The sequence below is a fragment of the Panthera leo genome, chromosome A3 (assembly GCF_018350215.1).
Source record: "Panthera leo isolate Ple1 chromosome A3, P.leo_Ple1_pat1.1, whole genome shotgun sequence".
NCBI classification, from domain to species: Eukaryota; Metazoa; Chordata; class Mammalia; order Carnivora; family Felidae; genus Panthera; species Panthera leo.
In genome coordinates, this window is record NC_056681.1 from 96437272 (window position 1) to 96509360 (window position 72089).

Here is a 72089-nt window from a genome sequence, read left to right on the forward strand (position 1 = left end):
TAATTCTTAAATTGTTTTAACAGCAAGATCTGCAGATGATAACTACTGAAAGTCTAGTCCATCTTGGCCAACAGAGACTGACAATGTTAACTTACCTGTTTTTGAAGACAAGGACATGGCATTTGCTGTTGTCATAATTAAGGTTCTGCAAATTTCCTCCCTGTGACTTATTCTCATTCCTCACAGAAACTTTGTCCTTCTTGTTAAGCTCACCCACTCACAGTTTTTATTTATTATTTTATTTATTATCCCGATTTGTGTCCACAGTAAATATCTGCTACAGGCTACTTCTGTACTGTTACTCATATCAACAAATAGAATGTGTTCAGTTATTCCCTACCCTGGACTTTGACTTCATATTTATTAGAATTTCTGCCAATACTTCTAGGCACTGAGAATTGCATAATACAGAGAAAATACTCATGTTTAATCTAAAAGTAAAGATAATGATAATAGAACCCAGCTTTGTTACAAATCTAATGAAGTGAGACTAAATGTGAGTTACAATGTGTGCTATAAGTAAGAAATTATTTTGAAAATCCTTCACATTTCAGGGGAATGTAAAACATCAAATATACAAAACTTGGACTTTATTGGGTAAGTTAGCAAGCTGCGTTTCCTGGAGATTGCAAAAACAAAATAAAATACAAATAACACAGAAACAAAAAACACTGAAATAAGAGGAGGTCATGATTTGGAACTCATGTCTCCACTTACTAAAAGTTCATGAGAAGCCCATATTAACTTTGCCTCCCTCAAAGTTCATCCTACAAACATAAGGTTTTATAGCTGATGAGGGAATTTAAGGCATGTTACTAATATGTCTTAACTGGCCATGTGGAAAGTTGACTATATGGCCACATAGTAACATCCAGACTACTTAGAAGATTTTTTCAGTAGCTGGGGTGACCATAATGCAAAACCCAAAATCTAGGACAAAAAAACTGGGTGGCTCAGCTGGTTAAGCATCTGACTTCTGCTCAGGTCATGATCTTGCAGTTCGTGAGTTCAAGCCCCACATCGGGCTCTGTGCTGACAGCTCAGAGTCTGGAGCCTGTTTTGGAATCTGTGTCTCCCTCTCTCTCTGCCCCTCCCCCACTCATGCTCTGTCTCTGTCTCTGTCTCTGTCTCTATCTCTCTCTCAAAAATAAACATTTAAATATAGTGCAAGTATTACTATAATCTTCATCGTTTAATAATTATATATGCATATATACACATATGTAGCAACTTTCAATGCAAGATCTTACACTGGAAGATGCGTTAGCTTATACATGCATCATCACACAGGCTTGTAAGAGCTGAACTTCAACAACAGTCTGCAAGGTAGAACAAATATTACAATTCTTCAAAATTTATAGATGAAGAAATTGAGAATTGGAGAAGAAAAAATTACTTTGTAACAGTGAATACAGTTTTACAGAATGAGTTGCAGCCTTTCAAATCCTTTTATACAGAAGTGCCTTTAACACCGCAGCACAGTCACTTGCTTCTGCCTGTTGCTAATGGCTCTCCAAATGTCACTGCACCTACAGGAATCAGGATGTGTGTGGGTGTATTGGGTGCACTTCCTCAGAGAGACCATGATCAGAAAACCTTCTTGTCTTATGTTTTCACCTTGTGTATATTTAGTTTTCCAAATTATTCCTGTTTTGAAACATTTAAAAGATCAATGCAGTCATCTATTCTAGGATTCATTTTTTAATTTTTATGATTTTAATAATTTCTGTGCTTAACCATGTAAGGGATAATTTATCTAGTAACTAATCTCTGAATGGATTTTAGATTTAAAATCTAAAACCTTTGGAAAACAGCTTTACTTCATCCTTCTCATATAAATTTCTTTCAAATTACATGAACCAGGGTTGGGCCAATCTATAACATGGAATACTGCACCTTAGTTAAAGAATCAGTTCACATTTTCTATACTGGTATTAAAGATGCCTGTGATCTGAATTATTTCAAAAACAATATAATTATTTTATAAATGATAAATTAGGCACATAATTTTACACACACATTTATACGCACAGACACAGACACACAGGCAGACTCCAAGTATGTAGAATAAAGGACAAAGGATTGAGAGAGTACACACCGAACACTTAACAACAGTAGTGGGGTTGGGCTATAAGGAGAGACTGAGAGGAAGTGTGTTGAAGGATGGTACTTTCATGTTTTACTTTATATATTTCTGTGTTGAAGGTCTTTTAAAAATATAACTTCAATGTGCATTCTGCATCACATTTGTATTTAGAAAAGTACACAATGGGAATGTTATTAAAATGCACAGAAACATTTTTAAAATATTCTCAGACCCCAAAACTAGACATTTAAGAACTTAAAGAATAATTACAGATATGTTTAGATTTCACAAATTGGAAAAAAAAAAGTTCAACAATAAGGATTGCATAAGAAGTATATTATATAAAACATATTCTTTCAAATAATACAGATGGAGAATTTTGTTCAAAATATATTATTAAATAAAAAACACTGAAAGAATGGGAAAGTATCATAGATTTTTAATTTTGTTTATAAATATATCTAGATAGAGCACTACATGGAAAAATACACATTTAAGTGTCTACAATGCTTGCCTCAGATCATTGAAACTTTGGATAATGATATGTACATTTAATATGTATGTTTACCTTCTTTTATTAAATATAATTTCTACTTTTGATAGAGTATGTAATGCTGTAATTTTCCTATTTAATCTAAGTAACTACTCCAACGTGTAAATGTTCTAATCTGACTTTGCAAATGGAGACTCTCCTAATATCTAAATGGTTGACAGGAGGCTTTGCATTAAGCCATTTTTCTTACGCAGACCATATTCTCCCTCTCTTAAACCTTAAGTGCCATGCATGCCTCCTGGCTTTATAATTCCTCCATCCAGTCATCTTCCATGTTATTGTTCATGCAGTTCCTTTTGTCGTTTTCCAGGTTAATGAACTCTATCACTTTGAAGACCTCCTGAAATCTGCTGATGGATGAGGTTTGCTACCCCCTCTCTGTGTCCCATTCATTTTGTTCAGACTTTGATATATCATTAATCATAATGTGGAGCATTTGTTTGTTGGGTTACAGGTCGGCTGACAATACAGTGAGATCCTGAATGCTGGAATTATGGCTCAGATGTGGTGTACAATAAATAGTTCTTGGGCAGCATCGAAGAAAGTGTCTGATATGTAACACATGTTCGCTGAGGTCAGTCTTTGTATTCTGGCCTGCACATCAATAGCACTTGTTGAATTTTTTCTAGATTGGCAACAAACAAGCTTTCTAAAACAGACAGGGGAAGAAAAAACTGTAAAATAGTATGCATTTGGTTCCTTGATATAGATCTACTTTATGAGGAAAGAGCAAGTACTCACCTTTGTTCTTCTTGATGTGTCAAATATTCTAGAAGTGTTCATTAATACAAGTGGCCTTAATTCTAAGAGCAACATGAAGAGAATCAAGACTTATTCAATAACAGTAAGAAAACAAAACAACAAAAAATACCACCACCATCCCCCCCCCCCCCACCACAAACTAGTTACTAATTTGCTGGGCTCCTTACCTTATTGCGCGGCAAGGAAATTGGATGACATTACGAAGATCATACGCACAGATGGGAACAAACGCTCGTGTGAACTCTCAGGTCATGAGAAATACTTCAAAAACATTAGACTTACTGTTCTTTTAAGGAAAGTCCAGCTTCCCTTGCTTACAGCTTAATGCAGATCTTGTCAACTTATCATCATGATAGTTGCCACAGAAAGGAAAGAGAGAGAAAAAAAAAGAATAAATTCATGAAATAAAGATCAACTTTGTGCAAAAGAGTAAAAGAAAGTTACTGGGAAGGAGGCTGCTTCTGCACGGACAATGGGAGAAAATATTAAAGTAGAGGGTTGAATTAAGGGAACAAATTGGAAACCATCATGAAGGCAGAGCTAACACTAATTTCTCATGTTCTGCATTGCCCATCCTACCACCAAGCCTGGAAGGCCACGACCTCTGCTGTGATTTAAAAAAAAAAATTTAATTTACTTATGTTTGAGAGAAAGAGAGAGAGAGAGAGACAGAGATAGAGAGAGAGGAGAGAGACACAGTGTGAGCAGGGGAGGGGCAAAGAGAGGGAGACACAGAATTCGAAGCAGACTACACAGGCTCTGAGCTGTCAGTACTGAGTCCACGGGTTGAACTCACTAGCCGTGAGATCATGACCTGAGCCAAAGTCAGATGCCCAAGTCAGAGGCCCAACTGACTGAGCCACCCAGGTGTCCCATTTTTTTAATCTAAACTTCCCATTAGTTGTCACTGTCAGGATAACCATAATAATTAGTGTTATTAGATATGGTTCTAATATAAGTGAGATCTCATCATTTGCTTTATGGAAGGAATTGATATACAAGAAATCCTGGTACGAAGAAACTCAGAGAAATGCAGAGCTATTCAAACGACACTAGGATTGGTGATAAATCCTGACCATGGTAAGGATAAAAAAATGTTGGGGTGCCTGAGTGGCTCAGTCAGTTAAGCGTGCAACTTTGGCTCAGGTCATGATCTCACAGTTCGTGGGTTCAAACCCTATGTCAGGCTTTGTGCTGACAGCTCAGAGCCTGGAGCCTGCTTCAGATTCTGTGTCTCCCTCTCTCTCTGCCTCTCCCCTGCTCACACTCTGTCTATCTCTCTCTCTCAAATAACATTAAAAGTTAAATAAAAACATTTGTTATGTCAATATATATTTGTTGAACACATTTTGTGTGCAAAGAAACAAGGAAAGTTTACAGAGACTGGACTTTACAGAGAATCAGTTGATATAATAGGCTGTGTTTATAATCAAGGCAGTTCAGAGTTAACATCTGAATGGATAAAATAAAAGTGACAACAAATAACAAGTGTTGGCAAGGATGTAGAGAAAATGGAACCTTCATGCACTGTTGCTGAAAATGTAAATTTTTATAGACACTGTAGAAAACACTATGGAGTTTCCTCAAATAGAAATACCATATGATCCAATATTTCCACTATTAGGTATTTACCCAAAGAAGATGGAAACATTAATTTGAAAAGATACATGCACTCCCACATTTACTGCAGCATTATTTACAACAACCAAGATATGGAGGCAACCTAAGTGTCTGTCAATATACAAATAGATAAGAAAAATGTGTTACATATATGCAATGGAATACTACACAAACACGAAAAGGATGTGATTGTGCCATTTGAGGCAACAATGATGAACCTAATGAAATGTCAGACTGAGAAAGACAAATGCCATATGAGTCCACTCCACAAAAGAAATCTAAAAAACAAAACAAACAAACAAAACAAATAAAAAGCAGAATCAGACCTATAAATACAAAAAACAAATGGCCAAAGGGGAGAGGGGTGGGAGATTGGGCAAAATAGGTGAAGGAGAGAAGGAGATATAGGCTTTCAGTAATAGAATGAATAAATCTCAAGAATAAAAGGCACAGCATAAGGAATATAATCAACAATATTATAATAGTAAGGGAACAGGACAGATAGGAGCCACACTTGTGGTGACCACAGTATAATGTAGGGACTTGTCAAATCACTAAGTTGTACACTTGAAACTAATGTAACATTGTGTGTCCACTATACTCAAATTAACAATAAATAAGTAAAAGTTAACATTTGAGTACACATCAGGCTCTAGGCACTGTGATATGCTTTTTGATTGTGTTATAATTGTTATGCACCCTTCTGACTGATTAATTCTCTTTTTACCCTCCCATTACTAATTGAGGAAATTAAGCTTTAGGAAGGTTTAAATAATGTCACGCAACTGACACAAAAATTTTGGTGTTCAAGATTAGACAGTTTTAGTTCAAAGGGGTGAGATTTTAGTGGAATACAAGGAAATTTTGAGAACTAAAGAGGAAAAAAATATAATAAATAAGTTAAATTATGAAGGTTTCTGGCTTTGTCAAAAAGTAACATTTCTTAGTTGATCATTCTCCAATATGACAAACCATGTATCTATTATTTATTTTCATTGTGGTATATTTAGTATTTCTGAGGACAGGAATACTCTCAGCACATGATCTTGCTTGATTACACATAAATTTTGAAAATTAATATTTAACATTTAATATTAATTTAATATTAATCATTAAATATCATTTGCCTTCATATCCTTGAGGAAAAAAAAGCGCATGTGAAGGAGACATATAATGTGTTAAAACTGCCTCCTAAGCTTACCTCTGATTCTAATGACACCTAAAGGAAAGCTTAAATTCAAATTAATAAATCAAGTCAATGTGCCGAGACAATAAATATTTGGTGAGATCACAAGGAAAACACATTTGTTTGGGCTTATGGGAAAGTGGTGCCATGCACAGAGGTAACTATTAACCAGATGTGATTGACAAGAAAAACGAATCTGATCAACAATCTTCAATAGTCAAGTTCTCTGAATTTCCAGCATTAAATATTCTCAAAGATAAACGTTCAAGTTTATTTTCATTAAATTTGCTCTATTGCCTGCATGACTAACTATGTAAGGGATTACTTAAATTATTTTACGGACTGTATACTTTTTTTTTTTTTTTTAACGTTTATTTATTTTTGAGACAGAGAGAGACAAAGCATGAACGAGGGAGGGTCAGAGAGAGGGAGACACAGTATCTGAAACAGGCTCCAGGCTCTGAGCTGTCAGCACAGAGCCCGACGTGGGGCTCAAACTCACGGACCGCGAGATCATGACCTGAGCCGAAGTTGGCCGCTTAACCAACTGAGCCACCCAGGCGCCCCAGGACTGTATACTTTTTAATTGAAAATAGTATTTACAATCTTAATTTTAAAAAAATATTCAAGCAAAAATGTATTCCCTAACCCTCTATACAGTATGTTTTTCACTTTTGTCTTATCTTTAAGGCCTGTATCTCTTTCAAGGAGAGGCTGATAATTTCTCTAATCCCTAGACAAAATAAGTAGGACTTTAATATTCATGTGGATGACTTACACAACTGGCCCTGACCCTTGTTTCATAACTTTTCTTCAGCTATACTTTGCTTCAGCCACCCATATTATGGCCTAAGTGATCTGGGTCAAGTCTGTGCCCTTGTCTCCAACTGCCATTGGGCTTGTCAGAACATAGTCTTCTGACGGAGATCGTAGAGGTGCAGGAAAGCAGCAAAATCAAGCAAGCACATTGTAAAGCCTCTCCTTCTACAACGTTTGTTAAGAGCCCAAGGGTCAAAGCAAGTCACAAGATCAAGCTCAAATTTATGAAGTGGAAAATACATTCCATTTTCAATAGGAGAGACTGCAAAGTCAAATGTAAATTGCTGTAGATAGAGGAAGCAGCAAAGAAATGGAGCCAATATGCAATTTGCTGTATATATTAGTCAGGCTTCTCCAGAGAAAAAGAACCAAAACCCATGTGTACACACACACACACACACACACACACACACACTCGAGAGGAGAGGGAGGAACGGGAGGGGAGAGAGAGAGAACGACTGAGATTTATTTTAAGGAATTGGCTCACAAGACTGTAGAGACTGGCAAGTTCAAAATCTGCAGGGCAGGCTGACAGGCTGGAGACTGAGGGAAGTTTATTTTGCGGCTCAATTCTTAGCGCTGTCTGGAGGCAGAATTCTTCCTTCCTTGGGAGATCATTTTTTTCTCTTAAGGCCTAGAACTAAATGGATGAGACCCACCCATATTATGTAGGTTAATCTGCTTTACTCAAAGTCTACTGATTTAAGTGTTAACCTTATCTAAAAACACCTTCACTGGGATCTCAAGATGGGTGTTTGCCCAACTATCTGGGTACGTGGCCGAGCCAAGTTGACACATAAAATTATCCACCACACCTTTGTTATCAAAGAGAAAAAGATTGGGATATTAGTCAGTAAAAAACATGTCTACCTAAAGTACTTAATTGACTTAGTAATCCCCTATCTATCTAAAAGTTCAACTATTCTTTTCTTTTGGCTATTTTCTTTCTGCATATGAATATATTCAGCCTCTATTTAAAACTAAGTTTGTTAGCATTGCAGCCCTCATTGAGAAAGGAGATTTACAGGTGTCAGGGGATTCAGAAGTCACTTTTCAGAGGTAAATGCTAATAGGAGGTGCAGGTGAGCACTAGAGGCTGCGGACCATTCGGCTAATTTCAGGGGCTCATTGCTTCCCTCTGTGAATGACAATGATTGGCTGTATGTTCTACATAGTCCTCTGAAATGTGCATTAGCAAAATTTTCCTAGCAAATGTTTTACCTAAATACCTAAAATTAAAAAGTCAACAATTATAATAATGAAAAAAAAAACCCAAAAACCTAAGTTCTCTCATACATGCATTCTCCTCTAGGTTTCATTTTGTTTTCATTTTTCAAGCTACCAGTAACACCAAACCCATAGAATGTGCCTGGCATGGCCTGGCACAAAATAAACCTTCAATAATGATTGTCTGGTCTTATAGTTCCTTCTTTTTACCTTTTCTTCTTTCCTTTTAAGAAATCATTATAAAAGATAATTTATATATTCCTTCTGAACTTCTAATTTTGCCTTTATTGCTGAGTGTTATTCGTTGTGGAATTTTGAATCCAGGTTTGGTTTTGTTTTTTGTTTTTTTCTTTTAGTTCAACTTTGGAAAAGTTCATTTTGCATCCCAAGTTGTGGAAATATTCCTATAGGGTGCTTTTGCCAGGAGCCCAGGAGTATCAGTAATTTAGGGGGGCTATTCTTGCTAGTATTTCTGATTACAATTTTCTGCTCAAGGCTTTAGAATAAATTTAAATCCCACTTTTGCATGATATTTAGAGTTCTAAATTCTCAGAGAAGATCACCTCCAACAGCGGTTCTTAAACTTGGCTGCACTTTGGAATTGCCTGTGGAGCTTTAAATAAAGATGGATGCCCACAGAGATTCTGATTTAATTAGTCTGGCAGACATGGCCTTGGCATCCTTGCTTTTTGTTCCTTTGATGTGCATTTGTTTGTTTGTCAGCTCCCCAGGTGATGCTAATATGCAGCCAAGTTTGAGAATCACTACCTTAGAGATACTGTGTGGTTCACTGTCTTCTCTGGTGGCTAGTCCAACCTTTCACCAAGGGTGCAGCCTTTTGCTACAGGATGCTGGTTTTACGGAGGTCTCTGTTTACACTCCCATGACCTTGTCTAGTATCCTGGGGAGACTGCAAACCCCAAACCTCTAGACTACAAAGAGCAATAACCTCCAGGGCCAATATAGTCCAGCGGCAGCTGCAGTGTTAGTTTGTGTGTTTACCAATTTAGTTGTCAATTTTCTTTCCTTTTAAAAAAAAAATAGAAAATTCCTTTTTTTTCTTGTAAGCATATTAAAACTATCTTGTTTTATTTTATCTAGAAATTCTGCTTATGGCTAGAAGTTTTTTTATTGTCTAAGTCCCATTACTTCTTTTTAGTTTTCAAATTCAATTCAAATGTCACCTCTTTGTGAATGCATTTCCTTTTAGTCAGATGTAAACGACTTTCTCTGGATTCTAGCAGCACCCTGTGCTTATCTGTATCAAGACATACATGGCTGTCATATGATATTTAATATACATACCTGTCATTTTAGTTTATTTATTTATTTTTGAGAGAGAGAGAGAGCACAAGCAGGGGAGGGACAGAGAGAAGGAGAGACAGAATCCCAAGCAGGCTCTGCGCCATCAGTGCAGAGCCCAATGTGGGGCTTGAACTCAGGAACTGTGAGATCATGACCTGAGCCAAAGCCAAGAATCAGACATTCAACTGACTGTGCCACCCAGGCGGCCTATACCTGTCATTTTAGTAGCCAGTGCACTATTTGAGGTCCATGGACACGTCCTAAATAACATGACATCGAGTCATTATCACAGTCCATAGCACAAAGAATACAATTGTCTTACAATAGTAAGAAGACACCCTGGATGAACTGATCTTTATTTCTTGTTGTTTTTCAAACTGTGATTTAAAAAAAGAAGATACTATGCAAGCAGTTGTTTCAGAAATGCATACGGTATCAAGATATTTTGATAGAGGCTAGAATTTGTGCTGATCCAGTAGCCACTGACCACGTGTGGCTATTTTAACTTAAATTTAATTACTTAACATAAAAAATAGTTCTTCACTCACACTATAGCCACATGCGGCTAGTGACACACCTGTATTGGACAACACAGATACAAAATATCTACACATCATTATAAAAAGTTCTATAGGACAGCAATAAGCTGCCTTTTTAGAGGCAGTCAGCTCGATTACCCACAAAAATTATCCCAAAGGACCTTCCTGTTAATTCTCAAAAGTAGGTTTTGAACTAAATTATAATTAAATCATTCAAAACACAAATGCTACATAATTTCCCTTATCATAGAATAGTTACACAGGATTTTACATGTATTTAGACTTTTAATAGCACCGTGTTGAAGTTTCTCACTTCACAGTTAGGTAACTTAAGATTCAGAGTGGTTTAGCAGCTTTATCAAACCCACACAGAGAGCTCAAATAAGAGGAAGTAAATCGCAATGGAGAGAAACTAACGCAAAGTTAGGCACTCTGCTCCACTGATGAATTAGGCACAGATGAGTTTCCTAAAATGAGCCTTCACGTTTCCAAAGCACTTATGTCACCTGCTGTTACGGACAGCATGGAGGGGCTGCATTTGTGCCTCTACAACCCCAACATGATATTCAATTATGTGTGGGTGCAGGAACTATGGAAAACAAGGTGGCATCAAAAATTCTGTCTATGCTTGCAGCCTGAATACAATTCTTGGGAGTCTCTGCTTTAGATGAGCTCTGTATTTCCAGAGTTGGATCACAGACATCCCTGGTATAGTCCTTAGCATTGCAATAAATCAGTGCTCCTCTGTTCCATCAGACCTCCACAGCCTCTAAGGAATGAGGCAACCCAAGATGTTGATATTCCATTCCAAATGTACATGCTTTTACACAGCTCATGGTTATGAGAATGTCTTTGTATATTCATAAGGCTATCCATCAAGTACAGGAAGACCAATTTTGTTTGGTAATTATTATTATAGAAATGCAAGTAAATGCCAGAATGGAACTTTTAAAATACACTCCTTGGGAACACTTTTTCTTCAATTACATGAATCTTAGGCAAAACCATTTCTTTTGAAACTTACGATTTTTATTAACTTAGACTCTAGTGATTTTTTTTTATTATTTATTTTTGAGAGAGAGAGAGTGAGCAAACTAGCAGAGAAGGGGCGGAGAGAGAGAGGGGGACAGAGGATCTGAAGTGGGCTCTGCGTTGACAGCAGAGACCTCAACTGGGGGCTTGCACTTATAAACCAAGCCATGAGATCATGACCTGAGCCGAAGTTGGACACTTAACTGACTGAGCTAGTCAGGCACCCTGGACTCTAGTAATTTTTTTGGAAAAAGCTCACCTAAGAGACATTTCATTTAATATATATAGCACACACACAATGCCTACACACACAATGCCTACACACACACACACACACACACACACACACACACACACAATTTTCCCTTAAGATAGAAAATAGAATGGGGCGCCTGGGTGGCTCAGTTGGTTAAGCAACATACTGTTGATTTCAGCTCAGGTCATGGTCTCATGGTTCATAGGTTCAAGTTCTGCATCTGGCTCCTTGCTGACAATGCAAAGCCTGCTGGGGTCTTTTCTCTCTCCCTCTCTCTCTGCTCCTCCTCCACTCTCTCTCTCTCTCTTTAAATAAACAAACCTAAAAAAAGAAATAATACAATGGAAAAACCGAACAATATGAGAAGCAACATGAGAAGGATGAAACTAGACCACTTTGTTATACCATACACAAAAATAAATTTGAAATGGATGAAAGACCTAAATGTGAGATAGGAAACCATCAAAATCTTAGAGGACAACACAGGCAGTAACCTCTTTGACCTTGGCCATAGCAACTTCTTACTAGACATGTCTCTGGAGGCAAGGGAAACAAAAGCTAGCATAAACTATTGGGACTTCATCAAGATAAAATGTTTCTGGGGGGCGCCTGGGTGGCTCAGTCAGTTAAGCATCTCACTTCAGCTCAGGTCATGACCTCAAGGTTCATGGGTTCAAGCTCCACGTCGGGCTCTGTGCTGACAGCTCAGAGTCTAGAGCCCGCTTTGGATTCTGTGTCTCCCTCTCTCTCTGCCTCTTACCCACTCATGCTTTGTCTCTCTTTCTCTCTCAAAAATAAATAATATTAAAAAATGTTTTAAAAAGTTTCTGTGCGGTGAAGGGAAGCAATCAACAAAACTAGAAGGCAGCCTAAAGAATGGGAGAAGATATTTGCAAATGACATATCTGATAAAGGGTTAGTATCCAAAATCTATAAAGAAATTATCAAACCCAACAGCCAAAAAAGAAAAAAAAATCCAGTTAAGAAAAGGGCAAAAGACATGAATAGACACTTTTCCTCCACTGTTTCTTAAAAGAGAAGATGGGGACTTTGATGTAGATTAGACTGAAAACTATTCTGCTGAGTCTCCAACAGTTGACAGAAAGTGACTGGTTGAGTATAATGTGCCATAATTCTCACAGAAACTCACCTTCCCTAAAAACATGTTCAAAAAACACAGAGAAGAATTATTTGAAATCTGAGCTTGAACTACCTTGTGTGAGTGAATAATGACCAGGGCCAAGAGTTGTGGTAGAAGCAGGGAGTTGCATTGGTAGGCAGATGAATTCCAAAAATGAAAAGGAGGGAGGGAGGGAAGGAAGGAAGGAAAAGAAATTATAGTCAAAGATGACAGAAAAAAACTAGCCATAAGTTTACCAGTAAAAGAGGTTGAATTTGTGCTTGCTTCATTTTAACAAATTTACTGACCCTTTTTGCATATATAGACACTTGCTTTCTTACTATGATGATAGAATCAGAAAACATGCACAAATGTGATGAAAAGCAAGCAAGAAGAGTAATATAGGTTACACTCAGTACAGGAGAAGATTGGGAAAACACTGAGTTTTTCAGTAAATCCAGAGCAGAATGCGAGTCTTCAAGAGTGAATTAGGGCCTACTTGAAAGGTGCTCTTGATTGTATGACCAATATTGGCACTATTCATTGATTCTTAGCTTCTAGAACTCATTACTACTCAATCACTTGCATAGTTCAAAAGAAGCTAGTTTCCCTGATCTTCATTACTAATTTACCAAATTCCTCATGCATAAAAGCCAGAGTAATATCAGGTTATGATAAGCTACATAGGTTATCTATGTACATACATAGAGATGGGGCACCTGGGTGGCTCAGTCGGTTAAGCACCCAATTCTTAATCTCGGCTCAGATCACAATCTTATGGTTCATGGGACAGAGCCCCGAGTCAGGCTCTATGCCTTGGGATTTTCTCTCTCCCTCTTTCTCTTCCCCTCCCCTACTTGTGTGCACACGTGCTTGCTCTCTCTCTCTCTCTCTCTCTCTCTCACTCTCTCTCCCCCTGAAAATAATCTGAAAAAAAAAGAAAAGTCATAGAGAAAAGTGAAATGTAAGCATGTAAAAAAGTATTTTAATCCATGCTCCTCTCTTTCACTCATAGAATTTCTAACCTTTCCTTGAAAGCAGATATCAGTTCCCACATGAGCTTTAAGAATACTTTCAACCATTTTGGCTTATTTTGTCTTCCTACTCTCTGACTCTATGATTCTCATTATGTGAACAACATATTTTGGTATTTAGTCATATGCTGTCTTACATTAATATTTTCTGCTCATTTGAATATAAATTATTTCCCAAAGAAGGCAGATACCATGTTTTAACTTCTTTCAACTTTTACCTAGTACTTTGCACAATGCTATGTACAAAAATACTTCACACTTCATGATTTCAAAATTCACTATAAATCTACAATAATTCAATATGGCACTGACATAAGGACAAACACATGAATTGATGTGATAGAACTGAGAATCCAGAAATACACCCATACATGGCTGGCCAGTTGAATTTTGACAACGGTTTCAAGCCCATCCAATTAGGAAATAACAGTCTCTTCGATTGCTGAAAACTATATATACATATACAAAAGGATAAAAAGACCCCTACCTCACACCATATGCAAAAATTAACTGAAAATGGATAAATGACCTAAATATAATACCTGAAACCATAAAAATCTTAGAAGGAAACGTAAAGGTTAATCTTTATGACTGTGTTTAGGGAAGAGTAAGGAAGAGACATTCAATGCTATCCATGTCTACAGGCTTAACTTGTCTGGCCTTGTAAAATGAATGGCCTTGTAAAATGAACCCTAATCCATGTAAAATGAAGACCATGCCTGAGTTTTCCAGGAAATTTGATTTCAAATCATTTTCAGAACAAGCATTGTTCTTACAGTTACGCTATAGATCTTAAATTTAGATTCAGAAAAACATCCATCAAAGGAAAATACATAAAAATAAGAACACTTAAAGTTACATAGATCCTGCAGACATATTAAAAAATGAAATTCTGGTCCTGGTGGACATATTGATTGTAACCTATTATTGAGGAATGAGTTATGTATATTATAATAGACAACATTAGCTCTGATTGATTCTCTGAATTAATTATGGTCAGCAGGGATTTCTTGGAACTTATTTGTGCTATATTCACATTTTGTTTTTCTTAGGACTATGTAAGCCTTATTTAGCTGGAATTTCCAACAAAATTTTAAATTTTTAGAAGTCAGGCCTGTAGTAAGGTTGGGAAATCCTCGCATTTAGCCATTGGTACTTTTAGTTTTAATTTGGTGATGGATTCTTAGATACGTTACCAAAAGCATGAGCAACAAAAGGAAGAATAGATAAATTGTACTTCATAAAACAATTGTTTATCAAAGGGCATTATCAAAAAAGTGAACAGACAACCTACATAAGAGAGAATATATTTGAAAATAATATATCTGATAAGGGTATAGTATCCAGAATATATAAAGAACACTTACAACTCAAAAAGAAAAAAAAACAAAAAACAACTCAACTAAAAAGTAAACAAAGAACTTAAACAGCCATTTCTCCGAAGGAAATATTTAAATGGTCCATAAATGCATGAAAAGATGTCAAAATCATTAGTAATTAGAGAAATGCAAAACAAAACAATGAGGTATACCCACCAGGATAGGTATAGTCAAAACAACAGAAAATAAAAACTGTTAGTGAGGATGTAAAAAAATTGGAACACTCATCAATTGCTGGTGGGGATGTAAAATAGTTTTGTCTCTGTGGAAAACAGTTTGGCAGTTCCTCACAAGTTAAATATAAAATTACCTTACAGCTGAGCAATTCCACTCCTAAGTAAGTCACTAAAAAAACTGAAAACAAGTATTCATACAAATACATGTACACACACATTCATAGCGGCATGATTCACACGACCAAAAGGTACAAACAGCCCACATGTCTACCACTGGATGAGTGGAAAGCCAAACTGAGGTACATCCATACATAAAAAGTCATATTATTTAGCCATAAAACAGAAAAAAAGATACACTGATATATGTGACAATGCAAATACACATTGAAAATATGCTAACTGAAACAAGTCATATACAGAAGGTCACATATTGTATGATTCCATTTACATGAAATATCTAGAATAGAATAGGAAACATTGATGGGTTCCTGGGGCTGGGGTGAAAAAGAAATGGGGAGCAACTGCTTGGTGGGCACAGGGTCTCTTCAGAGTGATAAATGTTTTAGAAGAAAGAGTAATGGTTGCACAAAACTATGAATGTGCTATATGTTACTGAATTTTTCACTTTCTAATTTTTTAACAAATTTTTCTAAATGTTCATTTGTTTGAGAGAGAGAGAGAGAGAGAGAGAGAGAGAGAGAGAGAGAGTTGGGGAAGGGCAGAGAGAAAGGGAGAGAGAATCCAAAGCAGGCTCCATGCTCTGAGTCATCAGCACAGAGCCCCACACGGGGCTCAAATTCAGGGACCTTGAGATCATGACCTGAGTTAAAGTTGAATGCTTAACTGACTGAGCCACCGAACACCCCTGAATTACTCACTTTTTAAATTGCTAATCTTATGTTATATGAACTTAACCTCAACAATGAAAAATATTCCCAACAATTATGTACTATACAAATATATTTATTAATTTTGGATTCATAATTGTAAAAGATAATTTGTAAGCACATTTGATATTTGAAAAATACTTGCATTAGTTTATTTCCAAACTTAGAATTGCAATGTTTTCTTGGTTTAGGTGTGCTTTTAGATGTCAGGGGAATAATCCTGTCATAAGCCCATTAAAAGTACCAGGATGGTATACAGATAAGGAAGGTGATGTAGTGGAGTGCCCAGGGTTTAAGGGAGGAAATGCCAACAGCTAATTATTCCTGCCTGTCAGTGAAGGACCAATCGAGTAAGCAGAGTTTTTCAACTTCAGCGCTGTTGTCATTTTGAGCTAGATGATTCATTAAAGAGACTGTTTTGTGAATGTAAGATATTTATCAGAATATCTGGCCTCTACCAACTAAGTGTCAGTAGCAACCACTCCCTTCCTCCCTTGTCAAATTCCATCTGAAGGGGGGGGGGCAAAATCACATTGTTTAGAATTACCAATCTAGAGTTAGATCTTTGGACGTTTTAGAGCAAAGTTTTCTACACAGCGATGGTGTCTACAGCATCAGTAGTCAGTGGTCTGAGCTGTCGGCACAGAGCCTGACACAAGGCTGGGACTCACAAGCCATGAGATCATGACTCGAGCCTAAGTCCAATGCTTAACCAACTGAGCCACCCAGGCACCCAAGGACTGCTCGCTTTTTAATAAAACATGTTAAATTCTTGTATTTAATTATGGTCATTGTATCTAGCATTTTAATGATTTTTTGTTTTGTTTTAATGTTCTTGACATTGGCAAGTCCTCAACATTTATTTTGAAATTTTCTGGCTTGGTAAAAAACCCTAAAAACTTGGGACTCACTGCTTTAGACCAGAGCAGCTATATATTTTTTTCATTCAGTAAACTTTGACTGGGATCCATACAGGCCTGACTGCCATGTAACGAAACTCAAATTAGGTAGTCACTTGTAAGAGCCAAGATGAGAAAAACAAAGAAAACTTACTTTCTTAACACTGAGATTTAAACTGGTAGCCTCTAATCATCAAGACAGTATGGTAATGGCACAAAAATAGACACTCAGATCAATGGAACAGAATAGAGAACCCGGAAATGGGCCCACAAACACATGGCCAACTAAACTTGACAAAGCAGGAAAGAATATCCAATGGAATAAAGACAGTCTCTTCAGCAAGTGGTGCTGGGAAAACTGGATAGCGACATGCAGAATGAACCTGGACCGCCTTCTTATACCACACACAAAAATAAACTCAAAATGGATGAAAGACCTAAATGTAAGACAGGAAGCCATAAAAACCCTCCAGGAGAAAGCAGGCATAAACCTCTTTGACCTTGGCCGCAGCAACTTCTTACTCAACATGTCTCCGGAGGCAAGGGAAACAAAAGCAAAAATGAACTATTGGGACCTCATAAAAATAAAAAGCTTCTGCACAGCAAAGAAAACAATCAGCAAAACTAAAAGGCAACTGATAGCATGGGAGAAGATATTTGCAAACGACATATCAGATAAAGGGTTAGTACCCAAAATCTATTAAGCACTTATCAAACTCAACACCCAAAAAACAAATAATCCAGTGAAGATATGGGCAAAAGATATGAATAGACACTTCTCCAAGGACATCCAAATGGCCAACCGACACATGAAAAAAAATGCTCAACATCACTCATCCTTAAAATAATACAAATCAGAACCACAATGAGATACCACCTACACCTGTCAGAATGGCTAACTTTAACAACTCAGGCAACAACAGATGTTGGTGAGGATGCCGAGAAAGAGGATCTCTTTTGCACTGCTGGTGGGAACACAAACTGGTGCAGCCACTCTGGAAAACAGTATGGAGGTTCCTCAAAAAATTAAAAATAGAACTATCCTATGACTCAGAAATTGCAGTACTAGGTATTTATCCAAGGGATACAGGTATGCTGTTTATAAGGGGCACATGCACCCCAATGTTTATGGCAGCACTATCAACAATAGCCAAAGTATGGAAAGAGCCCAAATGTCCATCGATGGATGAATGGATTAAGAAGATGTGGTATGAGGACTTTAAGATACAAAATAGATGAACATAAGGGAAGGGGAGCAAAACAATATAAAAACCGTGAGGGGGAACAAATATAAGAGACTCTTAAATATGGAGAACAAACAGGGGTTACTGGAGGGGAAGTGGGGGATGTGCTAAATGGGTAAGGGAATTAAGGAATCTACTCCTGAAATCATTGTTGCACTGTATGCTAACTAACTTAGGTGTAAATTAAAAAATAATAATAAATTAAATTAAAAAACAAAACAAACAAAAAAACTGGTAGCCCCTAAGTTCCTGCACATGTACTTTGTGTGATAGTGTAGTTGTTTTAAAGATGGGATTTAACTGCCCACTATTTTTTTAATTTTTTTTAATGTTTATTTATTTTTGAGAGAGAGAGAGTGTGTGCACATGAGTCGGGGAGGGGCAGAGAGAGGGAGGCACAGAATCTGAAGCAGGCTTCAGACTCTGAGCTATTAGCACAGAGTCCGAAGGGGACTCAAGGAAAAGTAGCTAGAACTGAGAAACTTGTTCCCATTAAAAAGGGTATGCATTTATAATTCGGCCTACTTCTTTCCGTTTTCGATCATCTCCTCAATTTGTCCTACTTGACTCATTTGTGTTATTCTTAGAACAAATGGTCAAGAATAACAAACTGCTATTGTTATGACAGATTGTTATTGTGTTATTCTTTGCCTTCACACTAGCCAGAATGAGATGGTTTAGTCCAAAGAAAAATTATTTAGCAAAGAAATCTCCATTTCATCCCTTTTCAAAGCTCTTTAAGCTAATCTTCCAAATACATTGATGGTGAAAAATATTTAGTTTAAAGAAAAATCCAGCCACTTTTTTTGGAAGTTTTGTTATTTTGTTATTTTTGTTTGTTTTATGTTTAATTCAGGACAAAAATAAAGTTTCTAAGTTCAATTATGTAAATCAGCCAGGTTTTAAGTATTTTTTTCTTCTTCCATGTACCTAAAGGCTGTATCTACTTCTGTAGGTAAGAGTAGATCATTAGGAAACTGAGAGACACTGACAAGGGGAGGGACTAATTGGGGGGAAGCTATCAGGATTTGACAGAGAAGAGATACTATATAAATTAAAAAAAAAATCTCAGCAGGTGATTCTAAGAAACTGGTCTTGCAATACCCCAAATTACTCCCATAGAGAGTTATTTATTTTGAACCTTTCTAACCTTACCTAAAGAAGCTTGGAAATCCTTCCTGATTTTTAAACATACATGAATGAATGCATATAGGGAATGGATAATAAAAAGCCATATTACTAAGAGCTCTGATGAATAAAGAATTAAATTAGCCCCAGAAATGGGATCAAGAATCACAATTTAAAAAGTCTTTTCTTCTCTGCACCTCTCCTGGATGATTTTGTCTGCAGTCCATTTATTTTAACTCAGAAGTGAACAAGAAACAGGATGGTAAACTAAACAATAACAACAAAAAACCTTAGTGGATTAACTCACATAACTTTTAGTGCAATATTTTGTATCCTGAACCATAACCTTTTTTAGATCTCACTTAAAGTTGTTGGCATTTCCTTTCTCATCCTTGATTTCCTAATAGACGATTCTGTCATTTTATTTTTCTTGTCACCTTCTCACTCTTATTACATTATGTGTCAGTCACTTTCTTGAAAAAAAAAAAAGCTTTGAAAAGAAACAGATTAATAATCAGCAGCCACACTTTCCCTCCAATCCAGCTTAATATTTTTGCCCATCACCCAAATCTAACTTCCACTGCCTTTTGAACTACTTATTTCTCATCTTATGGTCTAACATTTAAAATGTGTGATTTCTATAGCCAATTGTGCCTTTCCATCAGCTAGATCACATTTCTGAGCCTCAGTTTCCTCATTTGTAACCCCTAAGTTTCATTCCATTACTGGCATTCTGTGCTTCTCTAGGATCACACACCTGCAGATTTAGATGCTTTCCTTACGTCCACAATGCTCTGGCCTTGTGGACCAGGGCAGGGGCCACTTGGCCTAAGCAAGATGAAGGCACACGTTGTGCTTTGTCAAGGGTAGTATGGGGGATGGCCAGAGGCCACTTGAAATTTTTATGATGCATAATCTCTGCTCTTCTTATCGTTTCCTTTGGGACATTCATCCTTTCATCTCTCAATTCATCCTTTAAGCTTCCAGCAAATGAATGAACAAATGAATGCAGTGTCTGCTAGAAAATCTATTTGATTTTGTTGAATGAATTGGCTGCCTGGATGAGGAGAGAATACAAATGAAACTTGTTGTTTACTTTATAGACTAGTTGATGAATAAATCAATCCCTTTTTAGTGATTTTGCACTGAAGATAGAAATTGTATCAGTCTTATGGAGAGGGATCCCCACTACAAACTCAGGAGAAAAGTACCTTCTCATGTTGGACTTGGATTGACAAATATTGAATAACAGATGCACAAATAGAAATTCTTCTTCAGTTTAATTGAACTAAAATTATTCCTTATGTCACATAGGTGCTTGAGGCTTAGATTTTCCTAACAATATCGGCTCTCCTTCCACAATCTTATGGATACTGGAATTTATTTTTAGCTGGCAGGTTCCTAATCTTGCAAACTATCTACAGAGAATGAAAAAAAAAATGGTTGCTTCTAGGGAAATGATATCTCTTGCATTCTTCACTTTTATTTCAAACTGGAACCATCTTAATGTTGCATTAATGCAAGGGAAAAAGGATGTTTGCATTTAATAGTACCTAGAGTTCTTTTAGCTGTCACTTAGCAAGATCCAAATATTTTACACAACATGATTTTAGAAAACTTTTGACCTTTTTAGATTTTATTTTCTTTTATTTAAAATTTTTGTCCCAAATGTCAGGAACCATCAAGGCACTTGTCTTAAGGGAAAAGGTTATTTCAAAGAAAAAAGTCAGTCCTGGGTTGAATGACAGTGTTTCTCTGTTGTCTAATCCTGGGTGTCAAGCACTAATTGTAGACTGCCTGAATGATAGCTCACTTTCCGCAATGGTCCTAGATGTACAAGAATGTTTCAGGAACTTTTGCAGCTACTTCCAACACAAATCTGGTGAAATGTGACAATTAATCCAAATCCAACTGTCATGGTAAATGTAAGTCAGTATTTTGAAGTGCACAGCTCTTTGTGAAAGCCAGTTAGTTATATATACTCCAAATAGTCTTTTTTTTTAATCTTTTTTTTTTCTTTTAAGCAATTTATCACTGGCCTAGGTTATCATTATGGAGGGAGAGCTCTGTGAATGAATTGACATGTAGGAGTATGGTTTTTGCTTGTTACAATAGATCCTTGATTGAATATCAGTCTTACTGCAATTATATAATAGAATAAGTATATAAAAGCACAGATCTGTTCCAATGAAACAGAATTACATTCAAGACTTTTCTTAAAAGCTTATTCTAAAAGTAAATGAAGTCACACCAAGTACACACAATGAAATTATTGTAAGTATTGTAAAACTGTATAGTTGTTATGGACCTTCTCATCTACTATTAAAGAGCTGTTTTGTTTTGCAGAACAGGATGTTGAGACTGGATGAAGCTGCAGCCGACCCCATTGCCCAGGAACTATAGCTCGTTACTGACAAACTGGAGACTAAAATTCTATTTCAATACCTCTTGTCCAGAGCATTCTGTGCCCATGCAGCCTCTGCCACCTAAAGTGCACAGGTGAACCAGACTGTGAAATTTGCTATTATTTGTACAAATAGTAATGACTGACTAGTTTCAGGAAATGTCACTGCTAAGCCACTTTTTTAGTCTAAGCATGTAACCAAAGAAATTGTGACCATAAGACAACAACGTTTATGATTCAATCCTCAAGTCTGAGATTTAAGCAATCGATGACTTGTAATCTCAGAATATATACTACTGTACTATCTCCATGATATTAGATTTAGAAAGTATCTCAAGGTCTAAGAAGGATGTAGTTTTGAGCAATAACAAAAACCAATCAGGATTATAAATCTTAAATATTTCCCCATGCTGATACTGAACACCATTTTTTGAAAGTGTTTAGACAGTTATTACATGTGTTTTGAAGAGAAATGTTTTTAGCGTTATACATTCTGAAACTGTGAGATCCATAACAAAGAACTAACCACCATGCTCTCTCAGGAGTCAAATAATGACTGTAAAGTAGAAAAGGCCAGACCTATTAGTGTTGGTAAGCAAAGAAACATCAACAATGACTGTGACTCAGGATTTTGTGACAGTAAATGTGTCTGTTAAATCCCTGGTTTATCCATCTACAATTGTGTACCAGTCATTAAAGCTGGAGAGAAAAGTTTGAAATTGGTAACATGGTTGCAAATTAGAGCCTAAGTCAAGTATAATTATCTGTCACCACTATCTTGAAAACTTCCCAAAGGAAAAAAATGAATGCTAATAATTCTTTATTCATGTCACCAGGATTACAATGAGGTTTAAACATCACTAAAGTCAAAATTATTTGGTATCATTTTACCTGTATACAGTTGGCTTTCATTGGTATAAGATACAGTACATTTCCTCAATATCTTATTTCCAGTAGACAGTACCATCAAATATATAACAAAAATAAAATCTGGAAAATTAAAAAATGGTCAGTAATAACCACGAGGATGTCAGGAAGGCTCTCCTCTTCTACAGGAATTAACGAAATGCTGGACCTGTATAGAATACCCAGCAGTGATCTTATCTACCGGAAGTATCAAATTGAGTGAAAATAGGAAATCACTGGTAAAACATTGCACTTTCCCTCCACCAAAGCACACACACCTGCCCTCCACCAAACCCCACTTGACGGTGTTCAGGCCAGAAACCTGGCTGTCACAATATGAGCAGTAATGACTTATCTTGTCCCAAATCTTATGCAAAAGCGTCTCATTGGTACAAGATAAATCAGAGCCCTGCAGGGGAACAGAGTCTGGGATATGTGTTTTCCTGGCCTCCAGCCTCTGTAATACAGAGAAGGTGGCAAAAGTTATATAGAATAATGCTGAGTTACCAATAGGCAATATAGCATGTTTTTTTTTGTTTGTTTGTTTGTTTTTTGTCATAAAGACGTGGGGTGTGAACAAAGGTAATTGCAATGATTACTGGAATCAATTTACTTCTTATTTGTGAAGACAATGGTCCAGGATTAAATACATTTTACCTTTAAAGTGTTCCAGCTGAGATATTTGCATGTTGTGATTTTATTTTCAAAAATGTAGAAGTCTGTGGAACTGGACATACTCAGTCATTTTGGAAATGTAACTTACAGTTAAACCTATGACTAATACATATCTATTTTATAGTAACAAAGATCAATGTAGCAGTTGTCCTCCAAGTGAGGTTCTCAAACCAGCAGCATCAGCACTGGTAGCAATGCAAATTATCTAGTCCCATCCCACAACTAGTGGCCTAATCTCTGTGTTTGAGCCCAAATGTCTGTATTTTTTAAAACTCTCCAATAATTCTAAACCAAAATGAATTTTACCACTACTGGCCTACATTATGAAGAATTGGGGGAATTGCTTCAAGATCTGCATTTGATTCAGGAAAAAATAGTGTGAATGTAGTAGAGTTGAGTATGCATCAGGTGTTACAAAGGATCAACACCTCTAGAACCTGTTAGCTCTATCAAAGAGGCTCCATAATCTTCATTCTTCCCCTTTTTTTCTTTCTTCATTCATTCTCTCTTAACCTACAGATTTAGCAGTTCAGCTGTAGTGATTTTTGTGATTAATAATTCCTAACAAGCTGCCGTTAAAGTGTTTCTCCACCCAAGTTTCCAGGGCAAAGAATTTTAATATATTTTATACAATTCTTTAACACCTACCATCGATCTATGGAGGGACTTCCTCCTACCCTAAGCATGGCTGCAAAATGAAAACCTTGTCTTTGCACCTCAACTTTTCTCAGTGCTTTCCCCCATTTCCTTGCTAATCTTAAAGATCAGCAAGCACACCATTCTTGTTTAATGGATTTATATCTAATTACTGGTGGTGGGTGGAGGAGAGAATTTAGGAATAATAAAAAAGGAAATGTGAGGAGGATATAAAAGTTAATACCCATTCTTTTCAATATGAATTTCCTGATACTCTTAACAATGTTGCTTAAAAATAAACTTTAATCTTTCTGTTCCCATTCTCTCTCTTCTTCTCTTTCTATCTTTCTACCTCTAATACACACACACACGCACATACACACACACACACATATCCCACACTGAGGTTATACGTTATGGCTTCTCTGGTAATTTGGTGAAAAATTCTTAGAAGTATTACAACGAGCACTCAGAAAATACTGAATACAATGGAGTGCTGCTTATTTATTTACTGAGTTAGTCTTATATTTTCAAATAGATTGTAAACCTATGAGAGCAGTGTTCATACCTCCTATACTATGATTTCTGTTACATACACTGTTGGTTCTCATACACATTGGTTTTGGCACAGTACTGGCACATGTAGTTTGAGATATGTTTCTGAAGACCCTTCTGTCACAAAGGCTTCTGTCATTTATTTACAATCATCTGAGCTTCAGGTGTACCTAGTTCTCCTGCCGTGTAGTTCTTTTTTTTTTTTTTTTTTTGAGTTATTGTGAAAAGAGGATATCATTATTTGCATTTCACCATTGGAGAAAATAAACACATATTTTAACTTTTATAAAGAGAGCAAACTGAGCCACAAATAATTATGGAAGTAACCATAATGTAATTAATATAATTAATTATATATTTTATATATATTTTATATATAATTAATTATATAAATATATACTATACAATTAATTCATTATAATTATATAATTAATATAGTGGGTATGTGTGTATGTGTATATTATTATGTTTGATGATTTTATGCTCCCCAAAATTTTTGAGAATTTTCTGACTTACCTGTAATTTAAAAAAAAATATTCAATCATTTTACTCATTTAATAAACCAATTTTGATACCGCCTTGGAAATAATCAGTAGTATGCAGAAAGATTGCCAGAATAGTTTACTAATTAATTATCTGTGCTTATAGTCAATGACTGATTTTACCTGTTTTATTTATATTGTACAATACATGTTAAAATACCATCCAATTACTCTTATAAACACCATATTTTAAATGAATATGTGTGTATATGTTATGTATGTATGTATTTTTGTGTATGTTTTACAGTATACATATAGTGTCTTTAGTCTTTGCTAAGCGTTAGATATCATGTAGTATTTAGATATGGAGCTGTTCTAAGACATGATAAGAAATGAGTTTGTAGCTAGATTTATGATGAAAGCCTACATCCAAGGAAAAGTGTGAGGAACACAGGTAAGTTTCACCCAAGAATTATCAGTGACTTTACCCTTTCAGGAAGGCAGTGGTAAGGAGCCCAACAACTCAGCCTCCTATACTGATTCCAATGTCATACTTACTCTAAGCTGCGATTATTATGACTAAGGGAGTTTTCTTTCTTTCTTTTACTCCTATTGCTAAAGATTTGTTGTCAATAGCAATCCATTCAGGTGCAGAGTCTAATGTTTCAAGAACTACAGCTTGCCTGAAGTGAATGGAGATTCATAGCTGATAGAAATCCATTGTCGAGAATGAGTTCACACCAGCAAAACTATAACTCCATTCAAAGGACCAGCAGTTCAGTCTGATAGTGTCCTCCTGAGAAGAATAGTTTCCCATTTAAGCACCAGGATATGAAGAAAGGGTAGGAAATGGTTGCTTTGTCAATATTTCTCAATAGGTTTACTTTGGATCGCTATGACCTACCTCTGCTTTATAAATCATCTCAAAAGTTAACTTTTGAGTTCCTGCTGAAATATATCTCTGCCAGGAACAATCTGCCACTGATAGAAGAGTTAACACAAAGCATTTTTCTCATCTTCAGTAAGGATAATCTTGCTTCTTTTTGACATTTCCCACTATCTTGCTTGGTCTGATTTCACCATATGGACAAAGGATTTGAGAAAAGCAACAGCTCAGGTAATGAATGTATTGGAGAAAAAAAATCATCATTTAGGTTTGTATGACTTCTCCATGAAAGCTGTCTGTAGAGATTAAATGAAGCAGCAGCTCTGCTTTACTATCTCTAAAGATGAAAGCTTGAGCTACGTGTATATGATGATAGAACAATTTGTCAAATGAGTGAATGTAGTTAATTTGCAATGTAGCAAAACACATCTATTTACTCTTTTTAGGAGGTCCAGTGATCTTGTTACAAATAAACTTGAATGAGTCTAAAATTCTTGGTAATTGATGCAAACCACTGTGTGATTGATTCTAAATCTAAGAATTTACCCATTCATTTAATGCTTTCTTTTTTTTTCTATTTTAAACATAATTTGGCTATCACAAACATTTCCATAGTAAATGTTTAATTACATACATATTTATACAGAATAAAACTAACAAATTAGGGGGGAAAAGTATACTACAAAATTATAAAAATTAAATCTCCCTCCCAGTCCAACTCTGGGCCACATAGTCTTCCCGTCCATCAGAGGTAACTGTTTAGAACTATTCTATGTACGTACAAACTAATGCATGTACACTTACACACAGACATATATTCCATTTCTCTTTATACAAATAATAGCACACTATACTTCCTATTCTGCACCTTGTTTTTTGTTTGTTTGTTTGTTTGTTTGTTTTCTTAACAAAATATCTTTGATCACAAAATGAGAAAATTTTAGAATGTTTCTATGTTGTCCGGAAGTGTTTTAAAAAGATTCTGGAGCCTTTTTAATTTTTCAAGTATATTAACCATCCATAATAAGTAAGTTTGTGATAATTAGAATAGTATCTTGGAGAGAGAAAAGTTTAACTGTTGCTCTACTTACATAGATTTGGTTTGTAGGTTTGCTAAGCTGCCCTGTCTGAACAATCCACTCTCAAAAGAGAGTTTGCTAACTTTTTCTCCACCTCAGCCTTGCCTTTCTCCTTAATGCTGTTACATAGATTCATTCGATAACAGTTGGAAGAATACCAGCCTTGTGCCAGGCATTTAATTAAGTGTTGGTGTGGTAGAGGTGGATCAAACGGCAGGATGACTGAGGGGACTAGATTAAAAAGCAACATCAACATACAATCCATAGTGACATATATCATCAAGTATGCATAAGACACATTGATCACAATATTATTTTTCCTAAGTCAGAGAAATCTTGGGGAAAAATAAAGCAATACTTGAGCAGAGTTTTGGAGAAAGACATTTTCTAACAATAACAACAAAAAGATATGCAATGTTCTTACAAGTGGATGAAGCTACATTCAAAAAGCACACAGTTAAAAGGAGGAAGAGGAATGAGAGCAAAAGGAGGGGAAATAAGAAAGCAAAAGCAGCATGTTAGCTCAGGAAATGTACACATATTTGGCCATGGCTCAAGGTTGAAATTCAAAGGTGAGAAGAAGCACTGGAGAAGCAGATGGAGGGGTGAGGGAAGGACCGGATTTATTTAGATAATGGAAAGTATGCACAGACTATGTGCAGTAGTGAAAATAATGTCCCATTGAAGTATTCCAAACTACAAAGAAAAGCATTTGTTTTGTGTTTAAGTAAAATAACTCATAAAGTTCAGGGTAGAGCAGCCTGAAAGAAGAGATTTGAGACCGAAAAAATATTTAGGGGATAGTTTCTTGCAGTTCATGTGATAAGGATCAGGATAAAGGTGGAAACAGTTGGAACACAGTGACAAAGCTCTTTAGAGCAATATTTAATGAAAACCACTGGAGTCAGTGCCTACCCTTAATAGGAGTGTTGGAGGGGAAAAAAAGAAATGAAAAATAACTCCCAGGTTTTGGTATAAAATCTCAGTGGATGTTAATAGTAAAAATCTTCAATTTTGGAGATCATATACTCCAAAGTTGGCATCATAGTTATACTACATTTTAAAATGGGCTTCTGGCAAAAAACAAATAATATTAATTATTTGTTCAAATATATGAGACTTATTTTTTATGCATAAGGGATTCTCATTCATAATTTGTCAAATATCTGCCCCCCAAATTGAAAATATATCTTTTTTGAGTCAGGACAAAAAAACAGTATGCCTTATTTCATCCACTTATTTTAGAATAATAGGAAATTAGGGGCGCCTGGGTGGCGCAGTCAGTTAAGCGTCTGACTTCAGCCAGGTCACGATCTCGCGGTCCATGAGTTCGAGCCCCGCGTCAGGCTCTGGGCTGATGGCTCGGAGCCTGGAGCCTGTTTCCGATTCTGTGTCTCCCTCTCTCTCTGCCCCTCCCCCGTTCATGCTCTGTCTCTCTCTGTCCCAAAAAATAAATAAAAAACGTTGAAAAAAAAATTAAAAAAAAAAAGAATAATAGGAAATTAAAATTGAGTGGTATCATACATAACTTACAGTTTCTATTAAATAAATATATCCAGTTACTTACAGGCTTAATGTTATCATTCTTTGTATTTTGCAAAATACCTCAATTTGAGCATATGTTAGTTTACTGAATGGCTGCCATGATTTTAATCTAGCTCTGCCATTGGTTAATAATGCTATCCTTGATGAGTCTTTGACAAGTCATCCATCTTTCTATTTCCTCCTTTAAACAAAAGATATAATAAAAACTGTCCAAGCTGTATCAGAGATATGCAGCAGAATAATTGTGATAATATGAGGACATAAACAAAGTATCCCAAAGGACATGATTCATGAATATGAAGATATGATTTTCTGGTACTAGGCATGCTAACTATAGGTCAAACCTGAAAATTACATTAAGTCAGATGTCCCATTAGCAAACTACTGACTAAGATATAATTTACATTTGGTGTCCAAAGTACCTAAACCAGGAGGGTTTATGTACTGGAGGGAGATCCAGCATAGGAAAAATTTTGACATCAGAAAAAACAGTGAAGTCAAATATTTAGATTGCTAAAAGAACTTGATTGTCACTGTGGGGGATTTAGGTCAAATGTCGAGATCAATGGGAATATTTCTCAAGAATTTGATAGTGGTATTAGGGTCACACAGCTGGCTAGGCTAAGATTTGGGGCCAGACTCTAGTCCTAGAGGATATTTTTAATATAAGCATTCCAAGTAGTAAGTATATCAATCAGATTGTTTATACCCAAAGAGAGTTCTCTAAAGAGGTTATAAGTCAATGTTCAAGTAACTATATCTGTTAGTCAGCATTTGTGTTCAGCTTCACATAACAGAAACTGCAAACACCATAGACTTAAGATGAGAGGTTCATCTTATACTCAGATAACAAAATATTTGGGAAGTAGATAATATAGGACTGATGTAATGTCTCAAGTGTATAAGAGCTGAGATGACTGTAATTCTCACAGAAACTTTTTTGGTCATTATTCAGGAGATGTGGCAGAAACCAGCAGTAGTATTCAATATTCACAACTACCAGTATAGCACAGACATGGAACTAATCAGAATAGATACCTAGCCAATTGACATGGTTTCTGGGCATAAACGTCCAGTACAGCTGAAGTAGGATATAGCAGCTGATTATCAGCTCTGGCTGAACTCAAATTTTGTAATAGTACTTCTGGCAGAAAGGAAGAAGAGGAGAAAACAACAAAAGGGTGTATGTTAACTGAAGCAGCATTCATTCTAAAAAAATTTTCCAAAAATAGCTATTCTTTGACTTCTGCATATCTCATACCTCAAATTTTGTTCTAGCACAAAATCAAGCTGCAAGAGAGTCTAGGAAATTCAGGATGGGGTATTTTGTTTGTCCTTAATTCCTTGATTCTTTGCTTGCTGGTTTATTTTTACATTGGGCCCATTTCTACAACAAAATCAGAATTATTTTACTAAAGAAGAAATAGAGGAGTGGATATTGGATTAACACTTCTGCAATCTAGCTCTTTCTTCTTCCTGTGATGACAACAACAGAACAGCCATTTTGATACAATGACAAAAAATTCAAAAACTCTTTCAGACTTCAGCCCTGTTTCTCTCAAGTTACCGAACCAATGTCAGTGGTCACTTTTGTGTGGACTCACAACAATACAAAAATAAAACAAATCCAAATCAATCGCTAATATTTGATTCATCCATGATATGAAGCAGAACACAATCTCTGAGTAGTAAATATACTACCCAGGGTTTGGTCAACTCCAGACAGTCTATAAGTAGGCTTAAGTCTGCAGTATAATATCTGAATTCACTGATGACTGGGAGGAAATTTCTCAATATAATGCTAGGCTGGGTTCGCATTGTTTCAGGACAATGGGGCTCAGCCTTAGAGATCAGGCTTTTATTGTTGGCTGCTAACTGAAGCCTGAACAGGCAGAGGCTGAAAAAAAATATATAGAACTTTGAATTTAGGCATATCCTAAAATCAGACACCTGAAATTGAAAGCAAAAAGATTTCTGTGCTTGCAGGGAAAGGAATATATGCTAAAATAATTGAAGTGAAATATGAACTTCCCAAGTTATAAACCAATAAATCATCAAAGATATAAATGTATTGCTATATTTGGAGTTTCAGTCTAGCCAAGAAAATTTGGTACTTATCCAGTTAAATGGAAATTTAAAAGTTAGAAGGAAATTGATGTTGGAATCTTAGTCACAGGGAAACTGGGATTCAGTTGAAGAAATTCAGCTATAGAGTTTAGTTCACAGGGTAGAAGCTGAAATAACTGAGTCCAAGGTAGGAATTCATTGGGTAGAAGCTCAAATGACTGTATCTAAGGCAGGAAGTCTCTCTGTGAGAGAGGTCTACGGAGCAAATGCACTATAAAACTTGGGAATTATAACAGAACACAGTCAGTGCAGACTGAGACATTAGGTTAGAAGATTTAATACTAAACTCTTAACATTACACCATACAATTCCTTAGAATCCTTCTTGAATATGAATGTTGGCATAAGAATTTGGGGCAGAACAGAAATAAACTTTCCATTAGAGGTTAAGTGGCTTAGTAATGTGAATATGAGTAATTGGGCACACAAAGTCCAAGTAGGCCATTACAACTTGGGCATTATTTTATGATTTTCAAGATACTCAGATATGGAATAACCAAACATTTTGTAATTCCTATACCAAATTCTATTTTAGGCTAGCTTAGGAAGTAGTTGTATATAAATTGAAATATTCTCAGGAGTTCATATCAGTATGAAAACCTTAATGAGAAAGTGCTACACTGTATTGTTACTATCACTGAATTTCAATTTAATTTGATTTTTAATACCATTTTACCAGTATTCATTAAGGCAAATAAAGAAGTAGAAATTGAACCTGTTAAGGAGTAATCAGAATTGATAACAACAACAAATATAGGTTAAGACAGGATATACCACAGACACTGTTTCTATGCCCTTGATTTAGAGCAGTAATAGAAATTATTGGGACTCAGGAAGGGTAAAAAGTTATAGAAATACAACTATTATTAGAAAGAGATTGATGGAAACAAATAGGAGATAGGATTGATATGAAACAAACGTGTAACCTTCCACCTTTATAGTTTAAGTCTTTGTTATCTCTAAGCATCTTTTTTATAAAATGAAAATGACCTTGAAAGTTTCATACTTTAAGTCATCATCCACTAATATATTTGTCTGAAAGACTACATGAATTCAATTCAACAAGCATAATATTAACACTACTAAGTTAGCCTGGTACAAAATCCTACCCAAGGCCTTTGTGGTAGGCTGATTTCTAAGATGTCCCTTAGAGATAACCATCACCTGGTATTTAACCTTACCCCTTTGTATGTGGCCTGCACCAATGACTCACTTTAAGCCAACAAAATGTGACAAAGGTGATGGATCACCACTGCCATGATTAGGTTATAAAAGATAGTGACTCTTGCTAGCATTCCTTCTCTGCTGTCTTCTTGGCTTACACTTTTTGATTAGAAAGCTGCCTTTTGAAGAGGCCCCATTGCCCATGTAGAAGTGAGGGCAGCCTCTAGTTCAGAAGCTCTTGATGAGCTAAATTCTGATAACAACCATGTGCTCTTGGAGCAGATATTTACCTATCTGAACTTTGAGATAACTCACCCTGAAACATAGACAAACATAGACACTTTGGAGACTTGTGAGAAACTCTAAACAAAGGATGCAACTAAGCTATTATACACAGATTCCTGACCAACAGAAACCACAGCTAATAAATGTTTTTTATTTAAACTGGTACATTTGGGGTGTTTTGTTATACAATATTATATAACTAACACTAACTTGCAGGAATAGAGAAAAAGGATAAGATTTTTCCATCCAGATATTCTCAGCATAGATAGGAACATTCCTGAGAGCACTGATAACCAGAGTTCAAGCTATGATAAAACTATAGTGTGTGTCATAAATAACATATAACATAAATATAAAATATTTATATATAATAAATTATATATATATAAATTTGGCGCATTTTGGAAGCACCAAAAAGCAATAATGGACAAAAAAGAAGAAAATACCCTGAAGAGTAGTTTTGTATCAAGCATATTCACATTTGTTCTACAGAATGATTATAAGCCTATCAATGAATTGAAGTATATGTGCTTGGAAAAACAAGGAAAGTACTTTTGGCTACAGTGTCGGGCACGTGGTGGGGTGAGATGTTTGAATGTAGGCTAGAAAAATACGTTAAAGGAAGATGATGACATTAAATGCAAAACTGACTAGTTGGAGCTATACTTCTCAAATGAAGATCGCTTTCCTTCTTGCTTGCCATGTGTAATCTGACCAGGAGAAGAGGGATAAAGAGATAATAGACATTATATAGACTTGATAAAATGCATGTGTATCACCATTTGAAAATGAAAGGCTCGCATTGGTACCTCAGAAACTGGAAATTCACATAAAAGGAGGACACAGTTTCAGAAAGGTAAAGATATCTAAAGGGAGACAAAATTTGAAATCCATAAGAAAATGGTTCAATAGAAATAAAGCTAAAGAAATAGGACACTTCTTCTCGTCAAGATTTTCAACTTTTCTGCCTGCCTGTGAGAAACAGCCATTCGTAAACTGGACTACAGTCAAACACGTTCACGGGAAAGAGAATTTGAGAGGTGGCATATCCCGCCGAGATTTCCTTTCAAAGAAACACTGAAAACAACACTATCAACCTGATGAACAAACTCAAAATTACTCCATAAAAAGTAGGTGAAACAACCAGAGATTCAAGAACCAAAAAACAAAAGACTCACAATGGGGGACATTATAAGTATCTTACATATATCAAAAGTTGTCACATGGAAAAGGATTTGAAGTGTTTGTGTGGATCCGGCAGTGTAGGACCTGACGACACAGATGCTGGAAAAAAATTCACAATTAAAAATCATCTGTAGCATATCATGCACTTTGATAGATATTGGGAATACAAATGTGAATGAGACAGAGTGCTTGGCCCAAGGAATTTACAATCTGGCTGAAAAGACAGATAAATGGTTAATGTTAATATATGATAAGTGGGAAGAGGAGTTCAGAAACTTACTGAGAGGAGAGGACAGAGGTGAAGTGTGAGAACAAACCCCCACACAGAGGAGAAGACATACAGATATTGGAAGAAGGTTTCCTGCTTTGTTAGGCATAGAAACTTGAGGTGGTAGTCAGAATCATAAACTAATCATTGTTCCAGTGTGCTGAGGCCTCCCTCAGAGCAGATGCTGTGAAGCTTTCTTCCAATGGGCATCAGAAATCTAGGACAACAGGATGGGACTACCAAGGCTATGGACTCCAGATGACAGACTGACTACCTAGAAGGACCTCAGCAATGGCAGGAATGGAGTATGATACATCAACTTTGCACATCTCTCAAAGAGGCAGCTCATAAAAGGAATGGCTGTTTTGACTTACCCAGTCACCACTCTTTTCTGTCAGAAAATGTGAGTATATTGGGGCACCTGGATGGCTCAGTTAGTTAAGCATCTGACTTCAGTTCAGGTCATGATCTCACGATTTGTGGGTTCAAGCCCCATGTCAGGCTCTGTGCTGACAGCTCAGAGCCTGGAGCCTGCTTTGGATTCTATGTCTCCCTCTCTTTCTCTGCTCCTCCCCTGCTTGTATTCTGTCTCTCTCAAAAATAAATAAACATTTTTAAAAAGTTTAAAAAAAGAAAATGTGAATATGTTGATAGCACTACATAGATTTGGTATAATACAGAAGGCCTTACCTAGGCTTCATGCTGAGGCCATTTAGTAAATCAGCCTTTATCTATAGCTTTTTTTCCTAAGGTGAACAGTACTTACCACTAATAAAATGGTACATTTTAATTGGTATTTTTCTATTATTCCTCAGAGTGAATGATGATTGGCAGCAAAAGACAAACATTCTTGATCTATCATAAAATAATCTCTCTATGATTCCTATCACCTAACCATCTTATTCATAGCTGCTCACTACTTTTGAGGTTTCATACTAGTACCCTCTGGAATGAATCCATTCCTAGATTTCTGTTATTACTATGCTTCCAAGACCATTCCCAATCTACTCCTCTAATCCTCTGCCCTAGTTTTGACCCTCTTTCATTGATTCAGCTTTTTGGGTCTTGGATCCATGCCCTTTCCACACTGTCTGTCTGCCTACCTCCAAGAGGCCTTCATTTTTACTAAGGGTTCAATGAACACATTGGGCTTTGCAACCAGACCTTGAGTGATTTTAGTCTTGGCTTTCCAATTTGAGTGAGGTTCCACTTTAAGCAAACTATGTAAACCATTTTCCTCCTGGGAAAATGTTAAAAAGAAACATATTCAAAATGTCTAGTGCATAGTAGGCACTTTATAAAGGTGAGTTATTTTCCTTTCTCATTCCCCCAATCTTACGTAAATCATTCTGAAGGAAATGCTTAACTGTGAGAGAGAGGGAAAGAGGGAAAGAGGGAAAGAGAGAGAGAGAGAGAGAGAGAGAGAGAGAGAAGAGTAGCACTGTACAATTTCTGAAAATAACTCACCATTCTGCTGAACAACTTATCTGTCAGAATAAAGAATGGTATTCACCATGTTCTTTCATTTTAAGAGGTGGTTGCTCTCTAGGAGCCATGGTAATGAAAGGAACACACCTCCTCATTCCTTTGCACGGTAAGGCATGCTGCTGCCTGGTGAAGGTTTCCATAGAAACATCAGATGGGCTGCTGGGGCAGGGGTACATGGGAAATTCTTTGTGGAGCCTTTTTCTTCTCTTTAGCCATCAGTGGCATTCCTGGGTCTGGTTAAGCCTATAAGTAGATAGACATTGATTTGAAACTGTGTGAATTCCAGAGGACCAAGCTCAAAGCAAACCTTCAACTTGTAGTCATCTAAATTCAGGCAGAGAGAGGGGAGGGAGATTTGGGCATATGTTGTGCCAATGCTAAATCAAAGAAAGTGTCAATTACCCACTATTCACTTGAAGTGATACTCCAGGCTAGTAAAACCAGCAGAAATGTTGTGCTTTTGTATTTAAATTATTGATGTAAAGTCCTTGGAGTAAAGAGGTAGTGGGAAACAGATAGGTCTATCAACTTGTTAAAGTATCACTTCTACTTTCTAATTGATAGATGGTCATATGGACTTCACCATTTTTTTTCTTTTTAAAGTAGGCTTCATGCCCAGTTTGGAACCCAAAACAGCGCTTGAACTCACAACCCTGAGATCAACCTGAGCTAAGAGTCAGACACTTAACCAGTTGAGCCACCCAGGCACCCCTGGACTTCACCATTTCTAGGATTGGGAGCTCCCTATTAAACAAACAAACAAACAAACAAACAAACAAAAGCAGTCCATCTCACTATTGGATAGCTTTAGTTATATTCCTCAATTTCATTGCAACTTGCTTCCTTCTATTTCCCAAGCAAAAGAGTAACAGTAATAATGATATCCTTGGCAATATTGCATTAGGGAGTGGGTATAAGTGTGGGACAGGGACCCTGTTAATCTCAGATAGAAGATATTGCTCATAAACTTCTTGGCTGTTAGTATTTATCTTAAGAGGATTTTTTTTTTTCACTTTCAGAAATATTTAGGCTCTTCAGTGTCCCACAATTAGGGTTCAATTTAATATAGCTCATGTATCAAACAGCCTTCTGGAACATATCTGGGTTCTGCCAAATTTTTAACAGTTTTTTAATTCCCACCACCAGCCCTGCTTTTTGAGGAAGAGAGATGTAATGCAGAAAAATGAACCAAGTGCTTGGAAGAGTATGAAAATCTTATCTGAGTAATCAAAGTTAATATAATTTTGAGGGGAACATATCTCAATCAAGTTTATCCATACCCCCTGGACTGTACCAAACACACCAAATTCTTAAGTTTTATTTCTCTAAGAATGTGTATAGAAAACTTGTGTGTGTGAGAAAGACAGACAGGCAGACAGAGACAGAGGGAGATGGAGGTGCTCCTGAAACACATATCACAGAAGAAACAGCTTTAGTTATTCACGAAAATAATAGATTTCAAATAAGCACATTGACTTTTCCTCTACGTTGTGCTTTAGGCATTGAAAAGGCCTATTAATTCAAGAGTGGCCTGGTTAAAAAAAAAGATATGACTACTTTGGCAAGTTAATCTTAGATAGCTAAAAAGACGTAGATAATGTGCCCAGAAATATTTAATAATTGCTAAGAATAATATAGGGACATTAGTAACTGATCATTTATTTGGGAAAATTTGCAGACTAGATAGGCAAAAAGGAATAAAGTTGAAATAGAAAAAAAACTAATCACAGAATAAATTTATATTTTATTTGCTACCCATTTTATTTTCCTAAAATTTTTTTCATGTTTATTTATTTTTGAGAGAAAGAGAGGCAGAGAGTTAGTGGGAGAGGGGCAGAGAGACAGGGAGACACAGAATCTGAAGGAGATTCAAACTCATGAATGGCAAGATCATGACCTGAGTCAAAGTCCGACACTAAACAGACTGAGCCACCCAGGAGCCTCAACTACACATTTTATTTTAATGTAGTTTTCTTTCACATGTGTTTTAGTATTTAAGACTGCAATTTCAGTTACAGAGTTCTGACCTTTTTGATTATTCATTATTTCCTGAAATCCCACCCACATAATGACTTATACATACGTATCTCTTCAGCTGATCCCACCACAAATTTTCCTCCCAAGTTCTACCCCTCTCCTGGTTTGTGCATACACAGGCTTCCTATTTCCAAAATTTTCCTGAAACATTTTCCCCATCATCTTGCCTTAACTAAAATATGACTTTCATTTGACATGTCATCAAATCCCCTCTTCCAGAAGAGATTTCACATCCTCTCATACCCAAAGCATCTCATGGTGGGGAGCTGGGAATGTCTTCATTCTTCAGTATCTCCTCTAGGTCATAAATTACCCCTCCCCTGCTGCCATTTTTATTAAAATTTATTAAATTTATTTTATTGAAATTATAAAATTATAAAATTTAAAGTTTATGCCAGACACCTATAACCTTCTTTTCCCTATGTGGTTGCTAAAATCTATGGGTTTTCTTCATTGAAACTTTTGCCTGTGCTCAGTTACCTACAGCTTCATTTCCAAAGTCCTTTTCATCCTCTCTACCACAGCCACGCAATTCTAGGGTCATGCCAGAGACTTTGTTATTAATGAATACTGCAAATTTGCCTATTTACTGAATTCAAAGAGTCTACAGTTTTCTATTTTTCCAGCTCATCTAATTTAGGTTGACACTGAAAGCAACCTTTGGCCTCTGTGGCAGAGAAAGTGTTTATCAAATATCCTCCACAAAACATATTTCCTTGGAGCAAATTCAGGTCATGTGGTTAATTCTGGTTAAAGTATAGGCTGTAAAGAGAGAATGTGGAATCTTACATTCCCTGCTTCTGCCTAAATGACTTTGAAGGCCATGCATTGAGATGATACCATCACAAAACAGAGGCAATCTAAACCAACCAGTCACTAAATGGAATTAGATCCTCACTAATACATTTCAAAATTTTCTTGCCTGAGGAGATTACCTTTTTAGTGCTGGTTAGTGAGAAATTGAGGGTTTGTTTGTTCTGGTGGTAGCATTAATTATCCCTACTAATACAATCTGCTGTTACTTAAAATCCATTGACTCCATTACCTTGTATATAGTATTTAAAACACTCTGCCTCTATTTCCATTTTCATTCAGCTGATACTTTATGACCCAAACTTATATTTAGCATTTTGTTAATTCACCCATCTCTACTTGTACCTTCTCCTTCTATCAAAAGCCTCAACCTGGGGCGCCTGGGTGGCTCAGTCGGTTGAGCGTCCGACTTCAGCTCAGGTCACAATCTCACCGTCCGTGAGTTCGAGCCCCGCGTCAGGCTCTGGGTTGATGGCTCAGAGCCTGGAGCCTGCTTCTGATTCTGTGTCTCCCTCTCTCTCTGCCCCTCCCCTGTTCATGCTCTGTCTCTCTCTGTCTCAAAAATAAATAAACGTTAAAAAAAAAAATTAAAAAAAAAAAAGCCTCAACCTGAGATACAATAAACCAACTGCATTCTCTGTTCTTACATCCAACCACCTGAATATTCTCATCTCTATAACATCATGATCACCTCCTTAAAAGAGTACTTGACACTGTGAGATGTTTGATTACATTTATTTAGTATGTTCACTCTAAAAAACACTTATTGTATACCCGAAGGATAATACTAAAAAAAAAAACAAAACACACATGTGTCTCCCTTCTGCTTTAATTTTCAGCCAATTAATGCACCTTCTGCTTTATTGAGAAAATAGAAGCAATTAAAACAATTTCTCATTCTTCCACCACCAATTTTTGTATTATTCTCCATACGAATCATTGTCTTCTCTTTCTAGCTACTTCCTTGTTTCTACCTCATTACCATGAAGGAAGTGTTCCCCTTTGTATGAAATGCTAATACCTTCACATGTGTTCCAGATCCCATCACTTCTTGTCTTCTCAATGATCTTAGTATTCTTCTCAAATATCTAGGAGCAAATCTCTCTAAAAATATCCCACATTTATTTCATATATCCTCCTAGCTACTGTCCTATTTCTTGCTCCACATCACACTCAAACTTCCTGAAATATTTCAACATCTACTACTAAATCGACTTCGTCACTTACCATTCATTCCTTAGTGCATGATTCCTGTGCATACCAGAATACAATAACTGCTCTTAAGACATAAGAATGGCCACTATATTCCTGCATCCAATAAAACATTTTCTCTTCTCATCTGTTTAGAACTCACAGCAGCATATAATAGACTTGAACACTTCCCTCGAAACACATTTCCATGTTCTTACATGTCAAGCTCTGTTTATTTCCCCACTATGTCTTACTATTCTGTCCAAATGCTTCAATTCTTCCTAGTTCCATCCTTTTTGCTTTGCATTCTCTCTTCCTAGATGACCTCATTCATTTGCATGTCTGTGAATATCAACTACAATGTCTTAACTATCCAATTTCTTTTCTTATTTTGACTTCTCTTCTGAGCATACTCAATTGACTGCTTGATTATCTTTAAGTCTGCACCAAACTCAAAGCTTCCCAAATTCAATGTGTAGAAAACAAAATTCCATATGTTTTTATCCAAACATTCTCCTGGTATTTCTATGCATCTCTGTAAATTTTATCCTACCAGAGGGCTGGAAATATATATTATTGTGAACAATTCACTCAACCTCAATCCAACATTCAATCTATAAACAAGTTTTTCCATTTTAGATCCAAAATATACTTAAAATTCATTAAAGATTTTCTATCAAAATCTTTGTAGCTAACATCATCTCTTTCTTGGACTATGGTAAGAACTTCCTTAGTGGTGCCATTTTAATATTCCTTTGTCCCACACCCAATTCCTACCCATTCTTCTACACAAGAGCTAGAGTTTTATTATTACCATTTTAAGTCACAAATGGGACCCGATTATATGCCAGATTTAAATTATTCAATTGTTTCCCACTATACTGAGAAGAAATTTCTAATACCTTTCCACGGACTACAAAGATCTGTGTGACTTCACCCCTACCTAGCTTTCTAGCTGCATCAAGTATCACCCTTCTCCTTTACTTCTTACTCTGTTCTAGGTGATTTCCTTCAAGTGTTTAAGATAAACTTTATTTTTTGGAACAGCTTTTCATTTATATAAAAACTGATAAGCATATGAGAAAACCCATCAGTAACATTCCCTTATTATTAAATTTACTTTAATATGGTATATTTGTTATAATTAATGAACTACTATTGATACAGTATTAATAACCCAAATCCCTACATTGCTAACATTTTTCTTAGTTTTTATCAAATGCCCGTTTTTTGCTCCAGTATACCCCCCAAGATACTACATTAAATTCAACCATGTTGCCTTAGGCTCCTCATGGCTGTGACACTTTCTAAGACTTACCTGTTTATGATGACCTTAAAAATCTTAAGGATTACTGGTTGGGTATTTTGTAAAATGTCCCTTTACTGGGATTTGTCTGATTTTGTCCCCTATGATTACACTTGAGATTAGAGTTTTGGGGAGAAAGACTACAAAGATAAAAAGTTCTTTTTATCACATTATATCAAGGGTATTTACTTTCAACATGACTCATCACTGTTGATGTCAACCTTTATAACCTGGCTAAGGTAGTGTTTGTCAGAGTTCACCACTATAAATTTACTTTCTTTTACTCACTTGTCTTACTTTTCTCCTTGAAAGTAAATCACTATGCACAGTCCATACTTAAGAGATGAGAAGTTATATTCCTCCTCCTTTAGGGCAGAGTATTTATAAAACTTACTTGGAATTTTTCTGACTGGGAGATTTGTCTCTTCTTCCCCATTTATTAATTTATTTTTTTTTAATTTATTTATTTTGAGAGAGAGAGACAGAGACAGAGAGAGTGAAAGAGAATGCGAGTGGGGGAGGGGCAGAGACAGAGAGAGAATCCCAAGTAGGCTCCACAATGTCAGAGCAGAGCCCAATGCAGGGCTTGAACCCATAACTGTGAGATCATGACTAGAGCTGAAATCAAGAACCAGATGCTTATCCAACTGAGTCATCCAGGTGCTCCTTAATTTACTTAATCATGTATTTATATCAATAGGAACTCATAAATATGTATTTTATTGTTTGGGTTTTAATCCAGTTCTACTTTATTTTGGTGGTCAATATCCTCCAGTTTTGGCTATTGGTAGCTCTTTTTTTTTAAATGTTTATTTATTTTTGAAAGAGAGAGAGCATGACAGGGGAATGGGGCAGAGAAAGAAGGGGATAGAGGATCCAAAGTGGGCTCCATGCTAACAGCAGAGAGCCTGATGCAGGGCTCAAACTCAGGAACCATGAGATCATGACCTGAGATAAATTTGTATGCTTAACCAACTTAGCCACCCAGGAGACCCTGGTAGCTCTTTTAGTTGGCTCCTGTTTTCCTTTGATATATTCCCATTATTGTGGGTTTTTGTTTTTATTTTCCTGTGCACTACAGGATGCTCCAGGTTCATCTTGTATATTACAAGATTCATCCTAGAATCAGCAATTTCTACAAGGAGGATTGGTTTCTTTTATTATAGAAATCTTATCAGAAATCAAAACCTAGTGCTAGGTGTGTTCATTCCTAATGGGATGTCACTATTTCTAGGCTTAGCTGGCAGAGCATGGAAATATACTAACTAATGTGTATATACTAACACATGTATGCACATATGTTATACATATTTCTACAGTATCCATCTGTATCTATATTGAGCTAAAATGATTTTGTTCTGATGTCTCCAATTCAAACCCATTACCATTTAGATCTTTACAACATCGTCCCCTTATTTGTCTGTAACCTCATGCTACAACAGACAAAAACTTGCCTACCAACATTGTTATTCATTTACTTAATTTTTCATTTCCATTATTCATATATAAAAACATCATAATTGTTAATCCATGTTCCCATGAGATACAACTTTATCAACTGGAGTATAGTGCTTATGTATAGTATCTTTTGTTTTTCAGTTTTCCAGACTCCTCTTTCCAAAGTTATTTAAGTCAGCAGCTTTGTCTCCACCCCATTTAAGACGTGTTTCATACATTTAAATACAATTAGATTATTTTTTTCACATTCTGCATTCCATCTTGGATTTTCTGCCAAACTCCTAAATATTTAAAATTTGCATATATAAAAATTCACTCTTTTTGATGTAAAGCACAGAACCTTTGTACAAATATATAATGTAATATACCACAATTATAATATCATATAGGATAGTTTCCCCACCCTAAACAATTCCCTGTGCTTTATTGAGCCAATCTTATTTTCCCTATCTGCAAACCTCTGGCAAACACTGATGGTTTTTATTGGCTCTTATGGTTTTATCTTTTCCAGAATATCATATAATTGAAACTATATTGTATGTAGCCTTTCAGACTGACTTATGTAGCTAAGCTACATGTATTTAAGATATGTCCATGACTGTTTGTGGTCTGATAGATCATTTCTATCACTACATTATTTTTCATTGTATAGATGTACTATAGTTAGCTTATACATTCACTTATTGAAGGACATTCTAATTGCTTCCATTTATTTCTGACTTTAAAGTTTTTTCTCACCTTAGTTTTCATCAACCTGCCTCAGATGCTTTACCTCCCACTCTTTGCCTGCAAGGCTCTTAATAATTTGTTAAGGTCTAAGCTTAAATGTCGTTTCTTTATGGAAGACTGTCTTCATCCTAACCATAGTATCCCATGGAATTCCTTCTCAAGATTCCTTTTTGGGACCCTTAGTAATGCTTACCATTATTTTTATGACATATTGTTGACTTACTTTAATATTTCTCCCCTACATAACTCTAACCTTGTTCTGACTGGTTTGCCTCTGTATCCCCGGTGCCAACTAATGCTTTGACATAAGCTAGGTTCATAGTATTGGATGACTGAATTTGTTAGTAAACCATCTCAGTAAATTTTTATATAACTGACATAGATATTTTTATTCATATTTTACCTTGAGAAATTGAAACTAGGCAAATTTGCTTAAAGTTATATAGATATTCACACAACTGAGCTTTAAACTTTACTGTTCTCATTCCAAGGCCAGTGTTCCTCTTCCTATTCCACCACCAGTGCACAATAAATGGTGCTACAAGTAATAGGATTTTACACAAATAAAGATAAGTATTATCCAGCTCAGAAGAGAGTTATTTTAGAAACCTACTGCCTTGAGGATATGAGGTTAGAATTAGGCTCTCGTAGACATAAAAATGATCTAATCACAATCTTGTAGAACTTGACAAAGTCTTACAAGATATTGATGATATTTAATTATGAATGGATCATAGGTTAAGGAAAAAAGTGTTAATTTGAGATGAAATTTATTGTCATGGTTAACGATATTCTTTAGATAATCTGTCCCTGTATATTTTTTCTATTGACAACTACATAAAAACCCATGAGCCTCTACCCAACAAAGGTTGAAGTTAGAGTCCTAGTGGTTTTAAAGGTTTGTTTTTTGCTCCCCACCCCCCCTCACCAGTAGCAGTTAAAAATTGGATCTTTTGTCACTGAAGTAGAGGCTGGGCCCAGAGATCTATTTTCTTAGCTTTCTCTTTCCTACATGGAAAAATTTGAAGGTCTCTGCTAAGGGCCTTGAAATCCATTTTAAGCATGGGAAAATCATACCTTTCCAAATATGTCCTAAGGTTACAACTTGTGCTACCTCCATCATCAACATACTAACCAATCTTTCAGCAGCTGTCATTACATAGAAACACCCAAAATTACTGAGAATGAGGGACTATGTAATAAAAGGATGATACATTAATCACTGTAGTTGCTAAATTAATTATCAGTCATTTTTCTATGCTCGGAATACTTAAGCCCCAAAGCACTACATGGCCATTTTTCCTGGTGGAAGTAAGAAGATTAAGAAGTGCAATACGAAACCATTAGTTCACCAAGTCCATTTATCTCAATTGCAGAGCAATTCTTGGTAAAAAGATTCGATTTAATAATTTTTTCGTGTCTTCTGTCATCCTTGTATTTAGCACTTTTTCCCACACACTTGGAAAGAGATTCCACTGTAGAATACAGTGCACTTTAGTGTTTTCATCTATTTTTAACCCATAGAATTATATATCAAGAAACTACCTGTAATAATGAAAAGTCATGCAGCTACCATGACCCTTCCACTGCTTCTGACATGTCTTCCATCCTCACCACACTCGGCCTCAGTGGAATAAATGGGAATAATAATACTGTGTGAGACACATGGATGAGGTGAAAACATATTTAGTACTAAGTAAAATGATATGCCTTTGTATAACATAATTATCTGAACTAGGTTTCACTATGCTTGCCAGCTAACACTCTTGAATAAAGTCATCTTTTTACCAGAAGAAAGCAATAAAAAAATAGGCTGCTTAGGTTTAAATAGTCAGTAGCCTGACTTAAAGACCACCTGTAGACCCAGTTAATAAATCCAAGAACACTATTTTATTATGAAAATAGTGTATGCTCACAAAAAAATTCAAATGAATTGAAACGCATTTTAGTTATATATAACCATATAATCACATTGCCTGCATATAATGCTGTTAATATTTTAATAGATATTAAATGTGACATGATGTATAATATTACATAATGTCACATACTATGAGTCTGAAGTTCTCTCTTGTCCAGCAAGAGAGCAGATGCAGAACTGAATATGAGAAAGTCTAATGTCCAGGAGAAGACAAGAGCCCTGAACAGGGGTTTTGTCTCCGTGTTTATTGAGCTCACAAGGTATTACCCACATGGTGAAAATGAAGAAAGCAAGACCTTACACACATGGACGTGGAGAAAACAATCAGACCACAATTATTAACTTGTATGTGTAAGAAGCAAAGGCTTTGTCGGGGGGGCAAGTAGAGTTTGTGATCAAAGTACAATAGTATATTGGTGTTAGATGGAAAGTACTTGTGATCCCATTACAGTATCTTGCTAGCTAACCTCGTTCATTTTCACCCTGTGGTGGCAGCCTTCCACTCTAAGCTTTTTCCTAACTCATTTATGTAAGGAGAACCCATTTCCCCACATATATATATGTTTATAAATACATTTAAATGAGTGCCTTATAAAATGGGGTGATACACATACTTCCCATATATATGATCACAATTATGTCTGCAACTATAGCTATGAAAATGCTACGCCACATTTTAATATCTATAATAGCTATTTAGATTTGCCTAATTTTTCACAACTTCACACAATACAGTAATATACATCTCTGTGTATGCATTATTTTCCATAATGTTGTCCTAAGGACAATTTATTATGTGTGGAAATTTGGACTCAGCACTTGAGCATATTTCTTAAATCAACTTCTATTAAATAGTCTGGAAGCAAGTATTTTACCAATTTGCAACACTACCAGCAGTGTATGAGATTTACCATCAATTATAACTTTTAAAATCTTGACCAATATAAAAAGTAAGTCATTTATACATCCATTATTTTTGAGTTCTATTGCTGTTGAGGTTGATTTTTTTAATATTAATTGAACATTTTTATTTCTGCTATACCACAGACAAAGTCTTAGGAGTCAAAATATACTGGAAGGAGGACATAACTTATGTATTACCTACAATTTGTCACAAATTATATCCCCATATTAGGAAGAAAGCTAGTACAAGCACATTACTGAGTATGTAGTGAACCTGTTCCAAGGCATAAAATAAATGACATCGCAGCCCTGGCTGGCTTTATGGATGCTGCCTACAAGATGCATTTGAGCCATTTTGAACTGACTTACTACCAAATATATCTCCTGCTTTGTTCAGCCACTGTGCAGATATTTTCATCATTACTTTTAAGTATATTGTAAGTAGGATACTAGATAAGAAAGTTCTCAAAATAATGTAAGTAGGAATATACTCCATATTATTCCTGGAGTAGACATCTTTTTATTATGCTACATAGAAGTGCCCAAATAGAAGTCCATTTTTATGATATATCTTTAATCAGTAATTATGCTTTGAGAAAAGAAACAGATGTTAACATTACTGTTTTGATTGATTAGTAATTTTTGAGTTCATGAAGGAAAGGAGCATGCAATTTACCTTCCACATACATTTCTTCCTAGTAATAATGCTGAATAATTAAGTCCTACTCTAAATATCCAACTTACACTGCTTGTTCATTTTGTAGGTTAACAATCTCCAAATATTTAAAATCACCAATAAGTTTTTTACATTACATAACAATGATAGTTTTTAGACACATACATTCCTACCAGTAAAACCGATAGTTGGAACTAATAAATTTTTTTTCAGATCTCCCTCAACTAAATTTATCTGGTCAAAGTATGATGAGTTTTAGGATACTGGCAATGTTGGATAACTTAAGACTCACTAGCACTACAAACTAGATGCCATTAGTATAACAGATTTGCTACAATACAGTAGATCCAGGTCTTTTTTTCACATTTCCTAAAATGTCTACATTTTATGACATATTTTCTTAATTTGACTACAGATGTCACACATACACACACACACACACACACACACACACACACACACACACACACACACATTGTTTCACCTAGAATAGGCTAGATTATAGTGCAGAAACAAACATGTCTAAATAACCAATCACCAATGATATCTGTTTCTAACTAATGCTGCATGATCAGAATGGGTTGGTCAGGATTTTGGACGGACAAAAGCTCTGTCTCAAAATGTGCTTCTGCCATCAGTTCAACAAAGGGAAGGGGTTTGATCGATGTGTTCTGGCGTTGCAAGTGCCTACTATAAAGTGGTTGTGAAGGTCAATTTTACATGTCAAAGTGGTGAGGATATGGTGTCCAGTCGTTTGATCAACAGTGAAGTTTCCTGAAGGAGAGGAAATTCTGCCTCCAGATTACAACACAGAAATCCTGACTGAGTTCCCCACATGCTGCCATGCAGAATTTGGGCTCAAAACTGGAACATCAACTCTTGTCTAAACTTCCAGCCTGCTGGCCTGCTGTGTCAATTTTCAACTTCCCAGACCCACAAATGCATAATTCTGTGTTTAACATTTTCAGAAACCATTAAAATGTTTACCATAGTAGCTATGCCATTTTAGATTTCCAATAGGAATGTATAAGGAATTCAACTTCCCTATATGCTTACTAACACACTTGTTTTCCTTTTTTAAAAATTATAACCACCCTAGCAGGGGTGAAGTAGTAGAAGGTTATTTTTAAATCAAACCAACTTATTTTATTATTTACTTCTTGTTTTTCATTTTATATTTTATATTATCAAATTTGGGCCACATAGATATAGTCTATATCTAATAATTTTATTAAATTATGTTCATGTTTCTTTCCTTTGTTTTGGCCTATTCTTTAATATGGTGAATTTTCCTCTGTTTGAGTTCATCTTCACTAAGGCTTTAACTATAACCATTATGAAGTTTCTTAGTTGAGCATTTATCCCTTCGAAAAGATTTTCCTTACATTCACTGGCAGTGGTCAGGCCATCCTGAGCATTTTCCCAGTCCTCCATTTTGATATAAAATCTTGGGTCAAGCAAAATCAAAGAACATTTTGAGGAACAGTCATATCACCAAGATGGCCAAATAAGAGCCCTCTTCCTACATCCCCCTCAAAAATAACAATTTGGCATCCATCCACAGCCAAAAGTACCTTTGTAGGAGCTGTGAAATATAGCACCATAGGCCAAGGTACTCAGGTAATAGGCATATAGACCTTAGTCTCAACTGTGGACTCTGAAGTGGCCTTTGAACTGGATCCAAGCCCTCTTGGCTGGCCATGTTTGTGAGCCCCTAGAAAACACTGATCTGACAATACCTAAGAACAAGAGAGCCTTTGTGGAAGTCAAGGAGTCCAGTAGAAAAGTTTCAGTATGTGGATGGAGAAAAAAAAGAAATTGGAAGATTGGACACACTGGAGAGGGTAGGAGGAACAGTTTGACTTTACCTGGATGACTCCTCCTTCAAGGTGGTTCATATCAGCACCAAGAGAGTTTATCTCCACACACGATTTCCCCTGTGGGGAAAAGCGAGAGCATGTAAGTGATCATCTGGCTTCCTCAGCCTTCCGGGATACTCCCTATCTAGAGTACTGAGTCATGAGCTGTACAACTGGGAGGGGCAGATAGGGGAAAAGCAGTTGGAAGAATGGCAGGTAGGGCTTGGAAGATATCGAAGGGACACTGATCTTAACTGTGTCACAGATTGCATCAGGAGGCTTACTTACAAGTCTCTGGGACACCTTGCCTCTGGACCCCCAAAACTCGCCCATAACTGGAAACCTGTACCTTACTCCCCTTTGCTCCTTTTTTGTCCTTTCTCTCCCCCCTCCCTCTGGCAACCACCAGTTTGTTCTCTGTATTTATGGGTCTGTTTGTTTGTTCATCTGTTTTGTTTTTTAGAATCCACATATAAGTGAAATAATATGGTATTCGTAATTGCCTGACTTATTTCACTTAGCATAAATCCTCTAGGTCCATCCATGTTGTCACCAATGGAAAGATTTCATTCTTTTTTATAGCTGAGTAAAATTCCATTTCATATATATATGAATATCTTAATCCATTCATCTATTGATGGACACATGGGTTGCTTCCATATCTTGGTTATTATAAATGATGCTGCTATAAACATAAGGGTGCATGTATCTTTTCAAACTAGTATGTTTTCTTTGGGTAAATACTAGTAGAATTACTGGATCATACGGTATTTCTATTTTCAATTTTTTCAGAAACCTCCATGTTGTTTTCCACAGTAATTGCACTAATTTATATTCCCAACAACAGTGCACAAGACTTCCCTTTTCTCCACATCCTCACTAACATTCGTTATTTCCTGTCTTTTTGATTCTAGCCATTCTGACAGGTGTAAGTGATATCTCATTGTGGTTTGATTTGCATTTCCCTGATTATTAGTGATGTTGAGTATCTTTTCATGCATCTGTTGGCCATGTGTGTGTCTTTGTTAGGAAAAAAGTTTATTCAGGTCCTCTTCCCACGTTTAATTGGATTTTTTAAAATATGTTTATTCCTTCTTTAATGTTCCCTCTTTCATTATGTAGATCTGAATTTCTCACCTATATCATTTTCCTTCTCTTTGTTAAAAAATTTTTAATGGTTATTTATTTCTGAGACAGAGAGAGACAGAGCATGAGTGGGGAAGGGGCGGAGAGAGAGGGAGACACAGAATCTGAAGCAGGCTCCAGGCTCTGAGCTGCCAGCACACAGCCCGACACGGGTCTCAAAGTCACAAACCGCGAGATCATGACCTGAGCCGAAGTCAGACGCTCAACCAAGTGAGCCACCCTGGTGCCCCTCATTTTCCTTCTCTTTGATGAACTTATTCTTAACATTTATCTAAAAGCAGGTCCATTGGCAACAGATTCCAATTTTTGTTCATCTTGAAAGTCTACTTTTCTTCACTTTAAAGGATTTCATGGGGGTATACAATTCTAGATTGGTGGGTTTTTTTTCTCTCCATATTTTAAATATTTAATTCCACTGTCTTCTTGTTTGCATGGTACTGAAAAGAAGTCAGATAAAATTCTTTACTCCTCCATAGGTAAGGCATTTTTCTCTTATGGCTTCTTTCAGAATTTTTTTCTTTGATTTTCTTTAGTTTTAGAATGATATTTCAGGTGTAGATTTTCATTGGAATTTTTCTTGCTTAGTGTTCTTTGAGCTTCTTGAGTCTATAGATACCTGGTTCCATGTCTGCCATTAATTTGGGAAAAGTCATTATTAACCATAATAATCTTGGTCATTATTTTTTCAAATATTTCTTCTTATTCCTTCTCTTTCTTCTCTTTGTTTTCCCATCACACATATGTTACACCTTTTATAGTTCTTCCATAGTTATCAAATATTTTGCTATGTTTGTTTCAGTATTTTTTTCATTGCTTTTCAGTTTTGGAAGATTCTACTGAGATATCCTCAAGTTCAGAGTGTCCAGTCTACCTATAAGTCCTTCGAAGGTATTCTTCATTTCTGTTACAATGTTTTTAATGTCTAGCATTTCTTTTTGGTTCCTTCTTAGAATTTATACCTCTTGGCTTACACTGCCCATCTGCTCTTGCAGACTGTCTCCATTATTCAATATAGCTCTTAGCATATTAATCATAGTTGTTTTAAATTTCAAGTCTAGTAATTCCAACATCCCAACCATATCTGCATCTGGTTCTGATGCTTTCTCTGTCTCTTCAAACTTTTAGTATGCCTTATCATTTTTTTTTTTTTTTTTGATGATCAGACATTATGTATTGGGTAAAAGAAACTACTGTAAATAAGTAGTTATGTGGTGATAAAATGTGGAGGGAGGAGAAGTGTTTTATAGTTCTGTGATTATATCTCAACCTTTAATTTTTTTAATTTATTTTTTCTTTTTCTTTTTTTTCTTTTTTCTTTTTTTTCTTCTTTCTTTCTTTCTTTCTTTCTTTCTTTCTTTCTTTCTTTTTTCTTGAGAGAGAGAGAGATCTTAAGAAGGCTCCACCCTGGGCGGAGCTTCACTATATGGGGCTCAATCTCATTACTGTGATATGACCTGAGCCAAAAGGAAGAGTCCCTCTGCACTCATTAGGTGGCACAAAATGGCTAGAGTCAGCTGGAATTGGGTATTCCTTTACCCAAGTCAATTAGGCTCTGGTTAAACCGTTTCTTTCCCCAGCAGATTAGGCTCTGGTTAAACTTTCTTCTGAGGGTAGACCAGAACAGAAGAAGAACAGAATATTCTGGTATATTTCAAAATGGCTTTTGCCTTTTTGCCTTTCCACGTGCCAGGAGATGACAGGATTTTTCTTTGATATTCAATGTGAGAACCTGGTTGAGTTCCAGGGGGCAAAACTTGAAAAGTTTGGGATCCCCTCAATGATTGGGTACCCCTGGAGTTTTTCTCTCTCAGACTTGTTTGCACTGAGTATCCAATATTTTATCAACCCTAGTACTGATTCTTGTAGAGTTTCTTGCTCATGAGTTTCTACCTCAATAAGCTCCAATTCTCTGTTTTCATCCCAACTGGTCTCTCCAATTTGGGCAGCAGTTTGTCGTGTGACTTTTCTTCCCTTACAAATCTAAGAGTTGTTTATTTTTCACTTTGTTCTGCTTTTTATTTGTTGTTAGGATTGCGATAAGACTTCCAAGTTTCTTACATGCTGGACCATAACCCAGAAGCCACTATGTGTATCCTACCACAATTCCATATATTTTTTAATTTGAAAAGGGTTAAGGAACAATATGGATAGTATATCCCTGCCTTCATAGAAAATACTTACATATCTGCATGCATTTGTAAGAGAACATTTAGTGCAGAAAATCTGTATTTTCAGGAAAGATACTAGGATGGAAAGACATATATTTTTGCTTTTTTTTTCATTTCAAAAACTACTTACATTTTCATGAGTATATATTATATTTTTAAATTAAATTCACGGAAAATAGGAGAAAATACAAGAGAATAAAACACATCAGTGGTCAGCAGAATTTCTCATGTGAAATGATAGCCTGATAGACCTAAACTTGTAGAGTTCCTTTTATTCATCTCCAACTAAATCTCTTTACTTAAGAAATTCCCAACAGCTGCAAATACAGATGTCACATTTACACTTGAGATGAGGAATGACAATCACCTTTGTGGAAAGTGTGGAAACAGGAAGCCATGAAGTTTGTATCTGTAGGTGATATCTATGGGCAGCCAAGTTTCCAAACCACTACCCCAGATACCCTTTAGACATCCCTCTTTTTCTACACCTTTCATGTATTGCCACTTTGTATTGCAACAATTTATTATCTGGCAAAGGGGAATAAGTAAGTCATAGCCCCACCTTTTTCAGGATCTAATTTAATCCTGGACAACTGTCCAGCTATGTAGAAGCTTATTTCTAAGATAAAGAGAACATCACTTCCTTTCCCACTCAAGCAACTTTCCTGTCCCCAATTTCTTCAGTTTTTTTTTTTTTCCAACTTCCAACTCCATTTTTTTATGTCTTAATTTTTGGATGAAAAATATTGTATGGGGTCCCCAAAACACTGGTATTTCTCAGGAAGCCTTCTCTGGTAATTCTTAACACAGAAAATCACTCTTATGGGTATTACTGCTGCTCTTCTCCCATTATTATCGGTGCTTGTGGTGAATGCGGAGGCTGGGGATGGCACTGGAATTTACATACAAAGTAAGTTATCTTACTTTTTAAGATGCTCATGATTATTCCTCCCTCACTTATTTCAACATAGTCCAAATAAAGTTTCTGCTTTATGGTTTATATTCCCAAGACTAATTTAAACTTTTCTGTGAATCAAAGAACGGTGTTAAAGGAATAAAATCTAAGTGAGGTTTAAAATTAAGTTTGAGTGATGGATATTTTACTCATTTTAGCAGAACCTGCAAAACCCACAATATTACAAGAGACATTACAAGAGCAATGTGGTAGCCAGTTCTATGTACATGGTCTTTCACAGCCATATGTAAGGCAGTAGAATGCAGTATTTAAGTAGCACTGATAACATTCATAGAGAGCTTGCTTTGGGCCTTGTACTGTTTTAGGTGCTGGGTTTTAGTGGTAGAGAGATCTAGGTTCTAGATTCCACTTATTTGCTAGCTGTGTGACTGGGGCAGATTTCTAACTTCACCAGTCTTCTGTTTGTTTCTAAAATGGACATTTATAAGTACTAGCCTAACAGGATTGTTGTATGGATTTAATACATGATGTATTTAAAGTGTTTAGCATAGGATCCTGCACAGAGTAAACATTTACTGGTATTTTAATTACTTCCCACAGACTGGCTTCAGTGTGCTTTCTTGGTATTCTAGGTTATAAGTCAGAAAAATCCAGCTAATTTACTTCACTTTGGTCAAAGGATATGTTAATAGATTTCCATTTTCACACCCTCTTTAAAGCAATTATGTTTACCTTAGATTTATTTCATTTCCCCAGTTCTTTATCCATTCCTTACTGGCTTTGGAATCATGAAGCCTGACACCAAGGTGATGAAATTTCCATTTAAAAATGGAAAGAGCCATGTAACTTTTTAAGTGGCTTAAAAAAAATAAAGCTCTCAATTTTATTATATAAAACACCAAAGAATTACTTCTATTTACCACTGTGTTTTTGATGAAAGCTATGTTGCACACAATTTAATTATATAATTAGTTCATCCTCAAACTCTGTTTCATATTAAAAAGTAATGCATATATATAGCATATAATGCATATATTCATGTATATGTATTTGTTTGTTTATTGATTGATTTTTCAGTGAAAGCACATCCATACACAATTAGAGCCAAAGAGAGGAGATTACCCCTAACCTGAGATCCCTAATATCCCTGCCAGAGTGGGCTGTATAGGGAGAGTAAGTGGCTACTTTCATTGAGTGAATCAGAGGATACTATTTAGCTTAAAGACATCACCTCATGGTGGCCTTTCTAAGGTCACTGGATGTAAAACTACTTTCTAGAAAGGTGTCACAAAAAGAGAAGTGAAAATTACAAGAGGGAGAAAATATTTCCAGAACATCAAGATCTGAAAACTTTGGCATCTTCAAATTTAATATTTTTGTGAGAAAACACATCTTTTAGGGCCAGAAGGTAGGTATACTTATGGCTTGAAGTAAGGACTGAAATAAAAGAGATGTGATGGATGATCAAGGGGGGAATGCCCTGAAAATACGTACTGCCTAGTTAAAATTACTGCTCCCTCTTCGCTTTAATATGAACCACGGAAAGGGTGCAGGATGGGGTGAAGGAGCATGACCTAGAGGAAATACATGTTTACAAACAATATTCTCTTCTGTTTGAATTAAGATACTGCAGTTTCTCGGTGGCCTTCACTGACCTTATCACAATGATTTATATGCCCAGCAGCTAAGGTATCTTGTAGCTAAGTAAGGTCTGGGGCACTTGAGAAGTTTATTTTTACAAATCTGAAGGTTAATTACACAGTGATGTGGATGGCTGGGTTAGAACTGATGGTGTCCATTCCATGTAATCCCCATCACCACTCAAGTGAAGCAAGGTTGGGTGTTAGGAGTAGTTTTACTGCATTTATCCATTTGTGAGGGTGAATGTGGGATCCTAAAGGCAGATCTCAAGCCCTTATTATTTAAGAAACTTTTACAGCCTAATAGGACACCAGGCTACACATACGGAGAATCATGCTCATAGGCGGTGCTAAATATATCTTTGTTTAATAAATGAATGAATGAATAAATGCCATTGCTAGTTAGTTGAATGGGATATTGTGTAATGTATTATAATTATGGCATAATTCCATTTATTCTTGGTATGCATTACAGAATCATGATAAAGACCAAGATTATATAAGACAGAGAAGGAAGTTACCCTATTCCCTCCATTCTGACGCTCCCAAGTCATGCATCTATTAAAATCAAGACAAAGGCAAGGTTCTCTAAAATAACTGTCTTTATCATTAACATCTCACCTTTAGAGGTTCATACATTTGAACCTTTAGAATTTTTAAGTATTTTCCTTCAAATGGTTTCATTCACCCTCTAATTTCAATAATGTGCTCTATCGTATGTTTAGATAAATATTAAATATTACTAATATATGTGGTTTATTATTTATAATCAGCATAGAAAATTATACTTCTGAAATTGTAGCTCTGGTGGCGAAGATAAACTATAGGGGAAGATAATGTTCAAGTATTCGGTCACACAAAGAGTACTCGAGTATTCCCGTATACAAAGAGGGGGAACCCTGTTTACAGAGGGCTCAGGCTTTATCAGTATCTATTGAATAATAGATGATATGTACAGGTTTAAATGGATTAATAATAGCACACTAATTCTAACTGATCGATAATAAGTGCTGACAGTTTCTGCAGTCACATGTGGGTATGTCCTGAATGCCAATTAACTGACGGGAAAATGGCAGCCTAAGACTGTATTTGCCATCCGTATAACCATGCTTTCTCAGGGATGAATATTCAGTGTTAACAAAACGAAGACATGACCCCAGGACAATGCAGTTGAAATGGCACGGAAAGATCAACATAAGGAGGCCCAGTCTGTTTTTCTGTCAGCTTTGACTTGTGTGCATCTCCTCAGCAAAAAACACTGTTGCTGATGACACCAGCCGGCAGCAGGAAGAGGTATTTTCTGTGACAAGTTGGCAGCAGAGCAACAGTGATTGCTACATTTTTACTTTTACCTTTTGTATTCAATTGCACAACCAGAGGACAGGGATTTAGCTTTTTATCTGGATGTGGATTGGGGTTTGCTATGTGAAATGTCTTCATTATTCACAAATAACCTTTCCCTTGAATATAGAAACCGTCACCCTCGGTAAAACATAGCAGTCCAAAGAGATCAATATTCAGTCTCCTTTCCAGATGTTGTAAAGAAATGAGTGACTTCCCAGAATGCTCTGGACTAATTTCACTGTGAGATGTAAAAAGAGGCTTTTTTTTTCTTACCCCAGCCAGCAATCTGTTAAAACTCTGAAGCATAAGGCCAGGTATTTCTTGCACAGTGGTTTTTGTCCTATTGACTATATTGTATGTGCTATTCTTATTCTAGGCAATGACTGAGCCTCATTTAACCAGCCAACCAATTTTCTCTATGCAACCTTGAAACTGCTAATACCTGATGGTGAATTTTATACCACTGGCAGGATATTTGCTTTTATATATTTTAAAAAATTTGCTATGAATCTGTAAAGTGTGTGGCAATTATAGCTTGGTGAGGGAAATTATCTTTTCTTTTTCTCTGACTTTACAACAGAGTGGACCTTCTTTCTAGGCAGAAGTACTGTGTCTGTCCTGTGGTACAATTACTCCATGCCAGAGTCCCAATGATAGTGCCAACAAAGACCTCAGTTGACTCATCTAGTTGACAGTTATTAAAATCTGGAGAGGTTATGTTATTCTTAGCCTCCTATGTAACAGAGCTAAATTTAATTGTAAACTAAGAATAATCTGCAATTACACTTGACCTATTTAGTAGCAAAACAGATAACTAAGTCAAATGTTCTTTCAATGCTATGTCCACTGTTAATCTAAATCTTACCACCCAGCATTTCTTTTCAAGTAGGGAAGGGGAAGGAAAAAACAAAACAAAACAAAGTATGATGTGTGTGTGTGTGTGTGTGTGTGTGTGTATTTGTGATGAATAAAACATTATGTTAAATATTGGCACATATATATATACCCCAATCCTTGGAATGTCCCTGAAAATTTTGTATAACTATCACAGGCATTTACATCTTAGAAAAAGCAATATCAGAATGTTTAAGTACTTTTATCCAATGTTTCACAGTTAACTAAATAGCCAAGATTGTACTTTGTATAATACTATAACCAGAGTTCAACTACAAAACAAACAAACAAACAAAAAAAAAAACAAAAGTAACAAAAAAACCCAACAACAACAAAAAAAAAACCCTCTGGTTCTCTTGCAGAGACATCCTAGGGTGCTCTGATTAAATACTTAAGATAAATACTGGGGTTTGCTGATCTTCTTTGTTGTTGTTAGTCCAACCCATGGTTTCCTGCTCATACTAGTCAGAAAGACAGCAAAGACAGGGTCTGGGTTAAATAGCCATAGACAGTGAATGCACTCTTGTGCTAGGTCTCTGGGCTGTCAGTGTGGCACTGGGGGCCCTTACCTTCCTTTCTGTTCCTATTCCCTGTTCACCTCTTCTCCTCGCTGGTGGATCCAGCCATGTTTTTCACTACCTAGGTTCTGCATCAATGATATGGCTTCACTGATTATCACCACTCCCGGCCATAATGTTCCCCAATCAAGTCACAGCCAACATTGTTCCTGCCTCCTGGCCCAAACCTCACCAAAGTTCAAACTTGTCCTCATGCTTACCTTTGTTGCCATCACTCCACATGTCTCTGCTGATGTCCATTTTCCGAGCTGCAGAAACGCTCACAGAAGTGAGAGTATCCTCTCTCTCCTGAATCCTTTAATCAAGATTCAAAACAGACTTTCTCTTTCTCTTTTCCACACATAACATATGAAGCTTGGTCTCTAACTTATTAGTAATGCTTGCTGGATAAATTTTCAACACATCTCAACATAGTTGAGAGCATTAAATTGGTACCATACGCTGTCTCAAACTCTTCCTATCCTGGTCCAATGTTGAAGTACTTCTCTTCTTTCTCCTGGGATGCCTTTCATACACTGTCAGGACACTAATTCTAAAGACTAGAAAGAGATTTGTGTCCCAAGTCCTGTTTCAGAAAACTTTGTCCAGAGACTCACTCCACATTCCTGACGTGATTCTTCATAATTTTTTTCTTAAATACCCATTTAATGTTTATGCACAGAGAGCCCCTATTGTATCATCTGACTTCTCAGCATCCCTTCAGAGAGTATGTCAATTCCATCTGAGAGTCTCTCAATATTCTTTGTGGCCACAGTGAAATAGACCCAGTGTTATTGGGCTATTTCTTGGTACTATCTACATTACTATAATTGTTTGATTCAATGAGTAACTGCATTCACATCCTATAGTAACACAGTGGTGGGTAACCTTAGCAGTCACAAATAATCACATGATTTAGTATATCTGAAGCGGTCCTTTAAATGAGGTTGCTAAGAATTTTGATTATGGGGAAGGTCAAAGTAAGGGCTCTTCCAAGGGCAGCTATTCAGTATGAGTGTCATAATGGTGAGATAGAGCTTAGAAGAGAATCACATCAAAGAATACAGCCAAAGATAGAGAAACACTAATAAATAAAAAGATTGCAGGATGGGGTGCCTGGGTGGCTCAGTCTGCTAAGTGTCTGACTTCGGCTCAGGTCATGATCTCCTGGTTTGTGAGTTTAAGCCCTGCATGGGGTTCTGTGCTGATTGCTCAGAGCCTGGAACCTGCTTCAGATTCTTTGTCTCTCTCTCTGCCCCTCCCCCACTTGCACTCTATCTCTCTCTCTCTTTCAAAAATAAACATTAACAAACAAACAAAAAAAGATTTCAGGGAACAAATAAAGCAAAGGAGCAATGCTTTCCCCACCAAATCTGGATCCCAGTGTGTGATGACTTTTAGGCACAGGATAATATTGCTCTGATGTGGGCATGAGGCAGTAGTCGAAGGAGAGTTTTGATTTGAATTAAGGCACAAGATGACATTTTATCTTCTATTGGAAAAAACAAAGCTCTGAGGTTGCCTCAAGCTCCCTGCCTACTTTTCCTCCTCCTTTTTCCTGCTGTTCCTTCTGATAGTTTTCCTTTCTAGGTTTTTTTTTTTCAATTTGCCTTATCTTTTGTTATGACTGTGGGCTAGATCTTGCCTGGCACCCCCAAATTAGTTCATTAATATACTGTCACTTTATTTATTATTAATTTTTTTGCATGTGCACAGCTGCAGTCAGAGTTCAGTGTCATCCAGATTATAACTATTCAATGATTATTCCCTAGCAGTGGTTCTCTTACCATGTCATAGAGAAGGCATAATCCCAGGCCACAGAGGTAATATGGGCCTACCTGTCCTCGTCCATCCTTCTTGGATGCAACGCCATGTATACCTGTCTGTGATTCTGGTTGTTTCTCTCCTGTCCTGAGTTGGTAGGAACACGAGCGACAGCAGACGTGACCTAACAAAACAGGGTTGAATGCCAGTGACATGCACCTCCTTGCTTCTGTACAACCTCTACTGAAAATGTCCACTATGTCCACCACTTTCAGACTCATTTCCACTTCTGGCAAACTTAGTTCAGCATTTTCTCTACTCAGAATCCTACCTGACAAACGAGCTGGGCTGTGTGCTTGCATGTTAATCCTTTGTTATGCCAGTAACTTCAAGTAATGATACACTCTTAACTACTTGGGAAAGCCCAAAGCCTCTCCCAGGAGCAGAAGAAGAAATAATACCCTGGATCATTATTGGGTTAAAACCCAATGTATGTAAGCCATAACAACACTGAAGGCTGAAGATGATTGAAGAAATCAGAAAGATTTGAATTCAAAGTCTGCTCCTCTACTTCCTCACAGAGTAATGTGACTTTGGTTGGGGTTACGTGAACTTCATTTTCCTCTTTGTATTTACAGAAGCACATGCATGTATTAGGGCTATTGTGAAGACTGCTTATACCAATGTAATTAAAGTGCTGAGCGCAGGCCTGGCACAGATAAGCACTCCTTAACTCAAAGCTATTATTATGACAAAGATTAAGAGTTAAAAGCATCACTTTTCAGGTCATGGTGTCTCTCTGAATGTTTGCTCTCCTTTTGCAAATACCTTCTTTGAATAGTGGTTTCTCCTTATGGTTAGTGTAGTCTGACTGGTGAGGCTTTCTCCTACCTGGAGGGTCACTAGGTTTGGGGGTAATTGAGCTCTTGTTTACCCATGAGAGACAGTCTTTTTATTTCCCTCCTGGTGGGATATTCACCCAGGTTCTTCTTTCACTGTCTATTCTTTCCATAGAAGAAAAAGACTAGAAGGACCATGAACAGGTGATAGCATAGATGGAAAGACCAGAGAATTGCTCATCCTGGTTTTCAGGCAAATCTCTTTCTGGTGCTTCAGAAAGATTTATAAGAACCATAAAGTTTTATATAGCTTACTAAACTACACTGAGCTTGCACTAGGTCACACAATTGTCATTTTAAACCAAATGTCTTAGCACAATGGTTACCAGAGGGTTGCTTTTGTGTTCTCTCATGGGACCCTCTTGGGATTGGGTGAGGTCATTGTATGTGTTTCAACAAAAATTCAGGGGTTTGGAAACATTTCCAGATATAATTCCAACTGTCCATGATCAACAATGAAAAGTTGTCACCGAGCAAACTAAATGATAGTGGGTTAAGAATTTTGCAAGTTACTTCACCATTGGAAGTTAATACGTTCTAAATTAAAAATCAAAGCAGACATCCATCATTGTCACAAACTATGATTTTCACAGTTGTGGTTGTTTTTTAGGGGAGTCTTTTTTTTTATAAGATCCTATTAGGTTAAAACATTTGGATTTTGTTTACACTGAATCTCTTCCGGGGAAATAAACAGACATTATCTAAGAAGGTCTTAGAAAAAGAAAAAAAAAAAAAGAAGAAGAAGAAGGAGCACTTAAAACTTAGCATATGGTTTGAGATCCAGGAGGGAGAAAATCATTATCAGGGCACACAGAAAACACCAATTAAATTAAGGTTACCACCTGCCTAGTTTCAATCAGGATATATCAGAATGAAAGGTTTGTGTCCAATGTCTTGATTGACTTTATTTCTGAACTGATCTTTTTCTTTGAGATTCAAAACCTTAAGTTTCTCTATGTCATTCAATTAATCTCTAAATTCACACCATCCCTAATTTCAAAGAATCTGATAATTTCTCTATATGATTGTTATAATAGGATTTTAATAGGACATCTGCCTACATCTTGTTCCTTCTCATCTGTCTACCATATTCTTTACAGAGCAATCTTTCTAAATTGCATACATGATCATGTTAGTCCTTCTTTAAATGATCGGATAACCCAAAATTTTATTCATAAAACATTTCTAAGCCTTTTGAAATGTTAATATACGGCCTTCATTGATGTTCTTTATGTCCTGCCCCTTTCTCACATGCTCCTGTAAACCAGACATTCCGGATTATCTGTTGTTCATTACAGCCAACATGCAATGCTCTTGCTATTTACTCTTAACCAAATGTCACTCTTCCTTTCTTCACAAGCCTCTACTAATTCCTTAGACCACTAGGCTAGATGAGGGCAGTGACAGTGTGGGTTGAGCTTACTTTTATATTTCCAGCACTTATTATAATAACTGCTGTATAGTAAGTAATCAATACTTACTTTTTTTTTCCTGAATAAATGATAAATTACTCAGTTTAAACATAACATACTCCAGGAAATTTTCCTTATGCTATTTACTTAAATTTTTTTTAATGTTTATTATTTTTGAGAGACAGAGAGAGACAGAGCGCAAGCGGGGGAGGGGCAGAGAGAGAGGGAGACACAGAATCCGAAGCAGGCTCCAGGCGCTGAGCTGTCAGCACAGAGCCCGACGCGGGGCTCGAACCCACAACTGTGAGATCATGACCTGAGCTGAAGTCGGACGTTTAACCAACTGAGCCCCCCAGGCATCCCTTTTACGCTATGTACTTAAAACTCCGCATTTTCATAAAAATTACCAAATGTCTTTACTTACTGATTATAATTTTGACTTGATTGCATACCAATCCTCTAGATCATGAGCTCCTTGAAGATTATTTCCATACCCCAATTTCTAGCATGTGACTTGTTGGTCCAAACATTCTTGTTCCTTGTTTTGTATTTCATGTTTCTAGTCCTATCAAAGTTCAGAGAAAAAGAGAAGAGTTTTAGCTATACTTTCCAAAGTAGACTTGACAGACAAGAAGAACTGGAGAAATGGTTAGTAATGGAGGTGTTAGAGAAGCCTGGGGCAGAAATTAAAGTCAGGAAATGTGCCGAAAAAAGTCTGATCAGGAATCAAAGGGTCAAAGAGCGGATAGTTACCTGCAAAAGCTTATGCATGTGTCTGTGAAACATGGTAGGTGTTATTCCAAGTGCTAGGAAACAGCTGTGAGAGGCAGATAAAAATCTCTGCCATGTTGAAGCTGATATTCACAAGCTTCTACTAATCCCTTAAACCACTAGGCTATACAAGGGCAATAATAGTGTGGAGAGGCCTGGGGGAGATTGATGACAAAAATAAATAAATAAGTAAAGAATGTGGAGTGTCACAGGGTAAAGTAAAAAGAAGAAAGAGAGGGAAAGAGGAAAGAAAGAAAGAAAGAAAGAAAGAAAGAAAGAAAGAAAGAAAGAAATTTAGTTGCAGAAGAAACTGAATGAAAAGAAACAAAGTAAAAACCAAGGTCAGACGGGAATGTATTGCCAGAGCAATGGGTGTTTTTTTTTTAATATCGTCAGGGAATTTCTTAGAAGGGGACACTTGGCTAAAGAACTGAAGGAGAGGTATTTTATTCAGAGTAGTGATAGTTTATGCCTCATTAAAAAACAAAAACAAAAACAAACAAACAAACAAAACACTATGAAATATCAATTGGATAAGTGAACCAGAGATTATTCCTTGCTTTCATGGCACATTCAGCCAGCGTGGGTAAGGTGCTTTGTTCCACACTGGCCTGGAGGCTGATGGCAGCTCCATCTAGTTTGGGCTACATAGGAGCACACAACCTTAGATGTCTCTGTGCTGTGGGAAGACAGGTGAGAAAGTCATACATCAGCTTTTAAATGTTTTTGCCCAAGGGTCATTCCTATCTCCTGCTCACAGCCTACTGGGCAGAACTAATCACATGGCTCAATCCTACACTAAAAAGGCTATCAGGTAGAACTTGATATATTCATTTCCTATGACTCTTGTAACAAATTACCACAAACTTATTGGCTTAAAGCAACACAAATTTATTGTATTACAGTTTCGATGTCAGAAGTCCTAAAATGGATGTTGGTAGCTGTATTTTTTCTTGAGCCTCTGGGGGAGAATTCATTTCCTTGACTTTTCCAGTTTCTATAGGCCCTCCTCATTCCTCTGCTTATGGCTCGCTATCACATAGTATTCTCTCCCTCTGTTTTCCTCATCCTATTGCCTTTTCTCCAAATTTGACCCTCTTGCCTCCCTTTTATAAAGATCCTTATGATTATAAATGTGCCCTTCTGTATAATCCAGAATACGCTTTTCATCTCAAATCTTTAATTTGCTCATTCTAACAAAGTCTCTTTTGTCATTATAGGTAAGATATATACAAGTTCTGGGGACTACATTGTGGATGCCTTGAGGGAGTGACATTATTCTGTCTTCTACACTTGATATAAGAAAAACATAATCCCTATTGCTGGGATTCAGCTATGCATTGATTTGGATCAAAGACATTATAGAGAAAGGAGCAACACATAAACATTCTCTGTGTTGGGAATATGTTCATGGCTCAGCAAGAAGGCCAATGTGGGTGAAATGAGCAAAAGAAGGAGTGGTAAGAGATAAAGTCAGAAAGATAAAGGAAGAGTAGGTGGGAGGAGATCATAAAGGGCCTTTTTTGCAGGCCACAATGAGGATTTGGGCCTTTATGCTAAGTGAGTTGGAAAGCCATGTGAAGGTATTGATCAGGTATGTAACATAATTTGAGACTCGACTGCACAGTTAAAACGTCAGCAGTGGCAAACCAAAGTGAGTCAAAGACAGAAGAATATTGGAAATGATAACTGGAGCAAGGCAGAGCTCAACAGTCCCAGATCTAATTCACCTAATTCTGTTGACTGTGTTTCCTGGCTTTTACTATAATTCAGGTTTCTCTCTTAGGAGCCTAGCAGGTTCTGGCAGCAAAGAAATTGCTTATGTAAGGACTAAGATAGTCTGTCTGCCAAGCTCTGTGTTACAACCCTGGGTCATGCTTCTTCCCAAACTTTTGGTTACAGTAATTATATATGCATAGTGATTTACAACAAAATAAATTTATTTATTGTTCTGTGTATATATTCAGTGTATAAAGTAGGTGAATAAATGTTAAAACAACTGTCATAGGAAGGATTTTGTGGGTACATTTATATTATATTATATTATATTATATTATATTATATTATATTATATTATATTATATTTATTCAACAGAATCTAACTAATTAGAGGCCACAACCAGGATTTCCTTCCTTTTTGACTTGAAATTTCACCAACAGAGAAATTAAGCTAGAGGAATGTAAATACTTTCACTTAAAAAGGCCAGTTTCTAGGGTATGATAATATTGAGTGCATAAATGTTGTGAATTACTGTGCTAAGCAATAAATGAATGAGGGATAGTCTTATCATCATATTTTATGGATGAGGAAACTGAACTCATAGAGGTTAAGAAATATTCTCACATCTGATATCAATCATAGCAAGTAAGTTATACTAGCAGGCTACCCAATGCACAGTCTCACTCCAAAGCCCATCTTCTGACCAATGCATACCTTCCATTATTTATGGTTTGTTCCCATTCCAACCAAATGAGCTATCTTCCAAATAGCCTACCAATTATCAAGCTAATTTCCCAATGAACCAAATTAATTATCTAATCAATTAATTACTAATTTTGCAATTATCAGCTATTTGATGCTCACATAATCTAAATTTGTGGAAAAGGATTCAATTAATAAAGACCATTATAATCTTTGATATAAATAACTAAGACTATAAAGTAAGTCCTATATTTTATGAAGCTATATGGTAAAGTGTATTGAAACCTTAAAGTGCTTTCAAATTAAAACTCATTGAAATTTCCTATTCATAATTTTGTCTAAGTCTTCTTTAAAAACATTTTTCCTCCTAGGTTTTTCAACCTTAAGAGGGTAGCAAGCATCCTAATTTTGCTTCTTATTGTATAAAATCCTTGATTTATTTGACCTAATTTAAAAATCATTCTAGTATCTTGGGATTTTTGTGATCAAGCTTATGCTGTATCTCCTTTTCAATTTCTTGATGTCATTTAATTAATCATACACCCTCTGGACATTTTATTTTTGGAACTCAGTTGCCTATGTTTTTTTGATCAAGTATTGGCATTTAATGTATATACATCCATATATATGTATATAATATTTTGTATATGTATATAATTTATACACAGATACATATATTATATACATATATGTATAAAATATAAATAATATGGGTCATTATGTATGAATGTATGCATATAAATAATATGCAACCTTGCAATCTCATATAGTAAGTATGATTAAAATGCTTAGAATAGAGGCACCTGGGTGGCTCAGTTGGTTGAGTGTCCAGCTTTGGCTCAGGTTATGATCTCACAGTTTGTGAGTTGGAGCCCCATGTCAGGCTCTGTGCTGACGGCTCAGAGCCTGGAGCCTGCTTTGAATTCTGTGTCTCCCTCTCTCTCTGCTCCTTCCCCGCTCATGCTCTGTCTCTCTCTCTCCTTCAAAAATAAATAAAAACACTAAAAAAAACTTAAAACGCTTATAATAAACGTAAAGACACACACATGTGCACAGACAAAAACATACATTAACATTGCCATTATATATTCGAGTAAAACGTATTTTTGTGGATATGATCTTTAATGTAATAGAATGCGTTTTGTACCAGAGAAGTGGCCCTTGCTAAGAAAAATGACACTTAATTGAGCAAATAATTCAGTAACAACAATGAACAAGAATGTAAGTATTAGCTAAGGATTCAAAAACTCTTTTGGATTTGTGTGTGTCTGTGTGTGTATATGTGTCGTGCAGACACATGTTCCTGTAGACCATTTTATTTAGGGTATAAAAGTAAGATTTAGGAAATAAAACATTCATTTTTGATATCTACAATAATGGGAAGTCTAATGAGGGAAGCCTAAAATCAGAAAAAAGTTTCAGTAATTTTTATAAAAGTATTTTTAAAAATTTAACATTTTTTCAGGATAAAAATACAGCATCTGTCTTTTATTACACAGAACGCTGGGATCCTTTTAACCATTTCTATATAACAGCACACATTCTGAACTAGTTCTTGCTTTTGGTTTTGCTTTTGAGGAATCTCACTTGTTTCAGTTTCTGTGTCCACTTCTGACAACAGTTAAATCATAGACATGCTCTTTCCTGAATTCCTTCCTATCACTTATGGAATTTAAAGAAGCAATTGTATCCTGTGCTGAGGTCAGTAGCCAGTTGCTAATTTGAGTCAGAGCTTTCCTGTTCTTTGGGTATTTTAAAATTTTGAGCAGAGAAAGAAGGCCAGATCAGTGATAGGGAACCACATGTTTTCCACCATATGACCATCCTGTTTTCCTCTCATGGGCAGAACAAGAGCACATGGATATGAATTCACGGATTGTAGAGCAATGAAAAGAGGGATTACAAAATGAAACAGATTTTTTCTGAAGCTAGAAGCATGGCCTGAACATTTATGTCAGAGATTTTGTCTGCAAATTCATATGTTGAAGTCCTAACCCCCAAAGGTAATGGTACAAGTAGAATAGGCCTTTGGGAGGTGATTAGGTCATGAAGGTGGAATTAGACCATGAGGGTGGTCATGGATGGAATTAGTGCTCTTCTAAAAGAGACCCCACAGAGCTCCCTAGCCCCTTCCACCATGGGAGGACACCAGAAGAAGTCTTCAAGCCAGAAAAGGGCCTTCAGTTAGTGCTGGCACCCTGATCTTGACTTCCAGCTTCCAGAACTGTCAGCAAAAAATTTCTACTGTTTATGAACTATCAACTCTGTACCGTTGTATTATAGTAGCCTGTAAGGATTAACACACTAGCAGAAACATAGTTTCTTTAGGGCTTAAATTAAAATATTTTCTCTTATTTAAAGATCAGGAGCCCAAGGTGTTTACTTTTCCTTTCAGCAATCCAACACTGAGTAGAAGAGAATGGTCCAATGTCAAATATATCAGAAGCAACAAAGAGATACACCCAAACTACCTCTCAGTATTCAGGATGTGGGAAATATTACTGGACACTGAAATGGAAAGGAAGATGATCTCTCAGGTTCTAGAGGGAGGGATCAGTTGCCCCTAGTATGGAACTGAGTGACAGAAAGGGGTAAGTTGAGAAAAGAAAGTAAAGAAATTCCATGCACTGAATTAACTATGTAAAGCCCACAGCTGAGGATGAATAAATGCCAGGATGAAAAGCACAAGAAAATTTCTACATCTAAACTAAAGACCTATTTTGCAAAGATATTAGAGAAAATTTTAAATGAGCAAGATAAGAAAGTGAAAGTCAAAGAAAATTGCCAGAGTGCTCATAACTTGTAAGAAAATTATATGGCAGAGTAAACACAAAGTACTTACCAAAGGTGTGGCTATACATCTATAATTTGCACAGGAAGTTGAATGATTTGGTAGATCCTAAAAAGTTAGTTATATAGTAAATTCTCTTTTAGACTATATATATGGGATGGGGAGTAATGTATTTAATATTAAATTGTATATCTATATGTAGTCAGGGTTCTCCACAAAAACAGAACAAATAAGATGTGTGTGCATGTTTAAGAGATTTATTTGTGTGTGGTGTGTGTGTCTGTGTGTGTGCATACGTCTGTATAAAGAGATTTATTATTATTTATTTATCTATATATCTATCTATCCATAAATTTTATTTAAATCCAAGCTATTTAACATATAGTGTAATAATGGTTTCAGGAGTAGACTTTAGTGATTCATCACTTACATATAACACCCAATGCTCATCCCAACAAGCGCCCTCCTTAATGCCTATGTAGCCCATCTCCCTACCCAACACTCCTCCAGCAACCCTCAGTTTGTCCTCTGTATTTAAGAGTCTCTTAAGATGTGTTTCCCTCTCTTGTTTTTATCTTATTTTTCCTTCCCTTTCCCTATGTTAATCTATTTTGTTTCTTAAATTCTACATGAGTGAAATCATAAGGTACTTGTCTTTCTCTGACTTATTTCACTTAGCATAATACACTCTAGTTCCTTCCACATTGTTGCAAATGAGAAGATTTTATTCTTTTTGATGGCCGAGTAATACTCTTTTCTAGATGATGAAATTTTAATTTACTTTTCTACCTAGGTGAATGCTTTGTCTTGAACTTGTTTGGAATTTAATATACCCACACCTCCATAAAATTGAAACTCTGTACACTTACAACAGATGATCCAACTGTTGGCAGGATGACATTGATAATATGTTTTCATTTTTTCTTTTTTTCAAATTAAACAATACTCCAGCTGCCCTTAGTTGTGCTAAGTATAGGATAGGGGGAAATTACAAACACTAAACCCTAAGGGATTCAGGAAAATTTGGAAAATTTTAATGTCTGCTTGAAGAAAAGGCTGATAATGAACTCTCTTAGCACTTAGTTGGTGGACCATTCATTTGGTATATTAGTATACAGAAGCCTAGAAATACTTGTATTGTTATATATATACTTACATGCACGAACTGCCTAGACAAATAGATTATAAGGTCCTCAAAGATAGAGAATATATTTCATTGTTTAAATACCCATATTTGTCAACATAGCTCATATTTAGAAGATAAGTAAATATATGTTCTATATAAGTTAATATATATATATTTATATATATATATATACACACTATATATTTTATACATTATTTATAAGATACTTAGAAGATAAGTTAGATAGATAGATAGATTACAGACAGACAGAGCTACTTTTAAAAGTATGCATCTTATAATTTATTTGTGAATGTGCTGAAATGGACATTCTGGAAAGTTCCCTAGTTCGAATATTGAAATATGCTGAAAGAGCTACCTCAAAGCAGTTGTAAGGAACTTCACAATGACCAGAAAAGAAGAGGAAGATGAAATCAGAACAGGAGTGAGATCTGAGGCAGGAAGGGCACTGGGGGTGGAGTGGGAATTCTGTGCATTGAAGTAAAAACTTTATACAATGTTAGCATTTAAGGAAAGCATGTTTTGGAAAGTGGGAAATGAGACTTAGGCATGAAGCAAGAATCCATGAAGGATGTATACCCTCAATAAAGATGGAAGAAGGAGGTAACAAGTAAATTGATCTGTATCAAACTGGAGAAATCTTTCTCTCTCTCTCACTAAAACAAAACAAAACAAAAAACAAAATACTGGAGAAAATTAAATGAGTCTCTTATAAAACTTTGAATTTAAAAGTCTCTCTACTATAGACTTAGGACTCAAATCTATATTACCTATGCAGAGAGTTTTATCCAAGATAAACCCTTCAGTGATGTCCTGGGGAACTAACAAATTCTGCTTTTATTTTTGTAAATATATTAAGAAATATTTTTAAGCTTAAAATCAAAATACCAAGACTTTGTATTCTCATTTTATTTTATACTTTTTAAAACAGCTAAACTTCAAATGTATAGGCAAGTCAAAAATAAAAATATAGAAGTTATAAAAAAAATAACACAGGCATGTTAAACAACAACAACAAAAAATTAGTGTTGATATAGTGATAATAGATGAACAGACTTTTTGACAATAAAGATCTAATAAGGATAAAAATGATCAATACATAATGATAAAAAACCAAATCACTAAGAAAACACAAGCCTGCTAAACTGTTACATATCAAATTATGTAACTTCAAAACCTATAAAGCAAAAATATATGTAATTGTAAGGAGAAATTTGAAGTAAAAAAATCATCACATCCACCATCACAACAGGAAAGAGTTTTCCCAAAAAGAAAATTAGAATGATTGAATAGACCGAAAGATATAAGGAAATAAGGATATAAGAAATAAGGATAAATAGAAGTTTTGAGGACCAGAATGACAAACTTCATATTTTAGTTATTCTAGAATACGATACTCCCAAATAGACTTATGGTTTTTCTTTTAACTTTTATCACAATATGTTTTTAAAAATAGAGGACATGCAGGGGCACCTGGGTAGTTCAGTCGGTTAAGCGTCTGACTTCGGCTCAGGTCATGATCTCACGGTTCATGAGTTCGAGCCCCACATCAGGCTCTGTGCTGACAGCTCGGAGCCTGGAGCCTGCTTCGGATTCTGCGTCTCCCTCTCTCTCTGCCCCTCCCCCACTCATGCTCTGTCTCCCTCTGTCTCAAAAATAAAAAAAAATAAACATTAAAAAAAATTTTAAAGAAAATTATACTATGTCTATTATACTAGACATTCCCTTAGTGAGCTAAGGCAAGAAAAATTAAATATATGAAGATTGGAAAGATAGAGAGTCCAACATTATTATCTGTAGACACAATGATTATCTTCCCTAGAAATACACATTCATTAGATAATGTAGCAGTATTATGGAGGATATAACTAGAAAATAAAATTTGGGTGCCTGGATGGCTCAGTCAATTGGGTGACCAACTCTTGATTTTGGCTTAGTTCTTGATCTCACAGTTGATGCATTTGAGCCCCACATCAGGCTCTGCACTGACAGTGTGGAGCCTGCTTGGGATTCTATCTCTCCCTGTCTCCCTGTCCCTCCCTTCATGCTTGTCCTCTCTCTCTCTCTCTCTCTCTCTCTCTCTCTCTTTCTCAAAATAAATAAATAAACATAAAAAAGAAAATTATATTTTTCAATAATTGAAAGTATGCTATTAAAACCAAAATTAAACTAATCACAAAATTATCTAACACAAATGTCAATACTCTTATGCAGAAAATAAACACTACAAAAGGGGATGGAGATAAAAGGACACTTACAGCACATACATGAACAGGATGCTTGTATGTTGGAAATGTCAATTCTTGGGGCACCTGAGTGGCTCAGTCAGTTAAGTGTCTGACTTCAGCTCAGGTCATGATCTCAAGGTTCGGGAGTTTGAGCCCTGCATCGGGCTCTGTGCTGACAGCTCAGAGCCTGGAGCCTGCTTTGGATTCTGTGTCTCCCTCTCTCTCTGCCCTTCCCCACCGCTCACGCTCTCTCTCTCTCTCTCGTCTCCTTCAAAAATAAATAAATGTTAAAAAAAAATTTTTAGAAATGTCAATTCTTCCTAATTCTCTATAATTCATTGTTATTGCAACCAAAGGAAACTGAAAAACTAGTTCCAAATGACAAAGGTTAATAATGTGATTTTGAATAAAAAAGGAGTGTGTGTCCTATTTTAGCAGACATCAAGATTTATTACTGAATGACAGAAATTAAAATAGTATGGTAGAGGGAAATGATAGATACAAATCAGTATAACAAAATCAAGTCCAGACATTATTTTGCACATCTGGAAACAATGCATAAATCAGCTGACAATGTAGAGAATTAGAGAAAGACTGTTCAACTAGCAGTCCCAGCATAATTGGGGTCCATACAAAGAAGTACTAAATTAAGACACACTCACCATGCAATAAAAAGAAAATGCAAGTGAATTAAATCATAAGTGTAAATGTAAAATCATAAATGTAAAAATCATAAATGTAAAAATGAACTTCAAATCATAAAAGAATATCTTTATATATTTGAGGCAAGGAAAGCTTTCTCAAGAAAATAAAAAGAGCCAAGAACACTTGCAACTTTAATGGAAAAAAAATTAATCAAAAGATAACAGAAGAAATGAAAAGATAACTCTTAATGGGGAGAAATTATTTATCACAGATATAAGAAAGACACCAATCCAGAATATATTGAGAATCTAAAAATCAATAAGAATCACACACACACACACACGCACGCACACACACACACACACACACACACACACACACACACATCAATAAAACACAAGCAATTCATAGAAGATATATGTGGCCAAAAATATTTGTCAAGATTTAGAACTTAAGTAGTAATTTTGGAAATACAAAATAATCAAATTGTTCGTGAAAATAAAATGAGTGTTAATGGAATATAATTTCATTATAAATGGGTTCACAGGTTTAAAACACGTATCTATTCTAAGTGTAAGGGAATATATAAAGCGACACGCCCTTTTATATACTGCTAAAGTGAAAGTTGATACTTTTTTTTCAGGAACAAATTGGCAATATCTAGTAACACTGAAGATATATGTATATACCCTATGACCACCAATTCTGTTCCAAGGTATAAAACCTAAAACCTTCATACACATGTTTAAAAATCAAACCAAACCAAACCAAAACAAAACAAAAAAACTAACCCTCCCCCACTCCAAACCTAAAATCTTTGCATGAGGAACATCAAAAAAAATTGCTGTTTATTCTTGTAATGAAATGCTCTAGCATGATTTTATTTTTGCAACATTTTATGTCTTAATCTGAATGATAATTTTAGGCAATAACTGTATTATTTTCATACCTTTTCATGTTTTAAATGCTGTATTATATTATCCTGGGAAAACAGGTAAAAACTAGCACCATTAATGGAAAACTAGGGCTTGTGATGTTACCCTTGAGATGGAATGTCCTTCAGCTTAAGGTCACTGCTGCTTTCAGAGTGGCTGTTCTAAACAACTCTATGTTCTCTGGATCCCACAATTTACAGGAAGTGTCCCACATTAGAGGTAAAATCCTCATTTGGTCATGTTTATTTTCCTTTGGAAATATTGCTGGAATCTGTCCACCTCTCTTTATCTCCGTAAATCATTGCAGCCATCACATTTCACCTGACAACTGCAGAAGTTTCTTAAGTAGTTTCTATGCACCTATTTATGATCCCTTCAAATCTGTTCCTTACATTGTACTGTAGCCGAAGAAGTATTTTAGTTTAAGAGCGCATATTTTGACTCTTATAGAATGTTCTTTTGCTGTAAAGATAGGTTAAAATATGAAATTTGATCTCAAAATTTTGCATGAACTTGTTTTTTTCTAACTCTATTGCTCACTGTACTCCTACTGCCACCAGTCTTTTAATTTTTAGGATCAGCCA

General features: G+C 36.0%; 1 long non-coding RNA gene across 1 annotated transcript; it reads right to left on the reverse strand.

Moving 5' to 3' along the window:
* Positions 1–3380: 3380 nt before the first annotated feature.
* LOC122215082 lies at positions 3381–56799 on the reverse strand. Its single transcript, XR_006200227.1, has 4 exons — positions 56716–56799; positions 47839–47907; positions 3684–3741; positions 3381–3442 (listed from the first exon to the last, which is right to left on the reverse strand). It is a non-coding gene; the product is annotated as an uncharacterized LOC122215082 (long non-coding RNA).
* Between the last annotated feature and the right edge of the window lie 15290 nt (positions 56800–72089).